This window comes from Aquarana catesbeiana, linkage group LG03, assembly GCF_042186555.1.
Source record: "Aquarana catesbeiana isolate 2022-GZ linkage group LG03, ASM4218655v1, whole genome shotgun sequence".
In the NCBI taxonomy this organism is placed as follows: domain Eukaryota; kingdom Metazoa; phylum Chordata; class Amphibia; order Anura; family Ranidae; genus Aquarana; species Aquarana catesbeiana.
Window position 1 is genome coordinate 645,549,192 of NC_133326.1, and position 64,228 is coordinate 645,613,419.

The 64,228-nt window shown below is 44.8% G+C and overlaps 1 protein-coding gene across 1 annotated transcript; it reads right to left on the reverse strand.

Annotated features, from left to right (window-relative positions):
* Window positions 1-35,671: 35,671 nt before the first annotated feature.
* On the reverse strand, window positions 35,672-57,958 carry CDKN2D (cyclin dependent kinase inhibitor 2D). The gene is made up of 3 exons (XM_073622574.1): window positions 57,675-57,958; window positions 40,752-40,914; window positions 35,672-39,141 (listed from the first exon to the last, which is right to left on the reverse strand). Exons 2-3 carry the CDS (start codon window positions 40,890-40,892, stop codon window positions 38,797-38,799), a joined length of 486 nt encoding a protein of 161 aa, XP_073478675.1. The 5' UTR covers window positions 40,893-40,914; window positions 57,675-57,958; the 3' UTR covers window positions 35,672-38,796.
* Between the last annotated feature and the right edge of the window lie 6,270 nt (window positions 57,959-64,228).

Below are 64,228 nucleotides of genomic sequence, written 5' to 3' on the forward strand. Positions count from 1 at the left end.
CCAAAATTCAAATTTCAAATCAATTAGAAAACAATGAATATATGAAACGAATCCTGAAAACGAATCATTCATTTCTAACATAATGAATATGACAAAACAAATTTATTAACTTAACAAATGAGTCTGAAATGAAAAATATTTCCATTCTGCACATCTCTACTGCCCTGGATTCCTTAGACCAGCACCGCTCATCTGTGGTCCCTTCAAAAGTACATAAGAAGACCTCCACAATATTTTGGGATGTCATGCTTTGTAGGTGGTGGCTTTTTGTGGCTGAAATGGTCTCATCATGACAAACGCTTGTAATTCAGGCTAGCACCTGCTGCAGCACTTCAGGTAAGGCCTGTTGATCTCTCTCTGCTGCCTGGTCCCAAGCAGTCACTTGAGCCTCATCACTTGCCAGCTGGGCAGCCAACAGTATATTGGTTTCTTGTTGATGGGCAGCCAACAGTCTATTGTTTTGCTGGTGTGCCAAGCTCTTTTGAAAAGTCTGCTGCTGCACTGCATTACTTTATCAAGTCCTCCATAATGCATATTCAAAATTGTACACTGAAGTGTACTGTGCCTTTAAGTTGTATAGACACAGCCTGCTGTCAGCAAGATCACAGACGTTCTTGAGACTATTGTCCCCAGATACCCTCAGCAGTTTTACAGATTCAGCAGAACATCACACTGTTCCTTTAAATTACTGCTGACACAAACTTTTCACACTTCTTATCACAATGCAACTTTAACATCGGGTACATACAGTAACCTGCAAACCTTTTCGCGAGGATCAGTAGAGCGATTGCCCACATTCAAGCACCATCTGTGTGTTTCAGCTTCAAGTGAAGATCTCGCAGCAAGGTTATCCAAATGCCAAAGTGCTACTTGCCCACCTTCATTCATTAACAATGCAGAAAAAAAAACAGGACCAAAACAAGGAGGTTCCCTTCGCAGGGGTAACAACCACAAATCAAAAATCCAACAAAAGTTATTTAGCTTCCTGGCTAGTAGTGGCACCATACTGGGTCTGGTCAGACCTGCTCAACAACACTGATCATCCCAGGGAAAAGACAAATTATATCCCAAGCGGGTAACAAAGTGTGGCCAGTGCTTAACACCGTTTACTGCTACAGACCTTTCACTGCCTGCAGTTAAAATGGTAGCAAGCTGCGGCAGATAAAAAAAAAAAATGTAAAGGTCAGCAGCTACAAACACTGTGGCTGCTGACTTTAAATAAGCACACTTACCTGTCCTGGGTGCCCGCGATGTCGGCCGCCTGAGGCTGACCTGTCCCTCGGCTCTCGGGTCACGGCACCTCCATCCTAAGGGAAACAGGCAGTGCAGCCTTGCCGCTTCACTGCCCGTTTCCTACTGCACATGCACGAGTTGCGCAGCGCTTTGTGAATGGGACGCGATGTGTTGTGGGACACACACACAGTTCCCATAACACACCGCGCCCCATTCCCCAGAAGACAACGCGGGGAGGAGAAGACTGAAGATCACCGCGGCGTAGGAAGAGGCAGATTAGGAAGACTGCCTAGCAACAGCCATTTCAGGTGAGTTAAAATATTTTAATTTTTTTTTCCTCCATTTTTTTAGGAATTTTTTTATGCAATTTTTTTTTTAGGGTGGACCTCCACTTTAACCATGTATTTTGTCAGCTCCATAGTACTGCTTTACCCTAAACACCCCCTAAAATGTGTACAAATGTTATTTGTGTCCTTAAATTCATGCAGAGTGCCAGAGGCTTTTTTTGGGGGGGCCCAAAATCATTTGTAACCCTCCCTCCCCCTAACCGCTAAGTCAACTCATACCAATCTGCTGACTTTGCCAAACCCATACCTACCTCTTTTGTGTTCATATTTATGGATGAATTCACCAAAGCATGTAGTGCAAGGGCCTGCCTGAATACTTTCAAATGGCACTGTTTAAAGTTTTTTTTCTCATATTATTATCTTGATAGGTAATTGCAGGATGTAACATTGTGCTTCAATTTATACAGAGTGTATTTTTATTTTTGGATTATGACACTTCCTACCTGTCCAGCGGGCTGCCAATAGTGTAAGTAAGGAGGGGCTGGCCAAAGTAACACACATTATGTAGGCATTCAGTTCTCAATGAAGTGGAGAGGGTTACCTGTCCAAAACATCTCCCCCCCCCCCCCCTAAAATTTTTACAATGGGCCATCAGAGGGGGTGAGGAATCTGATAAGTGGACCTTATACTTTTGCCTTTAAATACTCCTTCAAATAAATGTTATGCTGGTGTTGGTCAAGAATGTTTGGGTCTAATCTGCTTGCAATGTTATGTGCAAAATTACATTTTTTTTTTCTTGTTTGACTCCACAGTTTCCTTCAACGCCACAGGATTGTCAGACTGTGGCCATCCACTTTGCCACCTGTTGAAACTTTCCCAACTGCGGAGGGGCAATCGATGGGAAGCACGTCCACATCGTCCCACCACCCCATTCGTGGTCATACTATTATAATTACAAGGGGTTTAATAGTATTGTGTTGATGGCGGTGGTGTCGGCGACATATGAGTTTTTATATGTGGACATGGGGAGAAATGGCCGGATGTCGGATGGTGGAGTATTTGTCTGGACCGAGTTCTACCGACGTCTCGAGAGTGGTGGCTTGGGATTGCCACCTTCGGAAGAGAACGTGGAAGGACTGCCATTTGTGTTAGTCGCAGATGAGGCATTCGGTCTGGGTGACCACGTGATGAGGCCATTCCCCCAGAGGACCCTCAGCCTGGAGAAGAGGGTTTTTAATTACCAGCTGGCCAGAGCCAGAAGAGTCGTGGAGAATGCGTTTGGGATCCTGGCCAGCTGGTTCCGCCTGTTTCAAACAGCCATAAATATGGCGGAATATAAACCGAACCATATAATTTTGAGTTGCTGCATCCTGCACAATTTTCTTAAAAAACATAATGCTAGTTATCAGTGGCGGAAGTATAGGGGTCGCTGAGGTCGCCATGGCGACTGGGCCCCATGCTGCAGGGGGCCCTTGAGGGCCCCCTGTTTATCTTGTAAGGATGAGCGGCTGAGATCGTTCTCCCCATCGTCAGCCGAACTGTAATCGACACTGTGCGGGGAGCTTGTCACACTGATCAGTGAAAGCAGTGTGTGCTGTGCTCTTTGTCTCCCCCTACAGTGCAGTACCCAGCAGGAAGAGGTAGGGTAAAGCACTGCCGTTTTTGAAAAGGCTTTCTGTATATGTGTGTTTATATGTGTGTTCATGTATGTGTGTTCATGTATGTGTGTTCATGTATGTGTGTTCATGTATGTGTGTTCTTGTATGTGTGTTCATGTATGTGTGTTCTTGTATGTGTGTTCATGTATGTGTGTTCTTATATGTGTGTTCATGTATGTGTGTTCTTATATGTGTGTTCATGTATGTGTGTTCTTATATGTGTGTTCATGTATGTGTGTTCATGTATGTGTGTTCTTATATTTGTGTTCTTATATGTGTGTTCATGTATGTGTGTTCTTATATGTGTGTTCATGTATGTGTTTGCATGTGTTCATGTGTGTATTTATATATGTGTTTGTGTGTGTGTATATACAGTATATGTGTGTTTATATTATGTGTGTTTATCTACGTGTGTGTGTGTTTAGATGCAGTGGCGGCCCATGCATTAAGGGCGCATGGGCGCCGCCCCCTCTCTCCAGCCACCCCTCTATCACCAATAGATAGATTCATGCATTGCATGAATCTATCTATGGCCGCCGCTGCCACCCCCTATTCAGGCGCCCAGCCCCTTTTTGGGCGCAGGGAACCTGAATTACAGCGGCGGGGGGTGTTTTTGAAGCACCAGATTAGAGCCATAGGCTCTAATAGGCATCAAAAAAGGTGACCTCACAGGTCACTCAGCTGTGTTAGAAAAGCGAATGACTATTCGCTCTACTAACACTAAACTGCCTCTCCGCCAATCAGGTGCTCGGATCTGTTACCCATCACCTGATTGGCTGAAACGACAGGCACCGCTATTGGACGCCTATCAGGAGGAGAGGATGGGAGATGAGGACAGCAGGAGACGCATGGAGGACCCCACTCGTCGCAGTCATCCGCTGCCCCACCAAGACAGGGTAAGTGCCGGTGAGCGGTCGGGGGTCACACTGGGGGCATTCAAGGGCACACTGGCAGCATTTGATGGGCACACGGGCAGCATTTGATGGGCACAGTGGCAGCGTTTGGGCACAGTGGCTGCAATTGATGGCACAGTGGCTGCGTTTGATGGAACACTGGCAGCATTTAATGGGCACAGTGGCAGCGTTTGATGGCACAGTGGCAGCATTTAATGGGCACACTGGCAGCATTTGGGCACACTGGCAGCGTTTGGGCACAGTGGCTGCGTTTGATGGGCATAGTGGCAGCGTTTGGCACAGTGGCTGCAAATGATGGCACAGTGGCTGCGTTTGATGGCACACTGGCAGCATTTAAGTGGCACAGTGGCAGCGTTTGATAGGCACAGTGGCTGCGTTTGATGGGCACAGTGGCAGCGTTTGGCACAGTGGCTGTGTTTGATGGCACACTGGCAGCATTTAAGTGGCACAGTGGCTGCAATTGATGGCACAGTGGCAGCGTTTGATGGGCACAGTGGCTGCATTTGATGATTTTTTTTCAAAAAATGTTTGCGCCCCCAAAAAAATTTTGAGCACCAGCCGCCACTGTTTAGATGTATGTATGCACATTTTATGTATGCACGTTTAATCCTGACACCCTATATGTGTACAATCAGGACTGATTTTTTTTCTTGCTCGTTCAAAGTACCAGCAACAAAATGCTGTTCCTCTGAAAAGCGATCCATGCTCAGATCACTTTTCAGAGGCATTTGACAGCCGGTAAAGAGGCAATATGTTGCCTCCTGACCACCTGTTTTAACTCCTTAAAGTGATTGTAAAGGTTTTTTTTTTTAAAATAACAAACATGTCATACCTTCATTGTGCAGTTAGTTTTGCACAGAGTGGCCCCGAACACCGACTTCTGGGGTCCCTCGGCGGCTCTCGCGGCTCCTCCTCTTATCAGACATCCCCCTAGGAAAAGCGCTGTCCAGGGGGCAGGGGGGCCCTTCATGATTTCTTGCATCGGGGCCCTGAAGATTTTAGTTACGCCCCTGCTAGTTATGTTGCCTCTGTTGGACCAGAGGCCGGACTTTCAGAAGTTCCAATGACAGCCCTGGAAGCTGGCCATCCTGGCTTGCCCCCGCAAAGTGCCCGTGAAGTGAGAGAAAATTATGTCCAATATTTTATGGGTAGGGGGCCATTGCTTTGCAACCAAATTTGGAATAAATTTTCTTTTTTATCAGATAAAATCTTGATATTCATTTACTGGTTGGGTTTATTTTTGCTGTCTCCTAGGTTCTCCTAGTGCACTTGTAGTGGGACACCCTAAAAAGTTTTTTCTTGTTTCCCACACTAGTGCTCCTGAGTCCAGATGTGTAAACAGCTGCTGAGTGTCCTCTCCTTACATTACACTGAATGCAGTTTGCAATTCCTTCTAGTTTCAAACACATCTAGACAACAATGTCCTAAACTTCTTTTAATACAAATTATCAAGACCAAATGTAGTTAACCCTGTATCCTGCAAAAACATTGTATATAGTTGGCAAACGAACAATGTTTACTACAACCGATTACTGTGCCCACGAACATGAAAGTAGCCATTTAAAAATGTCCAACAGTAAAGAAAAGCACATGGAGCAGCATGCAAGTAAAAATAAGAATAGGAACACATGACAACCACTTACTTTTTCGAAGAACTTTCTTGATCCTTCTATACTGATCCTGCTCCCTTAATTTGAGGTCTGACCAGCGTTTCCTCAATTGCACTTTGGATCGTCGTACTCCAAAATTCTGGCGCAGACTTCACAACTTTAATCATGATCTTGGCCTTTCTCACATTTGGGTTCAGGTAAGGTCCAAAATCACCATCATAGTCGGTCCTCTTCAATATGTCCACCATCTTTACAAAGGACATATTTGAGGCCTTAAATCTCCTCCTGGATCGGGACGTTTCTGGCTCCGGGCTTTCCTCCTCGTTACTGCTATTAATCACCTGCTGTGTCTCCGCCATGTCGTCTTCCACTGCGGCGAAAGAGACGGGGCGGGGAATATTCTAGAAAGAACATCAGGGGCGGGTGACACGGGCGGAGTTTCACGCATGTGCAGTGTCTATAAAGCTAACATGCGTGTGTCGTACCTACATTCTGTGTGCGGAGAAAGGAGGAACGGAAGCGACAAACGTGATAACGAAGGTAAAACATTTTAACTTGGGACATAAGTGGCCTATACTGATTCTAGATTGAGGCCTATATTGGGATAAGATTAGGAGAGTTTAGCCTGATATTTAGTGTTTTTGTCTTGTGTTTGGTCTTTCAGAAAAAATGAAACAATTTAAAGATCCTGATTTTATGGGACAATTCATAGATCGATACAGAGATATGAGGAATTTATGGGAGGTGAAAAGCCCCTTATATAGAAACAAACCAACAAGGAAGGCATCGCTGGAGAAACTGCTGGAATTCGTGAAAACGCAGGTCCCCGATGCAGACATCACGTTTGTTGAAAATAAAATTAGTAGCTTGAGAAGCACATATAGGAAGGAGCTTCAGAAGGTCCAGAAGTCCCTGAGATCAGGAGCAGCAGCAGATGACGTGTATGTACCCAGTCTGTGGTACTACAACAAGATGTAGAAAAGTATTGAAAGGTCTTGCGAGCCACAAATGGGTTAATGCCTCTAGAGTGAGTTCCAATTTATGACAAGCTGCAAACACTAATTACGTTTCATTCCGTGTGCATAACAAAAATAAAAATATAATTGTGTCTGCGCTAAAAAATTGATAGTAATAAATAACAAATACTAAATAATAAATAAAAATCAATAATCCAATATGAAAAATGCAAATATCAATAATACAAATATAAATATATCCTTAACAATAATACGTGCAAACAATCAGTGACAGATAACCAAAGTGCAACATGCATAAAAATTATACAAAATCCAAGTGTTGATTCAGGTATCAAAAGAGTATTCAATCCTCCAATTGAGTGTAGAGTTCATAAAGTTCATAAATAGTAAATGCAATGTGCATAAATATAGTGTCCATAAAAATTAGTATCCATCATGCTCATCCAAAACAGTGTGCAAAACAATATAAAGCATGCTTCAGTGCTCTCCAGTGACCCCCCAATAGCGTTTGCACTCACCTCTGAGCGTGTGACACAGTACCTAAACAGTGTCTAAACACGCATGGGAGCCACTCCTGGGCTCATAAAGGGTATACAGATGCTGATCTCCAACTTGCCCAGATAACCTCAACGATTACATATAAGAAAGAAGAAACTCCATAGCGTAATATAGTCAAAGATTTATTGAATGAACCAAACAATTCCCCTTTTGAGGGTACTTACATTGTACAGGTGCGTAAGTGCACTATCCTGTTCAGGGCTTTACATGCAAGGAACGCTCGTATGGCCTTAGGCAAATCTTAGACATGAGGCCCCACTCATGCCCAAAATGGGAAAAATAATTCAAGCGACAGAAATTAATTGTATGAATTACATATAGTAAGAGCCTTAAATCCTATGAACTATGAATTCACAGTGTCTTTTCTCTAACCAATTACTCTTTAATCAAATATCATTAAACATATATATATTACCCGCTCACTGATTGGTTGCTAGAGGTTACTGCACAATATTACCACTCGTTGATTGGTTGCTAGAGGTTACTGCACCTCATTACCGCTCACTCATTGGTTGCTAGAGGTTACTGCAGATTATTACCACTTACTGATTGGCTGCTAGAGGTTACAGCACATCATTACCTCTCACTGGGTTGCAGGGCAGTATTGTGGTGTGTGATGCAAGGGTACACTTGGGGCGATGGTGGCAGCATTGGTGTGAGACGCAGAGATCATATCTCCCCAATAATAATTAAGGGTAAGGTGAGAAGATGCCAGAGGTGGGGTACAGGAGGGGTGAGGATGATAATGACTGGAGGCAGGGTGGTAAGATGCCAGAGGTGGGGTAGAGAGGGATGATGGGGATGTTGATGACAATAAGTGGGGTGGTAGGATGTCAGCAGAGGGGGATGATGACAGTGAGTAGGGTTGTAGGAAGATGGGAGTGGAGTACAGAGGGGATGAAGATAAGGATGATGATGGGGGTAGGGTGGTAGGATGCTAGAGGAGGGGTACAGGGGGATGATGGGAATGTTAATTCAATATACAAATACCGTACTGGTGACCCCACAATAGGGATAAAACTTTTTCACAGAAGAGAGTTTAACAAGACTCGTGGCCACTCATTAAAATTAGAAGAAAAGAGGTTTAGCCTTAAACTATGTAGAGGGTTCTTTACTGTAAGAGCGGCAAGGATGTGGAATTCCCTTCCACAGGCGGTGGTCTCAGCGGGGAGCATTGATAGCTTCAAGAAACTATTAGATAAGCACCTGAATGACCGCAACATACAGGGATATATAATGTAATACTGACACATAATCACACACATAGGTTGGACTTGATGGACTTGTGTCTTTTTTCAACCTCACCTACTATGTAACTATGTAACTATGTAATTACAGAGGGTGGGGTGGTAGGATGCCAGGCACAGGGGGATTATGATGAGGATGGAGATGATGGTGACAGGCGGTGGGATGCCAGGCACAGGGGGATGATGAGGATGGAGATGATGGTGACAGGCGGTGGGATGCCAGGCACAGGGGGATGATGAGGATGGAGATTATGGTGACAGGCGGTGGGATGCCAGGCACAGGGGGATGATGAGGATGGAGATTATGGTGACAGGCGGTGGGATGCCAGGCACAGGGGGATGATGGAGATGATGGTGACAGGCAGTGAGATACCAGGCACAGGGAGATGATGATGACAGATGGTGGGATACCAGGCACAGGGAGATGATGAGGATGGAGAAGATGGTGACAGGTGGTGGGATGCCAGGCACAGGGGGATGATGAGGATGGAGAAGATGGTGACAGGTGGTGGGATGCCAGGCACAGTGGGAAGATGAGGATGGAGAAGATGGTGACAGGTGGTGGGATGCCAGGCACAGTGGGAAGATGAGGATGGAGAAGATGGTGACAGGCGGTGGGATGCCAGGCACAGTGGGAAGATGAGGATAGAGAAGATGGTGACAGGTGGTGGGATGCCAGGCACAGTGGGAAGATGAGGATAGAGAAGATGGTGACAGGTGGTGGGATGCCAGGCACAGGGGGATGATGAGGATGGAGACGATGGTGACAGGTGGTCAGATTCCAGGCACAGGGGGGATGATAAGGATGGAGATGATGGTGACAGGCGGTGGGGATGTGGGATGCCAGGCACAGGGGAGGGATAAGGATGGAGATGATGGTGACAGGCGGTGGGGATGTGGGATACCAGGCACAGGGGGATGATGAGGATGGAGATGATGTTGACAGTTGGTGGGATTCCTGGCACTGGGAGATGATGAGGATGGAGATGATGGTGACAGGCGGTGGGGATGTGGGATGCCAGGCACAGGGGGATGATGAGGATGGAGATGATGGTGACAGGCGGTGGGGATGTGGGATGCCAGGCACAGGGTGATGATGAGGATGGAGATGATGTTGACAGGTGGTGGGATTCCAGGCACAGGGGATGATGAGGATGGAGATGATGGTGACAGGCGGTGGAGATGTGGGATGCCAGGGCACAGGGGGATGATGAGGGTGGAGATGATGGTGACATCATATGCCAGATAGCATAAATATCATCAGTGCTCTGTGTGTGTGAGGTCACAGGCGGCTGGCAGTGGTAATTTTCGGGGCAGTGGCACCTTTGCTTGGGATGCTGTGTCATTGTCATCGTTGGGGAGCAGGACTGAGTGCCATGCAATACCTTGATGCTCTTGTGGACTCACTGACTCCTCGATGACTGTGCCAGGCGGCACCGCCAGCTCTGGCAGGTGACGTCCATCCTGGAGAGGAGATCAGGGAGTTCCTCTTCGGCCACTGCAGCTGCGGCCATTATCCATGCTCTGCACATGGCAGAGATCCGTGGAGCGCGGCAGAAGTGGAGGAGCTGGGGGAGGGCAGTACCCAGAGCCATCCACTGATCCTGGGACTTCGGGCCGTGCTCAGGCGGTCAGTCCGCCCCCGGCCAGGGCAAGCTAGTTGCAGGCACTACGAGTACCCCTTTAAGAACGGCCGTGGGGAGACCAACCGGGGGACATTCCCTCCTCTGCTACACACACGTTAAGCAGGTTAGGCGGCCGCAAGGCCCCTTGGAGTGCGAGGCCTTAGGCGAGTGCCTAATCTGCCTAATTAGAGAGCCGCCTCTGCCCCTGATGACCGTGCGTAAGAGATCTCTTTTGCACGGTTGTTTTACCAGATCGAGCGGCTCCGTCTCGTACTTGATTCTGAGCATGCGTGTTTTTTTGCGCGTCGGAATTGCATACACACGAACGGAATTTCCGAAAGAAACTTTTTCTGTCGGAAAAATGGAGAACATGCTCTCAGACTTTTGCTGGCGGAAATTCGGCCAGCAAAAGTCCGATAGACTATACACACGGACGCATTTTCCAACCAAAAGCTCTCATCTGTCTTTTGCTGGCCGAAATTCCGATCGTGTGTACGGGGCTTTAAGGTGTCAGCATACCAAGACATTTTTGGACAATTCCATGCTCCCAACTTTGTGGAAACAGTTTGGGCATGGCCTCTTCCTGTTCCAACATGACTGCGCACAATTGCACAAAGCAAGGTCCATAGAGACATGGATGAGTGAGTTTGGGGTGAAGAAACTTGACTAGCCTGCACAGAGTCCTGACCTCAACCCAATAGAACACCTTTGGAATGAATTGGAGTGGAGACTGCGAGCCAGGCCTTCTCGTCCACATCAGTGCTTGACCTCACAAATGCACTTCTGGAAGAATGGTCAATCATTCCCATAGACGCATTCCTAAACCTTGTGGACAGCATAGAAGAGTTGAAGCTGTTATAGCTGCAAAGGGTAGACCAACCCAATATTAAACTATAGGGACTAAGCCTGGGATGACACTAAAGTTCATGTGCATGTAAAGGCAGGTGTCCCAATACTTTTGGTAATATAGTGTGTGTGTGTGTGTGTGTGTGTGTGTGTGTGTGTGTGTGTGTGTGTGTGTGTGTGTGTGTGTGTGTGTGTGTGTGTGTGTGTGTGTGTGTGTGTGATATACACAGCTTTTTTTCTGCCAGAACGCGGCGGAATGGTGTTCCGCCACCTCTGACAGCCCTGTCCTCTCCATACCGTCACTGAACACAGAAGGCGGTAGAGGAGGTTTTTGCACTACTCACTTCCTCCACTGGCTTCTGTGTCCTATTGTCAGGACATGTTTATATGTCAGTCAGTGCCCCGAGTCCCACGCTACGACCGCTGCATTTTTTTTTACTTTTCCTGAGCTTCGGGAGTTGTTGTTCCCGTCCCGCCCTGCGGCTCCCGTCCCGCCCTGCCCAGCGGCTCCCATCTCATCCTGCCCAGCGGCTCCCGTCCCATCCTGCCCAGCGGCCCCCGTCCCATCCTGCCCAGCGGCTCCTGTCCCGCCTTGCCCAGCGGCTCCTGTCCCACCCTGCCCAGCGGCTCCCGTCCCGCCCTGCCCAGCGGCTCCCGTCCCACCCAGCCCTGCGGCTCTCTTCCCGTCCTGCCCCGCAGCTCCCGTCCCGGCCTGCCCTACCTCCCTGTCAGACTTGTGCAGCTCAGAGCCAAGTGAAGTGTTCGGCCAGAACTGCACTGTGGAAAAAAACCTTGGAGAGGATGTGAGTGCACTGGAAACTATGGAGGGGGGGAGGGGGGAGGGGGGGCGGGGCGAGTGGCACCTGCAGGGGGAGGTGACAGCTGTGGACCGCAGTGGGGGTGAATTTGTGAAGAGGGGGGTGAAGTTGTTAGAGCTGGAAAGGGGGAGAGTTTGTGCAAAGTGCTGAGTAGTGGGGAGTGGGGGCAGGTGGTACAGTGGCAAGAGCTGGTAAGGGGGTTTGGCAGGTTGTTTGAAGGTGACAGGGGGTGAAGAGGTGAAAGTTGGAGAGCTGAAGAAATGAATGCTGTGCATTGGGGTAATCTGTAGATGGGGGTGCAGTGGTGAAATGTGGAAGGGGGGGTAGAGGCAAGCTGTAGTTGTGGACTGGGAGTGTAAGCTGTAGATGTGGGGGCTGCAGAGTTGAGTTGTTGACAGTGGGTACAAAGGTGAGTTGTGGGGGGTGCTAAGATGACATGTGGATAGGGGTTCAGAATTGAGGAGGGACAGGGGAAAGAAGAGGTGTGTTGCGTACGGAGGGAAGAAGTGGTGAGTAGCGAATGGGGGGAAGAAGTGATGAGCTGTGGACTGAGGGAAGAAGAGGTGAGCTACAAGGGGAAGACGAGGTGAGCTACAAAGGGAAGACGAGGTGAGCTACAAGGGGAAGAAGAGGTGAGCTACAAGGGGAAGAAGAGGTGAGCTACAAGGGGAAGAAGAGGTGAGCTACAAGGGGAAGAAGAGGTGAGCCATGGACAGGAGGGAAGAAGAGGTGAGCCGTAGACAGGAGGGAAGAAGAGGTGAGCCGTGGAAAGGAGGGAAGAAGAGGTGAGCTACAAGGGGAAGAAGAGGTGAGCCATGGACAGGAGGGAAGAAGAGGTGAGCCGTGGACAGGAGGGAAGAAGAGGTGAGCCATGGACAGGAGGCTAGAAGAAGTGAGCTGTGAACAGGGGAAAGAGGTAAGCTGTGATAAGGGGAAAGAGGTGAGCTGTGGACAGGGGAAAGAGGTGAGCTGTGGACAGGGGAAAGAAGAGCTGAGCTATGGATGGGGGGAAGAAGAGGTTAGCTGCAGACGGGGGGGAAGAAGAGGTGAGCTGTGGAAAGGGGCATAGGTCAGCTGTGGACAAGGTGAGGTTTGAATGGGGGGCACAGAGGTGAGCAATAGATGGTTACATTGGGGGAGATATGTAAGTGCTGTCCGCCGATTTTTTTTTTTCTGTGCCCTGTGTAAAACACACACCTCATCACTGCAGAGTACACTTTCTTGGGCTCTGCGTGTTATGCGCTCCTAAGTGCTGCACTCTGTGCCTTTTGGGCCTACGAGGATTTGGCGCCGCTTTACTTCTCTCCCCGTGGAACGACAGAATTGGGGTTGGAAAGTTGGCTGGGGAGGGTGAGTTCCTGCACCTATTTTCTGAGAAAAAAAGCCCTGGTGATATATATATATATATATATATATATATATATATATATATATATATATATATATATATATATATATATATATATCATATAGGGAAGAAGAGAAAATAAACCCATTTGAGCAGATTAGCCTGAAAACCATTTGAGCAAACCCCATGGTCAGTTTATACATAACCTTCCCTATAGCCTCTATCACACATTCCTCAGTGAGATTACGCTCTATTAGGATTCTGCTCTCACCCACACAAATCTAGATAATCCTAGAAATCCATCTCCACAAAAAGCCGCTTTTATTTCAAGACGACTGCAGACTAAACGGAAAACTCCAGGTGAAAACTGAAAATTCTAGCAAAATATGTAAATTTTTAATGTAAGTGACCTATAATAGACTTTAGTTCTAGTAAAATATGATGTGGACAATCTCCTAGATTGTAAACTCCAATGAGCCGGGCCCTCTGGTTCCTCCTGTATTGAATTGTATTGTAACTGTACTGTCTGCCCTAATGTTGTAAAGCGCTGCACAAACTGTTGGCGCTATATAAATCCTGTATAATAATAATAATAATGTGCCATCATTCTCAGTGTGATCGCCAGCCAGTGGCATACCTAGAATATCCACTTGCCGACTGCAATACGTATACACTGCCTTGAAAAAGTATTCATACCCCTTGAAATGTCCCACATTTTGTCTTTTGTTACAACCATAAACGTAAATATATTTTGTTGGGATTTTATGTGATAGACCAACACAAAGTGGCACATAATTGTGAAGTGAAAGGAAAATGATAAATGGTTTTCAAAATGTTTTACAAATAAATATCTGAAAAGTGTAGCGTGCATTTCTATTCTGCCCTCTTTACTCTGATACCCCTAACTTAAATCTAGTGGAACCAATTGCCTTCAGAAGTCACCTAATTAGTAAATAAAGTCCACCTGTGTGTAATTTAATCTCAGTATAAATACAGCTGTTCTGTGAAGCCATCAGAGGTTTGTTAGAGAACCTTAGTGAACAAACATCATGAAGGCCAAGGAACACACCACACAGTTCAGGGATAAAGTTGTGGAGAAGTTTAAAGCAGGGTTAGGTTAGAAAAAAAATATCCCAAGCTTTGAACATCTCACGGAGCACTGTTCAATCCATCATCCGAAAATGCAAAGAGTATGGCACAACTGCAAACCTACCAAGACATGGCCGTCCACCTAAACGGACAGGCCAGCAAGAAGAGCATTAATCAGAGAAGCAGCCAAGAGGCCCATGGTAACTTTGGAGGAGCTGCAGAGATCCACAGCTCAGGTGGGAGAATCTGTCCATAGACAACTATTATGCCGCGTACACACGGTCGGAATTTCCGACAACAAATGTTCGATGTGAGCTTGTCAGAAATTCCAACTATGTGTAGGCTCCATCGGACATTTGTTGTTGGAATTTCCGATAACAAAAATTTGAGAGCTGGATCTCAAATTTTCCGACAACAAAATCCGTTGTTGTAAATTCTGATCGCGTGTACACAATTCCGACGCACAAAATTCCACGCATGCTCGGAATCAAGCAGAAGAGCCGCACTGGCTATTGAACTTCATTTTTCTCGGCTCGTCGTATGTGTTGTACGTCACCGCGTTCTTGGTGATCGGAATTTCCGACAACATTTGTGCGACCGTGTGTATGCAAGACAAGTTTGAGCCAACATCTGTCGGAAATAAATCCAGGATTTTGTTGTCGGAATGTCCAACTGTCTGTACGCGGCTTTAGTCGTGCACTTCACAAATCTGGCCTTTATGAAAGAGTGGCAAGAAGAAAGCCGTAAGAAGTCCTGTTTGCAGTTTCCATGTGGGGGACACAGCAAACATGTTGAAGAAGGTGCTCTGATCAGATGAGACCAAATTTGAACTTTTTGGCCTAAAAGCAAAACACTATGTGTGGCGGAAAACTAACACTGCACATCACTTTGAACACACTATCCCCACTGTGAAACATGGCGATGGCAGCATCATGTTGTGGGGATGCTTTTCTTTAACAGGGGCAGGTAAGCTGGTTAGAGTTTTTTTTTTTCATAATCAAAATTTTTATTTTTCCATTTAATAAATACACTTCTCCATTTGTGCAATTAACATTAAGCAGAGTCATCAAAGAAAATTATACAAATATTACGTTCAACAAACAAACTAAAAAAAAAAAAGCAAGAAAAGAAAAAAGACAAATGAAAAATTTAAAACACCCAAAAGGGGGGAAAATTTCCTCAGTTCTCTCGCCTCTCATCCCAACTCCTCTACTGCTGAACAAAGTCAACAGGTGACCTCCTTTCCCTGCCAAGGAGTTTCCCCCCCTATTCACCCCCCCCTCCTAAAAGAGGGAAAGGAAAAAAAAAGAAAAAAGAAAAAGATGTGTTTGAGGCCTGCCAAGCCATTTAACTTAAGTGCCACCCGCCAAACCCAAATCCCTTGTCAACCACTTTAAACCCCTCCATTAACTAAGTAATGCCCCCTCTCAGTAAAGGAAGTACTTAACACCTCGCTGCCCCCTTTCCCAGTGAAATCCAGTGTCCTTATCAGCTATACGAGCTACTGGGGACCACCACCCACTGACTCACTGTCTCTGTGCAATAATGTGTATGAGGCCTATTGGCCATATAGTGAAAAGAAAAAAAAAGAAAAAGAAAAAATAATATATACCCACCCCCCAGTGAAAATTAGGATCCCTTATCCGCCACACTTATCCCTTTTACAACCCTCAATAACGTGAAAAACTTAAGTGAGAATACCGCTCCTGTCTATATCATGCATGGGGCTACTAGCTACCCCCAACTCATTGTCTCTGTGCAAAATTGTGTCAGAGGATTTATGCCATAAAAAAAAAAAAAAAAAAAACACACCGCCCCAGTGAAAATTAGTTTCCCTTATCTACCACACTTGTCCCTTGTATAACCCTTAATAACGTGAAAAACTTAAGTAAAAATACCCCTCCTTTCTATATCATGGGGCTACTAGCTACCACCATCTCCTTATCTCTGTGCAAAATTGTATCTGAGGCCGGGCAGGGGGGATGAGGCAAGGCATGGTCAAGGGAGGAGTTGCAATCGAAGAGAGAGAGAGGAAAAATCCCCCCTCACCTGGACACCTAGGATCCTTATACACTTTATCATTATCTACTCCTGTGCCGTCTTCCTGAGTCACTCAAATCCTTAGGGGCTGTACCATCTCCCAGTCTCACCTACCCAATGAGGCTTCCTTCCTTCTCTAGTTCCATATTAAATTTAACCACCCTGTCCATATCTCTTCAAATATCCTTTGTTGATCCTTCACTACATGGACCCATCTTTCAGCTTCCATTATTAGGTTAACCTCATTCCTCCAATCCAATAGGGTAGGGCAGTGAGTCTGTCTCCAATATTTAGGGATAACTGATTTCGCTGCATTTTGTAGGTGCGGGGTAATGCCCTTCCCTCAGGTGTGTCATGAAACAAGTATTGCAAGGGTTTAATTTCCAGGGTTCTAGGGGTCAACTTCTTGATCCATGGAACAATTGAAAAATTTAATCGTAGGGCAAGTCCACCATAGATGGAGAAATGTTCCTTTTTGCCCACAGCCTCTCCAACAGCGATCGTCAGCGCCTGAATATATCTGTGATAGTTTAACTGGGGTCCTATACCATCTCGTTAAGAATTTATAGGTCATTTCCTGCACTCCTGTTTAAGTATTTGTTTTTTGTATATTTTCTTGCAAAATAAAGTATACATTTTCAGTCATTTCCTGCACTCTTGAACTGATGTGGAATTGGTTAATTCAATCATCTTTTTAATTTGTGGGTATGTCATTGTCTGATCCAACTCCCTTTCCCATTCTCTAATAAAATAGGGAACTACCCCTTCTTGCCAACTAAGAATCACTCTGTACATTTGTGATAACAGGTGTCTAGCATCCGACAATCGAACACATTGTTTTTCAAATATGGTGGGTGAGTTTTGAGATCTTATTGAGGGCTTTGTTTTCTTAAAAAACTCACCAATTGCTGATATTTCCACTCCCCTAAAGGTATACTCCCAAAGCCTGACGTCAGTTCCCTTAAGGTTAGCAGCACTCCACGCGGCACGAACTTGTCACACGTGTTGTCTCCATCTTGACCCCATGCCCCCAGATATCCCATCTCCTCCCCCGGTGGAAACCATGGGAATCCCTCCAGTGGAGCCAGAGGGGACATCTGGGGTGCATACTTACCCCTATTGTTCAGCTTATCCCATACTACCAGGACATTTCATGTCAGTGGGGATGTCCATTGTGAAAGTACTCTTGCATGACCCGGGACCCAAGGGGCCCCTGCCAAATTCCTCCCTGCTATTGTCTTTTCTAATTGGACCCACACTTTATTTTGCGAATCATGACGCCAATTCAGTATCCGCACTAAAGCCATAGCCTTGTAATACATTGCGATGTCCGGTAATCCCATTCTCTCTTCTGCTTTGCACCTACGTAAAATGTCGTACATAAGTCTTGGTCTTTTATCCTTCCATACAAAAGCCACAAATGACTTTCTTATTTGTCTAAACAGGGTCTCTGGTAATTTAATCGGAACTGTCTGCAAAATGTAAATTATTCTGGGTAGTATGTTCATTTTTATAGCACTTACTCGTCCAAACCATGTCAAATACCGGCCCTTCCACTTCTTCAAGTCTCCCATTATGCGTGCCATTAAGGGACCATAGTTTAGGTCGTATAGCAATTTCTGGTCTGCACTAATGTGTACCCCTAGGTACATCAAGGAATTTTTGTTCCAAACAATAGAAGTTGTAGTGATCTTGCCAGTACTTGAGAGACATGGCTTGGTAGGAGAACAGATTTATCAAAATTAATTTTGAAATTAGATAGAATACCAAATCTGTTTTTTTCCACCATAAGTGCTGGTAAGGATGTCTGCGGGGCGGAGATAGAAGAGAAGATCATCCGCATATGCTGATACTTTATGTTCCTCCGTTCCAATACACATCCCTGTTATCTCGCTATTTCTTCTGATCCTACAGAGGAGGGGGTTCCAGTACGATGGCAAATATTAATGGGAATAGTGGACATCCCTGACTTGTTCCATTTCGTATAATAAAGTGATCTGATAATATACCGTTTACCTTGACCCTTGCTCTTGGGTCTGTATATAAGGACCCTATCCATCCCATCATACGTTCGCCTAGGCCCACCCCCCTTAGGACTTCGGTCATAAAGTCCCAATTCACCCTGTCAAAGGCCTTTTCGGCATCCATAGACAGTATGATCCTTGGGACTCTATCCGGGCCATGATGCATCCAATGAAGAACGTGGAGCGCTCGGATAGTGTTATCCCTCGCCTCACGTCCCTTCATGAACCCTGTCTGGTCTGGGTGGATTAATTCACCCATATGCTCTTGTAATCTAAGGGCTAAGATCTTCGTCAAAAGTTTAGTATCGGAGTTGAGTAGAGAGATAGGCCTATAGTTGGCACATTGTGGGTCCTTTTCACCTTTCGGAATAACTGTTATATATGCCAGTAAATCTTCTGGAGGTAAGGGGTTAATTGCATTAATTGAGTTAAAGTACTTACATAAAAGGTACTGCCAAGACTGGGAGAATTTTTTTATAATATGTATTCGTCAGGCCATCCGGCCCTGGGCTCTTGCCCAACGGCAAGGCTGTTATCACTCCACTCAACTCCTCCACCATAATTGGGTGTTCTATTTCTTCTATAATTGTATTAGATAATGCAGGCATTGATGTATCTTTAATGTATTCCCGCATCTCCTCCTTGCGTTGTTTCTCTATGTCCTTAGACTGCGGGGTATCCGTCGTTTGAATGTCATATAATGCCTCATAAAAATTTTTAAATTCTGCCGCTATGGCCTGTGATTTAACTATCTTTCTCCCCTGCACTGATAGGTTATGGACATGTCTGGATTCTTGTTCTTTTTTAAGTAGTTTGGCCAGTAACCGCCCACACTTATTCCCCTGTTCATAAAATCTATTAGTGAAGTACCTGATTTTGTTTTTAACTCTACGGTCCAGACACTGAGAGCTAAATTCGCAAGTTCTCTAGTCGCAGATTATCTCCCGAGTCAAGGTGTTTTTTATGTTTCCTCTCCAAAACACTGATTTTCTCCAATAGTCCTTCTATTTCTTTCCTCCTCTCTTTTTTAATATATGAACCATATGCTATCAACTCCCCTCTAATAACTGTTTTGTGTGCTTCCCACAACGCTTGTTCTGTCATTTCCCCTGGCTCATTTATTTCAAAATATGCTTTTATTTTAGTGAATAACTCCTCCATTATATTTTTGTTATCTAGTATTGACTCATTCAGCCGCCATGTCCGTTCTATATGACTTCTTTGTGTTAGAGAGATGGTCAATGTAATGGGGGCGTGATCTGAAATGGTTATGGGTTCAATTGTGCATTTAATTACGCTCTCTAGGTAAAATTGGTCTACCAAGAATAAGTCCAGGGGGGAGTACATACCATGCGTTTTAGAGTAATAGCTGTAGTCCTTGATTCCTGTATGCATCACCCGCCAACTATCTACCAGGTGTTGCACACGGAAAAGTTGTTTTACATGGTTTAGAGCTCTGAAAGAGAGCACCATTCTGCCCATAGATGTGTCCATACTTGGGTCCAATGTAAGATTAAAATCCCTGCCCAAAATCAGGAATCCCTCCCTAAATTTTTCCAGTTTCCTTAAAGTTTTAGCTATAAAATTAACAGTCCCTTCATTGGGTGCATATATAGATGCTAACTTATAACATGCACCATGCAGTGTCCCCTTCGCAAATAGGAAATGCCCCTCTGGATCTATCTCTACCAATTCCATCTTCCAGGGGCACGATTTCCTGAACGCAATTGTAGTCCCCCTTGCTCTTGCAATGGGTGACACTGCATGGTACCATTGATTGAAAGCATATTGAGGTAGGCTAGGTATAGACCCTTCCACAAAATGTGTCTCTTGCAGGAAAACCACATCTGCTGCAAGGTGTCGCAATTCCAACCAAAGTCGCCCTCTTTTGTGTGGTAAAGGAAGCCCCCTTACATTATATGATATAAGTTTTAATACCACAGCCATTTCCTAAGATATCCCCCTTGACCCGCTACCGCCAACATCATGGTACCAGCCCCATTCCCCTCTCCCATTTTTCTTGTCTCTGATCCCATTAACCCAGTGTCCAGTAGACCATAGTCAAGAGAAGAAGAAGAAAAAAGAAAAAAGACAAAAAACACCCTAACAAACAAAAAAAGAAAAAAAAAAAAACAATTTCCTCACTAAATACTCCACCCCAGAGTATGTCAACTAATGGGGGAAGGGATCGGCGCAAGAGGATATACCCCCTGCCCAGACCCAGGCCTCCCCCCCTCCCTGCCCTAAGCAGGTTACCTAATCCCTTAACTCGGGACCGACCTATTGACCAAAGAATGATCCCCCATCCCAACTTCTCAGCACCTCCCTAGTCCTTGGGCATTTTACTATTCATTCCCCTACTTGGTGGTAGGATAGGATTAAAATAAAAAAAATTAAAATAAAAGGGGGGGGGGGTGAAATACCCTTTTACCTAATTAGATTTGTTTTACTTTTTACATCTCTTATTTTGTTATACATCTGTTATACATATCAACCTTATACCCCCCTGCCCCTGACCCTCTGGTTCTTAATTTACCAAAATATCAAAAAAGAAAAAAAAAAGAAAAAAAAAAAGGTACGTCCAGTCCTCTAGGTAGTCTCTAGGTTGGTCTATCTGTGCCTTCTCAGGCCATTTCCCTGTTTGCCTTTTGCCGAGATCTCTTGCCATCGTTCGGGATGTTTTAGAGACGTTCCTAGAGGATTTGTTCTCCAGTCTATAAAGTCCCCCAGGGGTATCTCCAAGATTTCCACGAACGCCTTTAAATCGTCTTTAGTGCGTAAGGTTGCAGTTTTACCATTTTTTAGAGGCTGTCAGACTAAATGGATATCCCCAATGGTATTTAGCGTCCGATGAGCATAAGTGCCGGTTCACACAGGGGCGACTTGTCAGGCGACCTAGCCGCCTGACAAGTCACCTCCCGTTCTGTACAATGAAACTGTTCTAATAGGAGCGACGCAAGTCGCTCCGACTTAGTAAAAGGTTCCTGTACTACTTTGGGGGCGACTTGAGGCGACTTGCATAGACTTCTATACAGAAGTCGTTTTGCAAGTCGCCTTGGAAGTCGTGTGCAGGTCGCCTTGGTGAGGCGACCTGCAAGTCGTGCCGCCCCTGTGTGAACCGGGGCTAATGGTTCTAATAAAGGTCGGACTAAATGCCGTTGATATAGAGTCCGTCGCGAAATATCTGGGTACAAAGCTAAACCTACGCCATCAAAGACAATTTCGGGCTTACTACGGGCCATCCTCAATGTTTTCTTTAATTGCAAATCTGTGCACCTTGCAAACAACATCTCTTGGTGTATCCACCCTCTGGGTATTCTGGGCCTTCTGTGAGGGAGTCCGGTGTGCCCGATCTATCTCTATTTTTCCTGGTGTGGAGTCACCCAGGATCTGACAGAAAATTTTTTGAATTGTTGGAATCAACTCAAATGTTTGAATTGATTCAGGTAAACCTTTTATGCGCATATTCTGTCTTCTATCCCTGTTCTTGTAATCATCCAACTGATTTCTGTAAGGAGATCTCCTACCGTAGTCCATGAGGCCTCTCCCTGCCGCCTGGGTGCCGCCTGCCGCCTGGGTGCTGCTGAAGTTGATAGCAGTGCCCCTTCTCTCGTCCTGTCTCCCTGCTTGCCGTCCCGGACCCGCTTCCGAGGATCGGGGAGACAGGTAGGCTCGGATTCCAAGCTCCGAGCTCCTCCAGCCGGCTGAAGCGCCGCTTGTCTTCACGTTGTCATGGTCAGCTGACCCGCCGATCAGCTGTTCCGTTCGTGCTGTGTGCTGTATGCCCGGGATTCTTAGGGAGGGGAGGAGCGCTTCACTCACACACGTCCACTCCTCACATCCATCCTCCTGGGCGCGGATGGAGGTATTAACTCTAGAGCGTTAGCATTGTTCCACATTGCTGTGAGGCAAAAATAATGCTGCCTCAAGCTGATCAGAGTTGGTCTGTGCTCTGCAAACTGAGGAAAGACCCTTCGGGGGACATCCAGCACCTGCAGCCTTTCTTCTCCCTGGGATCCTCCGCAGGAATCCTTTTCTATCCCGGCATACCCTACAACTGTAACAAGTGTGGGCAGCCGGGACACATAGGTAAGGATTGTACAGAGCTTGCTTGCAAGTTCTGTAGGGTGACAGGCCATGAGACCAAGGACTGTCCGAGGTCCAAAGCCTGCAACCTTTGCGGATTGGCAGAGCATGTCTTCAGACACTGCCCCCAGAGAACCCGGACCTACGCTGGAGCTGTAAGCCATCCGGGAGGAAGCTGCCAGAAAAACCGAAAGAACCTCGAAAGGCCAAAGGTAAGTCCACCCCCGCCCCTCCTGCCCCGGCCCCTCCTGCCCCTACCCCTGCCCCATCCCCTACCTCCAGCACACCCCCACCCACCCCCTCTGTGCCGGAGGAACCCCTCCCCACCCCTTCCCCCCCCAACCTGTCCTCCCTGGAGGACTTCCCCACCCTCCCACCCCCCTCCACCCCCACCAGTGGCCCAAGAGGAAACCGGAAACGTAAGCCAGAGAGCCCAACAGCTGAGGAACCCGCCACCTCCACCAAACGGCCCAACGGGGTCCAACGCGACAGCAATGGACCCGAGCAAGTAGTGGAGGACCTAGAGTCTGCAGGAGAGGAGGAGGAAGGGGAGGAGGTCGTGGTCGACCCTGAGCATGACCTCCCCCCAACGTCCACATCAGCCAGCAGATGATGGAGTCTGTCCTTGAGGAGCTGGGCCTGGCCCAGGACACAGGACAGGCAGAAGACGCAACGGAAGAGCCACCCCCCCTTCCGGGGAGGTAAGTTCGGACCCTTGTTAACTAGACACTCATACCCTTTTTCATTATGGCTGAGATCTCAATCTTTTCCATTAATGTGAGGAGTATCAAGGATACATCTAGAAGGCAAGCGGTCCTGACCTTTCTTTCAAGTCAGCAGACTGATGTCTACATGCTTCAGGAGTGCGCCCTTCCTCCCTTGAGGAGGTACACTCATCTGTCCTCCCAGTGGACCCTTGGTCCCTCCTACTGGTCAGGGGGTGGCGATTGCAAGTCAGCAGGAGTAGCCATTCTGGTCAGGAGTGGGCGCTTCACGGTTGACTCTATCCATGAGCTAGTCTGTGGCCGTCTTTTGGTCATAGACGGCTCGTGGGTGGAAGAGCCAGTTAGGCTCATCAACGTGTACGCCCCCCCAGACAAGAATGCGCGGCTGGAACTTTTCCAGACCCTGCGGACCCAACTCGTCACCACCAGAACAGTAGTGATTGGCGGTGATTTTAACTGTCCGATCGAGGAGGATGGGCACAGCTCCAGCATATACACAAAACTTGATGCCACTTCTAGGCTGCTCAAGGAGATGATCTCGAAGGCCTCCTTGCAGGACGCCGTGGGATCCATAGGGAAAGGGACCGTGAACTATTCGTGGTGCCGACCCGATGGATCTGTGCGTTCCAGGATTGACTTCGTGCTCACTTCAAGAACAGTCAAGCATCGTGAGTTCTCCATGGTCCCCTGCTTTTTCTCTGACCACAGGGCTATTCACTTTTGGGGTGACCTGGGCGAGGGCTTTGCCCGCGGACCGGGTTCCTGGAAGCTGAATAGCACCCTGCTGGAAAACGAGGAACTGATGGGGGAACTCCGGGAGGCATATGCCACCTGGACAGGGGAAAAGAGATTCTTCGGAAGGGTAAGTGACTGGTGGGAGTTTGTGAAGGTTAAGCTGCGTAGCTTCTTTCAGGCAAGGGGACGCCAGCGTGTGTGCGCCAGGAGGGGGGAACTCAGGAGACTGCAGCGTCAGTTGCAGTCCCTGCAGGACCTTCATCACTGCGGCTGGGACGTTAGGCAGGACCTGGAGGACACCAAGAAGAGCCTGAAAGGACACTTCGAGGAAGAATCCAGGCACATTGTCTTCCGCGCCAAGGTGGAGAATCTTGAGAAAGGTGAGAAGTGTAATTCTTTCTTTTTCAGGAAACTTCACTCAGGACACACACCCTTGTCAGAGCTGCGTGACGAGACCGGAACACTCCAGAAGGGGAAGAAGGCTGTGATGCAAGTGGTCAGCGACTACTACACCAACCTCTACTCCCCGAAAGAAACGGACACACAGGCGGCTGACAGGTTCCTGTCAGGTATCTCTAACCAAATTGATCCTGCAGGTTCATCAACCGTCAACGCCCCCTTGGTGCTGGAGGAGCTGCACTCTGCCGCTAAATCCTTTAGGCGAGGCAGGACCCCGGGCTGCGATGGTCTCCCAGTTGAGCTCTATGTAGCACTGTGGGATCTCGTGGGCCCGGACCTGCTCGAGCTGTACGAGGAGATGGTGGTGGAGGGCAGAATGCCTCCATCACTGAGGGAGGGGATGATCACGATTTTGTATAAGCGGAAGGGGGAGAGATCGGATCTTAAAAATTGGCGTCCGATCTCTCTTCTGAACGTGGACTACAAAATCCTTGCCAAGGTCCTGGCCAACAGGCTGAAGTCTGTCATCGGACAGATCATCCACCCCGGATCAGACTTGCGGCATTCCTGGTCGCAGGATTGCGGACAGCCTTGCGCTTGTCCGGGACACGGTCCAGTACATTCATGGGCGCCGTGTGCACGCGGCTCTGGTCAGCCTTGACCAGGAGAAGGCCTTTGACCGTGTCTCCCATGAGTTTATGTGCAGAGCTCTGCACAGGTTTGGTCTTGGGGAAATGTTTTGTTTGTATGTAAATGTAATGTACACTGACATTTCTAGTTTGGTGCTGGTAAATGGCTGGAAAACTGACCCCTTTCCAATCTTGTCTGGGGTCAGACAAGGCTGCCCTCTCTCACCTCTGATTTTTGTTTGTTGTATAGAGCTCTTTGCCCGAAGCATCAGACGGAACCCAGAGATCAGAGGGATCACCGCACCAGGACCGGACAGACGGGAGGTCAAGTGCTCACTCTACATGGACGACGTGACGGTGTTCTGTGCTGATCGGCGCTCCATCGACACACTCGCCCAGACCTGTGAGGACTTCGGCCAAGCTTCAGGGGCAAAGGTCAACTGCGGGAAGTCAGAAGTCATGCTCTTCGGAAAGTGGTTCCTGCCTTCTTCTGCACCAATTCCTTTCAGCATCAAGACGGACTTCATCAAAATTCTTGGGGTCTGGTTTGGAGCTGAGGGCGCAGCCCTGAAGTCCTGGGAAGAAAGATTGTCAAAGATGCGACAGAAGTTTGGACTTTGGAGCCTCAGAGAACTCACCATCGAAGGAAAAACACTGGTACTCCGCAGCGAGATCCTCCCTGTGTTGCAGTACCTCGCCCAGGCCTGGCCCCCTCGGGTTAACACCTGTAAGGCCATCACCAGGGCGGTGTTTCACTTCATCTGGAGCTCCAAAATGGACAGAGTGAAGCGGGCGGTTATGTTCAAGGAACCCCTCAAGGGCGGTAAGGGCGTGCTTTGCTTGTAACTGCATCCGCAGGACATTGGTGGACAGAACTGTGGACTCTGGTGGTAACTCTATGTCCCGTTTTTTCCTCCTGCCTCTATGGAGGACCCTTGGCTGGGACAAATGGGACAGCTCCATCCCCTACAACTGGGACACCCCTTGGTACTACTTGGACACCTTCAAGTTTATTAAGGAGCTGGGGCTACATGGAGTGAAGCCCGACTTGTGGAAGCCAAAAACTATCCACAAGTTGATCAGAGCATCGGACATTGTTGAGACTGTTCCAGGCCTCCCTTCAGCCACTTGTAAAGTGGTCTGGAGGAATGTTTCTTCAAAGAGACTCACCAACAGGCACAAAGATCTGGCATGGATGGCAATCCAAGGGGGGTTGCCACTCAGGACATTCATGCATGCCAGAAACCTGTGCAGATACAGGCACTGCCCCTTTTGCATCATCCAGGAGGAAACTGCCCTGCATGTTTTCTGGGAGTGCCCCTTTGCACAGGACCTGTTGAGGGCCCTGGAACCTGAACTCAAAGACTTTGTGCCACAGACTGCAATCACACACTTTGGTGTGTTGAACGGACTCTTCTGTGGAATTCATTCACAGGAGGACATTGACGGTGCCTGGCGGGTGCTGTGTTGCTTTAAGGACGCTTTATGGTGCGCCAGAAAGTGCCTCATCCACCAGCGGGAGAGGATGTCCATCGAGGACTGTCGCAGACTGGTTCACAGTCTGCTCAGAGACTATCACCTGATGGACTTCAAGGAGGAAAAGGAGGTCTGAAGATTTCCCCATCCCCCCCCCCCCCCTCTCCCCCGTGTATCCTTTGGCAGTTCAAATAAAGCTTCGGGCCTGTGAACTCTTTACTCCCTCCCCTGCCCCACCTTCTCCACCCCCCCCCCCAATCACACCCGTTGCCCTTTTTGAATGTTATTTGACTGTATGACTGTACTTTTTGTGAAATGTTTTTTTAAGTACTGCTTTCAGGGTAATGCGGCGTCATGCATGATGTGATGTTTCGGGGGAATTACTACTCTGCACAACACATTAGGCATCATACCGCAGGATGAATGTAATTTATTTGTATGCTTGGCAATGTATTGTTATGTAGTGTATTTATGCGCTGCGTCGCAGTACAGATTGGAATGTACCCTGTTTAAGTATTTGTTTTTTGTATATTTTCTTGCAAAATAAAGTATACATTTTTCAATCGAAAAATCTCCCCGTTCTGCCTAGTGACAGTGTCACTGGATCACTGCTCCCTGTCATCAGAGCAGAGATCAGTGATGTCACATACACAACCCATCCCCCCTACAGTTAGAATCACTCCCCGCCCCCTAGTGGTTAACCCCTTCACTGCCAGTGTCATTTACACAGGAATCAGTGCATTTTTATAGCACCGATTGCTGTATAAAAATGACAATGGTCCCAAAAATGTGTCAAAAATGTCCGCCATAACGTCGCAGTCACAGTAAAAATCGCTGATCGCCGCCATTACTAGTAAGAAAAAAAAATTATTAATAAAAATGCCATAAAACTATCCCCTATTTTGTAAACGCTATAACTTTTGCGCAAACCAATCAATAAACGCTTATTGCGATTTTTTTTTACCAAAAATACGTAGAAGAATACGTATCGGCCTAAACCGAGGAAAAAAAATGTTTTTTTATATATTTTTTGGGGATATTTATTATAGCAAAAAGTAAAAAATAATGTGTTTTTTTCAAAACTGCCGCTCTTATTTTGTTTATAGCGCAAAAAATAAAAATCGCAGAGGTGATCAAATACCACCAAAAGAAAGCTCTATTTGTGGGGAAAAAAGGACATAAATTGTGTTTCAGAGCCACGTTGCATGACCGCGCAATTGTCAGTTAAATCGACGCAGTGCCGAATCGCAAAAAGTGCTCTGGTCAGGAAGGGGGTAAATTCTTTTGGGGCTGAAGCGGCTAAGCAAAAAATAAAAAACCCAGCGGCGATTAAATACCACCAAAAGAAAACACTATTTGTGTGAAAAAAAATTATAAACATTTCATTTGAGTACAGCGTTGCATGACTGCGCAATTGTCATTCAAAGTGTGACAGTGCTGAAAGCTGAAAAATTGGCCTGGGCAGGATGGGGATAAAAGTGCCCAGTATTGAAGCAGTTAATAAGGAACTATTGCTTTTGATCTGACACTTTGATGAACTGCATATTGTGATGTACGATCTATCCTTTCATAGAACGATTATCCTATTGAAGTAGGCTGGATTATAATACAGTCAGTCAATGGGCCCTTTATTGCTAGGAAAATTTCTAGCTTCTGGCATTTTCTGGAAATTGCTCATGTAATGAAACTGTAAATATACACAATGTACAACTTTTTATTCAATTCTTTGTACATGCACAACAAAAATATCATGCACATCTTTGGGGGAAATCTGATGTACTCTATATCAGGGCATGTAAAAACGATTGCAACTTTTTCGGACGCATCTCTGTATAAGTGTCATGTAGTGTACAGAGTTTTCGCAGCTGTGTAGTCTGAATAGTCACAGCTGTGCTGTACAAACATTTCTGGCTGCATTGTATACTCCCAGAAATGCGTTATAATCACCAGCAAATAACCGGATGAAAGAGCTTCCCACACCATAGCAAAACAATCAATAGTCTACATTTCCATTGCCACTCACTCCACGTTTCATGAAATACATCTTTAAATTACTGTCATTTCTTTTTTTAATTCATTTTAATTTTCAGAGCTAGCAATATTAACATTTACAATAAAAACAAATTAAATTCACCGCTTTTTAGGTTAAAACACCAAAACAGCTCAAAAAAACAATTAAATCCACAAAATATTAAATAGTTAAAAAACAGCAAATCACATTACCAAAACCTTCAAGTTTAATAAATATAAATTCATTTTTTTAATTTAAAATGGCTCTACAGAAAGATCACATTAATTCATTTTTTTAAAGGTTAAACCACATATATATATATATATATATATATATATATATATATATATATATATATAAAAAAAGAAAGACATTAAATAGTTTGCCATAGACACACTCGTGAATTAAGCATAAGCTTTAAAAGATAAGCTGTACACCTTCTATAGTGGTGGGAGAAAAGAATACAAAAAGGAATTTGAAATAAAATAAATTAAAAAGCATGCACATTTCATTTGCAGGACATGTGTATATTCTGCAAGCTGAACAAATGTTCATATAAATACAGCTTATGACACCAGGAAGAACAAAGTACCTTATGTAGCCACTAAAGGCCTATTGTTTCATTCATAAACTATTTAAAAAGCTCTCCTGATGAATATGTAACAGTTTCAGATTACCAGTCCTGAATATATTTAAAAGTAGATCTGAAAGGGAAAAACGGAAACACCACACTCCAGAGCTACAGTGGAACAATAAAAAATGCTTCCATTCCCACCTTGGTTTGTATAAAAAACAAAAAACAAACAAAAAAAAAATGAAGGTCCACAAGGAAACCAAAAACACACGTACATCTTGGAAAAAACTGTTATTTTGGGATCCCAACAACAGCCAATCACATGATCTCTGCAGAAGCTTAGAACCAGATTTCACATTGGCAGATCCTCACCCTCAGTGGAGATCATATGACCAAGTGCCTAGGCCAATGATGGCGAACCTTGGCACCCCAGATGTTTTGGAACTACATTTCCCATGATGCTCATGAACTCTACAGTGTTACTGAGCATCATGGGAAATGTAGTTCCAAAACATCTGGGGTGCCAAGGTTTGCCATCACTGGCCTAGGCATTCCTTTTTGTGGCTTGCTGCTGTAAGGAAGCAAGTTCTTCAGGACATGCAAGTGTTTTAAGATTTCCTTTAGCATATTTCAACTTAGAACCTGGGTGGTGGCCAGGAAAGCAAGGTTGTGAAATTTCACTTCAAAGGTGAAGTCAGTACTGAAGTTGCCACTGACGACTAAATTTTAAAAGGGGCATCTTCCAGGGCTGTCTTCCTTATCCTTTTTACCATCTGACCTGAAAACCAGAACTGCAGCTCCTAATGTCCTTCCCATGAGGCTGAACATAAGAATTCTAAAATGTGACTACATAATTACAGTTTGTGCACTACACAAATATCTCAGTTACTGTAGCTGTGGGTGATTTTTACATCTTCGTTTAAATATGTTATATTTCCTGACTGACGGACGGACGGACTGACAATTCATGGGCCCCGGGCCATAGGAAATTATGGGGCCCCCGGGCAATCAGAGATTATGGGGCCACACAGTATACACACTTCTATTGGCTGAGAAGGTACTGGAGAGGTGGGGCAGCTATAATCTCAGGATTTTTAGACCAAAAGGATGTAGGTAAGGGACATTTCAGAGACAGATGTAAAAAAAAAAAAAAAAAAAACACAGATTTTTACATACTGTCCCTGGTTTTACTGAGGCTGATAACCCTGATGGGGCCCCCTAGTGGCCCAGGTCCCTCGGGCAGTGCCCGAGTGGCTCAATGGTCAGTCCGCTCGTGTGTGTGTGTGTGTGTGTATATATATTATATATATATATATATATATATATATATATATATATATATATATATATATATATATATATATACACACATATACATATACACACACACACACACACACACACACACACACACACATATATATATATGGTGTTGTGGTTATAATGAATGGGGATAATGAAGCCCCTTTATGCAAAACAGGTATTAGCTTTCAAAAGTCAAACTACTCTGTAGCGAAAAAAAAAAAAAAGTTTCAGATGGATTTGCTGGAATGCCAATTGTTCTTTCAACTACCATGTTAGGCAAAAGGTGGCTTGGATCAGCATTTGGCAATGTTCTTGTGGGTTACTGATCAGAAATTTAGACAAGTGTAAAGAACAAAAAAAAAAAATAGAAAGAATTCTTCCATTACAATGCTACCATTATCCCCAATATTTTAGTTTAGGTAAGCTCTTTAAACTTTTCAGCATTTATTGGATGGTATTAAAAGCTGCTTTACTCAAATCGGCTTGTTTTAAGGGTTACTGAGCCCTTCAATTACATAAGCAAGTCATTTACATAACTGTCTGACGGATAAAGGTTGCTTTGGCCCTCGAGTTCTTGTTGACCCTATGCAATAAAATGATTGCATGGAAGGATTAATGGCTTAGAATATCTAATAAGAATGTTAACAACCAATGGTTTAAAAATATTTTTTTTAAAGAATTAAAAAAAAATGCTTAAATAAAGAGCAACGTCCAAAAAAACAAAAACAAAAAAAAAAAAACCCAGTATAAATAAAAGGCATAACTTTTTTTATTTTAGTGTTGGATAGAGTGGAGGGGAATTAGAACACCTCTCAGGTTTTTAATGCTGTCTGTGGCTCACTTAGTGAGATTCCCGTTCTATTTACTGTGATCCGTGTAAAAGCAAATCTCAAAATCTTGAGAGACCAGGATTCCTTCACTTTGGAGGAATTTCTTTTTACTTCCTGTTTTAGCTATGGCACAGGAAGTGAAGGGAAATCCCTCAAGTAGGAAACGCATGGTAAAAAAAAAAAATTCAGCAGATAGCTAGTGCCATGCAGGTCTCCTGCAGACCTGTCGGTGTATCTGCTTCCTCGTACAAGAAAGCCAATACATGCTGACAGGATGAATGAATTACAAGCAGACAGCCACAAAGGCTGCTGTACCTTGTAGTTTTCCATTCACAGTGTGCTATGAATCAGTGACACCGCCCGATGGGCAGAGCCCCGCACAGCTGCATTTTCATTTTTAATTTTAACAGCTAGCGAGTGGAGAAAATCATCCGCTAGCTGTCACAAAGGGGGAGTGGGAGGCGAGGGGACCGGTTGCATTCATAAACACCCCGAATATGGGTGTGACATGTAACATGTTATGAAAGGTGAACTTATCCTTTAAAGGGAAATGTTTTTCTTATGTTTTCGTACATTTTTACCTGGCAAGAAAAACGCATCAGTGTGAAATGGCCCTAAAAGCAGATCTAGATTCAAATGGTAATTTAAGCTAAATTCACAGTGGATGCTGGAACGCATCTGGCCTTCATGTTGTGGTGGTGGGGCCGTTGGGGAAACCATTAAAAATAAATTGCTTAAGAGCAGCCCATAAACATTGATTGGGAGACATTTATCAGTTCTTGAAAATCTGCCCCTTTTTTAACATTCATGTTCTGTACTGGGGTGAATAAATACTGAAATAATTACTGAAATACTTGGAGAGAATGCTGCTCTGGATCTATTTTGTCATATGGACTTTGCTAAGGGGAAAAATCAAGCAGTCGGAAAGCTGAAGCTGCCTTTCAACATAAATTAAATGGCCAGACTTAGAGCCCTTTCACACTGGGGCGGCGGTAAAACGCTGCTATTATTAGCGGCGTTTTACCGTCGGTATGCGGCCGCTAGCGGGGCGGTTTTACCCCCTGCTAGCGGCCGAGAAAGGGTTAAATACCACCGCAAAGCGCCTCTGCAGAGGCGCTTTGCCGGCGGTATTGCCGCGCCTTCCCATTGATTTCAATGGGCAGGAGCGGTGAAGGAGCGGCATACACTCCGCTCCTTCACCGCTCCGAAGATGCTGCTAGCAGGACTTTTTTTACCGTCCTGCCAGCGCATTGCTCCAGTGTGAAAGCCCTCGGGGCTTTCACACTGGAATGAAAGCAGCGGCACTTTCGGGTCGGTTTGCAGGCGCTATTATTAGCGCAATAGCGCCTGCAAACCGCCCCAGTGTGAAAGGGCCCTTAGGGGTTCTAATCCCTACCCAAACTATCCAAAACGTTAAAAAAAAATAAAAACATTAAGTTAACATTTTTGAGACCTGTCGAAGGGTCCAGTGCACTTTCCAAGCACAGTATTTAAAAAAGTACTTGCCACCATCACTAGTCTGCTGCTATTCATTCAAATATGACAGCATGCAGTTGTTTGGCGTTTTTGTAGAATGGTCAAACAAGGGGACAGCCGGCAACTCCGTAAATCCTTCAAATTCTTTATTGTCACACCTCATTGAGTAAAAACAGTGGTTGATGTGTTGTGGCGAGAAGTCTTGACCACAGCACAACTGACATGTGACAATAAAGAATTTAAAGGATTTACGGAGTTGCCGGCTGTCCCCTTCGTTTGACCATTCTGTCTATTGGTGCTTAAGAGGACTCCTCAGCCTGAGCACCCAAAACACGGCTCTCACCTATTACTGATACCCCATGGCTCCACTGTTCTGAGCGATGTGCTTGTCTTTCCTTGCGTTTTTGTAGAATGTCCTGAAAAATGCCTAGAACTGTGATGAACCTGCTGAAATCTATGAAGTAATTTCTTAAAGTGACCCTGGGTTTCAAATATAAAGTTTTTTTTAAAAAAAAACCACCATGTTATTAGCTTTTCAGCAGCCTGGATATTAAAATACCATCGCAAAGGTAGTAGATTCTCCTGATGGCTCATATGTCACTATAGGACGTACAAGCTGGCAGGAAGAACCAATGGAGGTGGAGAGCAGTGAAGGGGCCGTATTTTAAAACAAAAAAAATGATTTTTGGAAGTGCAAAAAGAACTATAACTATAGAAGAAAAAATGAAATAAAAGTAATATTTTACATGTAAACACAAAATATTCTACTCAACATTTTTACATTTCCAAACTGAACCTGCCATATTAAAACTATTGCAAAGTTCACGCAGGTGAACAGAATGGCGGACCGCGATGAGGGAGGGGGCAGAATGGCGGACCGCGATGAGGGAGGGGGCAGAATGGCGGACCGCGATGAGGGAGGGGGCAGAATGGCGGACCGCGATGAGGGAGGGGGCAGAATGGCGGACCGCGATGAGGGAGGGGGCAGAATGGCGGACCGCGATGAGGGAGGGGGCAGAATGGCGGACCGTGATGAGGGGGGGGCAGAATGGCGGACCGCGATGAGGGGGGGGCAGAATGGCGGACCGCGATGAGGGGGGGCAGAATGGCGGACCGCGATGAGGGGGGGCAGAATGGCAGACCGCGATGAGGAGGGGGGCAGAATGGCGGACCGCGATGAGGGGGGGGGGCAGAATGATGGATCGCGATGAGGGGGGGGCAGATTGGCAGACCGCGATGAGGAGGGGGGGCAGCAAGCGTGGGGACGGAATGGAGGACAGTGAGCGTGGGGACACAGGATGTGATGTCCGTCTGTGCATAACAGACGTGCATAAAAACAGATGTCCATGTGCATGAAAACTGGGGTAAACTGATGTCTCTGCAAGTGAAATCTGCGTAGTTTTTATGCGAGTATGGTGTGAATGAGTCCCAAGTGGATTTCACTTCAGATGGTCATCTACTGGTAATCTGTGGAATTTTACAAGCCATTCGTCAACTTGTAATAAAAAAAATGTTTTTTTTAGCTATATTCTGCTCTCACATTGTATCTGCACAGTAAGTAGTTCTGTACAGTCCAAGGGAATACAGTGGCTTGCGAAAGTATTCGGCCCCCTTGAACTTTTCAACCTTTTTCCACAATTCAGGCTTCAAACATAAAGATATAAAATTTTTATTTTTTGTGAAGAATCACCAACAAGTGGGACACAATTGTGAAGTGGAACAAAATCTATTGGATATTTTAAACTTTTTTAGCAATTAAAAAACTGAAAAGTGGTGCGTGCAAAATTATTCGGCCCCTTTACTTTCAGTGCAGCAAACTCACTCCAGAAGTTCAGCGAGGATCTCTGAATGATCCAATGTTGTCCTAAATGACGGATGGTGATAAATAGAATCCACCTGTGTGTAATCAAGTCTCTGTATAAATGCACCTGCTCTGTGATAGTCTCAGGGTTCTGTTGAAAGCGCAGAGAGCATCATGAAGACCAAGGAACACACCAGGCAGGTCCGTAATACTGTTGTGGAGAAGTTTAAAGCCGGATTTGGATACAAAAAGATTTCCCAAGCTTTAAACATCCCAAGGAGCACTGTGCAAGCGATCATTTTGAAATGGAAGGAGTATCAGACCACTGCAAATCTACCAAGACCTGGCTGTCCCTCTAAACTTTCAGCTCAGACAAGGAGAAGACTGATCAGAGATGCAGCCAAGAGGCCCATGATCACTCTGGATGAACTGCAGAGAACTACAGCTGAGGTGGGAGAGTCTGTCCATAGGACAACAATCAGTCGTACACTGCAAAAATCTGGCCTTTATGGAAGAGTAGCAAGAAGAAAGCCATTTCTCAAAGATATCCATAAAAAGTCTCGTCTAAAGTTTGCCACAAGCCACCTGGGAGACACACCAAACATGTGGAAGAAGGTGCTCTGGTCCGATGAAACCAAATCAAACTTTTTGTCCACAATGCAAAACGATATGTTTTGCGTAAAAGCAACACAGCTCATCACACTCAACACACCATCCCCACCGTGAAACATGGTGGTGGCAGCATCATGGTTTAGGCCTGCTTTTCTTCAGCAGGGACAGGGAAGATGGTTAAAATTGAGGGGAAGATGGATGCAGCCAAATACAGGACCATTCTGGATGAAAACCTGTTGGAGTCTACAAAAGACCTGAAACTGGGACAGAGATTTATCTTCCAACAAGACAATGATCCCAAACATACAGCAAAATCTACAAAGGAATGGTTCACAAATAAACGTATCCAGGTGTTAGAATGGCCAAGTCAAAGTCCAGACCTGAATCCAATCGAGAATCTGTGGAAAGAGCTGAAAACTGCTGTTCACAAATGCTCTCCATCCAACCTCACTGAGCTCGAGCTGTTTTGCAAGGAAGAATGGGCAAGAATTTCAGTCTCTCGATGTGCAAAACTGATAGAGACATACCCCAAGCGACTTGCAGCTGTAATCGCAGCAAAAGGTGGCTCTACAAAGTATTAACGCAAGGGGGCCGAATAATTTTGCACGCCCCACTTTTCATTTTTTTATTAGTTAAAAAAGTTTCAAAAATCCAAAAGATTTCATTCCACTTCACAATTGTGTCCCACTTGTTGGTGATTCTTCACAAAAAATAAAAATGTTATATCTTTATGTTTGAAGCCTGAAATGTGGAAAAAGGTTGAAAAGTTCAAGGGGGCCGAATACTTTCGCAAGCCACTGTACATACAATTAAAAAGAGGCAGATGGTAGATCTGATGTTACAAAAATATTTTTATCCTAGGGTGGAGCTCCTCTTTAAGACTACCTTTTTTCTTCAAGTGTAAAAGGGGAAACTTAATTAAACATGTCATTTTTTAAAGTCAATTTGCTATAACTGTATTTTTGTTGTTGTATAATGGATACTTGGGAACTCTATAATTTAAAGGAACTGCAATCCTCTGGCACATCCATGGTTAGCACTATGAACTTATGTAACATCACTCCAACAGGCAATTGTCCTCTAAATACTGCGCTAGCAGTCATGGAATAAAACTGCCCTCCCACGCTACTGTTTGGGAAACAGGGATCTATGAAATGTATCTGAATAAGCAAAGCTTACAATGCAAACTGGTGGGAGTATTATAGGGAGGAAAATTCCTCATCTGCAAATCCGCCTACCTCCAAATTTTAATCCCATGAGTGATCTAGGGACATTTTTTTAAAACTACTTTGGGATTCATTTATTTGGGTTTAATTTATTTTCTGAAGAGTGTGGCAGGACTTTGTTAGGCTGTGCTGCATTGCTTTTCTCTGCTTTATATACATTTATTTGCATGTATAGTTGTAAATTATAAAAGGAATGTAAAAAACAAACTGCTTTCAGGCAAAATTGATACTGCAAGGCAAGACAAGACAATGAAAAATCCCAAAGTTCTAAAGCAGAATATAACACCGGTTTTGTTCCCTTAAGAATCATGTTAAAGTGTTATTTAACCCGCATAAGTAAAAAAACATATAGTCCTGCTGACCATGTTAGATGCGTGCCCTAAACTTAGCAAGCCTGTAAGTTGTCCTGTATTCTACTTCCTAAACCCGCCCCTCCTTTCCTGTTTTAGGTTGGCTCCAATGCCTTGCAGACTCCCTTGGAGCTACCCTTGCATGCACACGTACATATGCTGCCTGTTTATATAGGCACATGCACAGCCTTGAATCTGAAAACTCCCAATGCAAGCCCCGAAGGCCATTTACAAAAATGCTGCAAATTTGCCCTAAATAAGCAAGGCCACAGTGTCTCCAACTTCCATGAGAGAACCAGGGCTGTATGAAGCCTGAGCCCTTATCTGAAAACAACCATGCTGAGACAGGTTAAAGTTGAAACACCACCATCCATACCCAGAAGAAGAAATGAACAGGTATTTATAGGACATCTTTGCAATGCTGATTTCAGATAGAATAAAAGCCCCAAAAGTTAAAATAACTCTTTCTTAGCTAAAATTTGGATAACTGATGCATCCATTTTGTCAAGCAAAAAAGTGATCTAAGTTTGATCAAGACCTGCGCAAACTGTGGACACAGTATTCAAGAAATTTTAAGACCAACTCCAGGGACACTGCAATGGTTAAATGTTTGTCAAGTCTATGGTTGGAGGGATAAGGTGTAAAACTTGCCTTATTCCATCCTCTGGTAGGCTTCCTCTATCCATGCAAATGGTCTTCTCTAAGGCTAATTGGCCTGCGGTTGCCTTCTTACCTCCTAACATACAACGCAGGACTAACAGCCCTGCGTTGAATATGAAGGTGCTACAGGACAGCCCATAGCATCAGGGGGGAGGAGGAGAGGGCTGAAGTGTGTTGTAGTGAGGAATAGCCTAAAGCTAGCCATGAATGAATCAAATCTCGATTGGCCGAGATTTGATCCATCTATGGTAGGCTGGTTGTACTGAAGTTGATCCGAATCGAATTAAGTACAACCAGCCTGTCAGATTTTTTGCATGCGATCACTGCCGCCATTATAGCCATAGCAGTGATCATTCTGTTCTGCTGGTCGGGAAGGCTCCCTGCCAGCAGAACACAATGGCGCTGCGTGAGGGATTCCCTCAACACTGAATGTGTTAGTGGGGGAACCAAGCAATTTTCTTTCCTTCCTCCCGTGGTGGAAGGAAAGAAAAAAAAAAATTGTATAATCTATGGTTTGTCTAAGTAATACAATCCTTTCCTCTAACCCCTAGAGTTAACAAGCATTAAACCCCCCCTTGAAGTAGGAGGGGGGGGGGGGGTCCGGGCACTGCAAGGGTAAAAAAAAAAAATAAAATAAAATTTCAAAATTCGGGCTCTTGGAGAAGAAATTTGTATACATGAAGGGGGGGGGGGGGGTCCCTACTGCAAAGGTTATTTTTTTATTAACCCAGAGTCAAGCTTTCAGGAGCCTGTAGAAACCAACAAACAAAAAGTCTGATAAATACAATTTACAGATCGTAATCTTTCGCCGCCCTGCCTTAGAATTTTATCTTTTCTTCCCCAGAAAAGTTAGACGTTAAATCTTGTAATCCCTGGCTACTGAATGTCATAGTACTTTCAGGTCCCATGACATCTTCCTTTTAATGCTTTTGCATAGAGCAAGACTTAATAGTTAAATATAACGAAATATTATGATGCAACAAAATAAAACACAACCTGAGTATTAAAAAAAATTAAAAAAATGAAAAGAACTGCACATAACCGGCCATAAGTACACACTTAAATTATATACATACACATATTAATATATACACCAAAGAAGTCTCTAGAAAGCCTCTGTTGCACATCCAAATTGCACAACAGACGTGAACATGCTTATCCAATAAGATGGTGCAAAGAGCAATAATGATATCTGCTGAAACCCATAAACAGTCTGCATTCTCCTTCCACCATCCTACTGAATATTTCTGTGCATTGATGAACTTCAACATGAACAGATCAGAAAGATAAAGTGCATGAGTTGCTCAACAACAGAGGTGGCTATTTTGTGAAAGAAGCCAAAACTCCACATTGGTTCAGCCAGTCTCAAGGAATCCATGATATGGCTGACTTATGTGGGGTGTCACTGGCTTCACTAAAACAAAATGGAGTCCACTGTGGATGTTAGGACACACAATGACTTTCTTCACATTGCATGGAGATGGATGCACTTTACACCTGTCCAATAGAGTCATCTGTAGAATTTAAGCTGTGCTTAATAATACGGCAGATGCACAATATCAAAACACACAGCCTTAACAATATGGATCCCACCATCTGTTGTTCATGTGGCCTCTGATGTTTTCTTCTACGTATACTGCTCCAAAACAGCTGCAAGGCTGGGATCAAGCATGGAGGCAAGCTGTAAGGGTGTTCGCCCCTCTCGGTCATGATGCTGCAGGTTGGATCTTGGGGCGAGGTAGACAACGACAGGAAGGTGACCTTCACGAAGAGCCAGGTGGATAGGGAGGGATCCCGAGACATCAGGCACATTAAGATCTGCGCCATACTGAACCAGGATCTGCAATGTGTCGAGGAAGCCTGTGCGAGCTGCATCGTGTGCCGGCGTTATTCCATGCGAGTCTTGAATGTTTGCCGTGGCTCCTTGTTTCAGCAGTTCTGATGCTACGGACGTACTACCGAACATCATCACCTGTAGACAAATGGATACAAAGAGATATATTCCAGACATGAAGGAAGAACAGACCAATCACAGGACCACCTAAAAAGGAGAACTGCTCCTTATTATTGTAGTCCTCCTGCCCCTCCCAGTCTCTCTCACACACACACTTGTCCTAGATCCAGTATAAGTGATCACCAATGATGATGCACAGCTGCTTGTCAAAATATATTTCTTTGGAAAGTGCATCAGGCCATAGATGAGATTTGCACTTGATTCCCCCCATCAACACATTCAGTTCTGGTGGAGCTATTGTGTTCTTTACCCTAAAGGAGTGTTAGCTACATTAATGGTACATTTATATGTCTTATTGACAGCAGCGCCATTAGATATTTTTTTCTTTTTTGGCACAATTCAGCACAGAGCGCAGGTGTTTTAGATTTATGTATATATGTTTTCCTAGAACCCATGTCCTTTTTGGAATAACTTTTACGACACTACAACTTCCTACTGACGCCGCTGGTTTGGCTCTGCCCAATTTGTATTTTTACTACCTGACCTCCGTATTAGTTACCCTACACTGGTGGTTTACTTTTCTGATGGGAACCCTGCTTTAGATTTGGAAGGCAACGAACGTCAGCTCCCCTCAATTACTCCAATCGTTGGTCTATAGAGAGCCCCTATCCTCCCTGGCTGCAACTCAACTGCTGAAAATGACAATTAAATGTCAGGTTCACACCAGCACGCTCTGCGAGATCGCATGTGATTCGCACCACAAATCACATGCGATGCGATTTTAGCCATGCGATTTGATATCACATCGCATTCGGACCAAAATCGCACCAGGTCCCTTTTTTTGGTCTGCACCAGATTCATGTCTGAACTGTCAGTTCGCAGTGTGATATGCAAGCTGAAATGGGGGTGTCATTAACAATGTATTGACACTCCCGGCAGTTCGCATATGGCAGTGTGAACTGCTGTGCACGTCGGGTGCGATGCGGAAATCCGCAGTGGATTCGCAGGGTTCACACATTGCACAAGTGTGAACCGAGCCTAAGGCCCCTTTCACACTTATACGACTTCAAAGTCGCACGACTTTACTGTGATTTCGCGGCTGCTATTTTGCCGCGATTTGGGAACAGTACTACTTTGTTTGACTTTGCCACAACTTTGGCATTAACCATTCTCAGCTTGTGCTTACAAAGTAGTGCTGAAATCGTGTCTATATTATTCAGGTACGATTTGCATGCTACTTGAGGGTTTAACATTGAGGTCTATGGAGTACAAATCGTATGGAAGTTGGACCAAAGTAGTGCAGGGACTACTTTGAAGTCGGCACGTCTTAAAGTCGTGCCAATATGAATGGTAGTCATTGAAAATCATGGAGAATGACTTGTCATACCATTTTGCAGTACAAAATCGTGGGACAAGTCGTATAAGTGTGAAAGGGGCCTTGGCTAACAGTACTTTGTTAACAGTAGTTAAAAAACGATAAATGTGTAAACCTAAATAAACAAAAATGCATTTGGCACAAACAATTATAGCGTTCCTTTTATATGAAAATGTAACTTTTTTTTTTTTTTTTTAAATCTTGACACCATTTCTGTGTGGGTATAAATAAAAAACTACAATCTCCTCCACACCTGCAACGCGGTCCTCCCGAAGTGGTTGAGGCAGTCAGGATGTATCCTCTCCTGATGTAGCAGTCTCTTCACCTCCTCAATGTCCCCCTGAGCTGACGCCTTTGTCAGGAGGTCTCCAGCACTCGTCTCTTGAAGCAACATTGGAGGGTTTACAGATGAACACCTTTAGGGAAAACACACAGTAAATGTATGCCATTTGTATGGAGTGGGTGAGACACATACCAGAAGAATGCATTTAGATCACCTGATTAAACGTTTTAAAGTTTGCAACGTGGTAAAAAAATAAAAAAGTAATTCCAGGCAATTTTCATTCCATCAATTATCAAATTATGTATATCATGCTAGTGCTTCAAAAAAAAAAAAAAAAAAATACTCAGCGATTTTAAAGAATTGACTCTATTAACAACCTCAATACAAGTCTCCCCTGTAAGGACATGTCGCTGATCGGCTCTCCTCTCCTTTACACTGTCAGTGTGAGGCGAGGAGAGCCAATAAATGGCATATACTTGTTTTAATGCGATCGTCTGCGATGCGATTGGCTCTTTACTGAGATCAGGGACATGGCGCGCCCACGATCGATGGCGCATAAGAAGGCATCCCAGAACGAGAGCCACCCTGCTACACTGTCATTTGTCTATACAGTGGGTGGGAGGCAGTTAAGGTACCCTTAAAACGGATTTAAAGTGGTTGTAAAACTCACAAAAAAAAACCCTGCAAGACAAAGGGCATAATGAGCTAGCATGCATAGCATACTAGCTCATTATGAATTGCTTACCTTAGATTGAAGCCCCCGCAGAGGTCCTCGTACCCCGCTCCGGCCGGCGACATTGTTCCCGGAGTTACTGCCGGGTATCGCTGGCTCCAGCTTACAACCACTTTAAAGTGGTTCTAAAGGATAAAGGGTTTTTATCTTCATGCATGAAAGTGAAAATCCTTCAGAGTGCAGCTCCCCCACCGGCCAAACCTAATACCCGAGCCCAATCTTAATCCAGCAATGTGCATAAGAGCAGAGGCTCCTCCAGGTCTCTCCCTCCTCATTGACTGAGATACTGGCTCCCGCTGCTTTCAATCACAGCCAGTGAGGAGGGAGCGGGGGGGTCGAGCCACGCTCTGTGTGTCTCAGACACACAGTGGGGGCTCAGGAGCGAATACACACGAGTGCCCCCAGAGCAGCTTGCTCTGAGGACACTTCTGAGGTTTCACCCGAGAAGAGGAGGATCAGGGCAGCTCTGTGCAAAACCATTACAGAGAGCAGGCAAGTATGACAGGTTTGTTAAAAAGTAATGCCTAAAAATGAGAAATGTATTATTTATAAAATGACTGCAAAGCCCTATTACTGGCAGTGTTCTTATGGTAAACTCTTAGCGCATGCTAAAGGGTTAGATCGCAGCTCACTGTACAGCCGTGGCCAAAAGTTTTGAGAATGACACAAACATTACAAGTTTGCTGCCTCAGCTTTTTATGATGATAATTTGCATATACTCCAGAATGTTTTGAAGAGTGATCAGATGAATTGCAATTAATTACAATGTCCCTCTTTGCCATGAAAATGAACTTAATCCCATAAAAAACATTTCCATTGCATTTGTGAAGAAGGCTTCAGGGCGCCCAAGAAAGTCCAGCAAGCACCAGGACTGTCTCCTACAGATGATTCAGCTGCGGGATCGAGGCACCACCAGTACAGTGCTTGCACAGAAATGACAGCAGGCAGGTGTGAGGGCATCGGCACACAGTGAGGTGAAGACATTTGGAGGATGGTCTGGTGTCAGGAAGGGCAGCAAAGAAGCCACTTCTCTCCAGGAAAAACATCAGGGACAGACTGATATTCTGCAAAAGGTACAAGGATTGGACTGCTGAGGACTGGGGTAAAGTCATTTTCTCTGATGAATCCCTTTTCCATTTTTTTGGGGGCATTCAGAAAAAAACCTTGCCCGTAGAAGAAAAGGTGAGCGCTACCATCAGTCCTGTGTCATGCCAACAGTAAAGCATCCTGAGACCATTCATGTGTGGGGTTGCTCCTCAGCCAAGGGAGTGGGCTCATCACAATTTTGCCTAAGAAAACAACCATGAATAAAGAATGGTACAAAAACATCCTCCAAGAGCAACTTCTCCCAACCTTCCAAGAACAGTTTGGTGATGAACAATTCCTTTTCCAGCATGATGAAGCACCTTGCCATAAGGTAAAAGTGATAACTAAGTGGCTTGGGGAACAAAAACATGGAAATTTTGGGTTCATGGCCAGGAAACTCCCCAGACCTTAATCCCATTGAGAACAATGGTGAGCCAATGGAAAAATCGTCTGGGGTGCCGACATCGCTGGATTCCTTGATCGGTAAGTGTCCTAATATTAAAAGTCAGCAGCTACAGTATTTGTAGCTACTGACTTTACATTTTCTTCTGAAGGAGTCTAGACCTTCTCTTTAAGTATGTGTGTGTTTTTTTTTATTTTTATTAGAATGCTCAAATTCCTTCTTTGCTCAGCGCTGCTGTTCAGTCATGTGTCCTCCCTCTGCTAGCATGCATACGTCATAAGGGAATCTCAGCCCCTCCCACTGTACTCGCTTAGATCTCGAAGGAGAGCAGAGAGAGGACATTTGACCACACAGTGCGCTGGGCAAAGAAGGTATTTAGCAATATAATAAATAAAAAAGGAGTTCCACCCAAAGGTGGAACTTCCGCTCTAAGCAATCCTCGCTCCCTTAAATGCCACATTTGGCATGTCATTTTTTTTTTTTTGGGGGGGGGGGGGGTACCTAGTTTTGACAGATACCCAGCTCCCACTTCTGCTCTCGCCGCCTAGGTGACTCCTCCTCTCCCCCTCCCTCCCTGCAATCTTCTGGGACATGTCACAAGTCCCATAAGATTGCCCGGCCACTGGGAAGGCGCAGCGTGACTCACGCATGTGCAGTGCACACCAAGCTGTGAAGCCGCAAGCTGTCAAAGCCGGATGTCCACACTTGCAATGCAGGTGCCGGGGACAGGAGAGGGAGCGAGCGAGACTTTGGGCAGCCGCATCGCTGGACCGTGGGACAGGTGAGTGTCTGTTTATTTAATTGAAGCTACACTTTTTGTTCCTGCCTAATCTTGATAAAAACGTAAAAACGACTGGAACAACGCTTTAATATGTTCCTAAAATGGAGAGAAGAAAAGTATATACTATATCACTTTACAACCACTTTAAAGCTGAACTTAGTTACAGCTAAATACACAGATGAGATACATAAAAGTACATAACTAGCTATAATGTAAACATCCCTTGTAATAGAAATAAGCATGACCGGTCCTCTTTATTGAGAGATCTGGGGTCAAAAAGACCCCAGATCTCTCATGTACCTAAAAAAAAAAAAAAAAAAAAAAACCAACACACACACACATTTTGCCTATAACCACTTACCGACAACCTGCCGCAGATGTATTGCGGCAAGATGGCTTGGCTGCGCAAATCGCCGTACCGGTACGACGATTTTTACACTAGCTTTCGTAGGTGCGCGAGGGAGCCAATCAGCGGGTCCAGCAGACTCTATGTCCGCCGGCCGCCCGCGATCTTTCCCCGCAGAGACAGAACGTGGGTCTGCTGCAGTAAACAAGGCAGATCTCCGTTCTGTCAGGGGATGACACTGAGATCTGTCTTCCTGCTATGTAGGAAGACGGATCTGTGCATTTCCCCAGTCACACAGTCCCCTATACAGTTAGAAAACACCTACAGGGAACACATTTAACCCCTTGATCGCCCCTGTTAACCCCTTCCCTGCCAGTGTCATTAGTACAAGGTCAGTGCATATTTTTAGCACTGATCACTGTAATAATGTCACTGGTTCCCAAAAAAGTGTCAAAAAGTCAGTTAGGTGTCCGATCTGTCTGCCGCAATGTCCCAGTCCCACAAAAAAAAATAAAAAAAATAATAATTCGCTGATTGCCGCCATTACTAGTAAATAAATAAATATGCCATAAATCTATCCCCTTTTTTGTACACACCAACCTTTTGCGCAAACCAATCAATGTACGCTTATTGGGGTTTTTTTTTTTTTTTTTTTTTTTTACCAAAAACATGTAGAAGAATACATATTGTCCTAAATTGATGAATACATTTTTATTTTTTTGGATATGTATTATAGCAGAAAGTAAAAAATTTTTTTTCCCCAAAATTGGTGGCATTTTTTTGTTTATAGCGCAAAAAAATTAAAACCGCAGGAGGTGATCAAATACCACCAAAAGAAAGCTCTATTTGTGGGGGGGGGGACGACGTCAAATCTGTTTGGGTAAAGTAACGCAGTGCCACAGCGCAAAAAATGGACTGGTCATTAAGGGGGTAAATCCTTCCGGGGCTGAAGTGGTTAAGGAAAAAAAAAATCCTGTATGACCGAGAACAGGAAGGGATGTCAGACATCGCTCTGGTCCTCCAAGGGAATAGAGCCGAGTGGGGCCTATGTTGCCCTCACTCAGCTTCCTGCCTAGCCATCGGCCGCACCAGATCGGTTCCAAGCTTCCCGATGGCTCCAATAGGCAACGGAAGGGGGGTATCTCTCCCGCTGCCTATAAAAGTGATCCCATGGCGAATCTGCCACTGGGGTCACTTATCTAAATTTGAACGCCTGAAGGGAAAAAAAAAAAAAAAGGAAGGAGGATACTGGGGATATGGCAGCTAGCTGCTACCATAACCTCAGTATTTAACTGTAAAGTAATGACGTACATTTGACAAGTGGTTAAACCCGCAGTGATGGCGAGACTCTTCTCCAGGGAGGAAGTATACATCTATTGAGGTAAGATTTTCAGTTACAGAGCACAAGTTCCAGGAGCAGTCAGCTAATGCAACATTTACGGAAAGCCAGATGCAAAGAGGCTTTGATTCAAGTAAATCTGCTGAGATATGTAAACAGACGTTGTGGTTTTGTGACCAGAGTGCGGAGGGGGGAATACCCTGTCGTTTCCTCGTGTCTAACACCTTATGATTTACCCTGAAATGGAGACAAGTGTTTCTATGGTATAAAAGTAAAATCCTATATTCATTTCCACAATGTGTTTCAATTATTTCTAGCCTACTGCTATTAATCTGAACAATCTTTGTAAACGAACTTTGTGAAGATCCCCACACATTTCCTTCCTTGAATTCTGTGACACGTAGTCACTATTCCCTGTGCGTAGGTACTGCTGTGTCACCCATTTCACAGAGCCTTCCTTCCGTACTACAGAGGTACTGAGAGAAGGAGTTTCAGGAGGCGGAGTCAGTACAGGAATAACTGTTTTCAGGCAGCAAGGTACCATGGGATATGTAGTCCTTAGAAAGTGAGGAGAAGCTGCAAAGCATGCAGGGAATCCAGGAAGTTATGGAAAGAGATGGCCAGCAGACAGGCAGCACTCAACATGAAGGAGATTATTCAAGTAAGCTTATATTGGATTGTCAAAAATATCTATTGTTTGTATTGTTATTACAATGCTGTCATTATAGAACAAAAGGATTCCATAGAATTCCTTTAACCACTTCAGCCCTGGAAGGTTTACCCCCCTTCATGACCAGGCCATTTCTTGCGATTCGGCACTGCGTTACTTTAACTGACAATTGTGCGGTCGTTCGGCGTTGTACCCAAACAAAATTGATGTATTTTTTCCCCTCAAATAGAGCTTTTTTTGGTGGCATTTGATCACCTCTGTGGTTATTTTTTGTGCTATAAACAAAAAAATTAGCAACAATTTTGAAAAAAAAAAAAAAAAAAAAAAAAAAACAATATTTTTTACTTTCTGCAATAAAACTTACCCAATAAAAATATGTAAAAAAAAAAAAATCTAATTTCTTTATCAATTTAGGCCAATATGTATTCCGCTACATGTTTTTGGTAAAAAAAAAAAAATATCCCAATAAGCGTATATTGCTTGGTTTGCGCTAGAGCTGCACAATTAATCGTTAAAGAATCAGATCACGACTCTTCCCCCTTCTCGTGCCAAGTTTATGACATCGCTTACATGGAGAGAAGGAGAATTAAAGGTAACACTTTGTCCTTTCAGATCAAAGGGATGAACTTCGGTCTGTAAATGAGGGCAGTTTAACCACTTAAAGACTAAACCTTTTTCTGACACTTGTTTAAAAGTTAAAATCTGTATTTTTTTGCTAGAAAATGCCTTAGAACCCCCAAACATTATCTTTTTTTTTTTTTTTAGCAGAGACCCTAGAGAATAAAACGGCAGATGTTGCAATATTTTATGTCACACTGTATTTGCGCCGCTGTCTTTCAAACGCAATTGTTTTGGAAAAAAACACTTAAATGAATGAATAAAAAAAAACTAAAAAAAGTTAGCCCATTTTTTTGTATAAAATGTGAAAGATGTTACGCTGAGAGAATCGTGAGCTTTATTCCAAGCAAAAAAAAATTGTGATTCTCATTTTGGCCCGAATCTTGCAGGTCTAGTTTGCGCAAAAGTTATTGCGTCTACAAACTATGGAATAGGTTTATGGCATTTTTATTAGTAAAGGTGGCGATTAGCGATTTTTAGCAGGACTGCGACATTGCAACGGACAAAATCGACAACACTAAGTGACACTTTTTGGGGACCAGTAACACCAATACAGTGACCAGTGCTAAAAAAAAAATGCACCGTCACTGTATAAATGGCAGGGAAGGGGTTAACATCAGGGGCAATCAAAGGGTTTAACAGTCCTCCTAAGGTGTGCTTTTTAACTGTGTGGGGGATGGACTGACTCGAAGAGAGCAGAAAAGAAAAATCCCCTATGGTGGACTTTAAAGGCACATGAGAGTATATTTGAAAGAGTATTCAAAGTATCTATAATGCAAAAAATAATTTTTATTAATGATTAGACATAGTCACTAAACTTGTACATATAAAAATATGAAACGATGGAATGTCTAGACAGTTTGTGATACTGTCACCATGTTTGTAAGAAAGAAAGCATATATGAAGTCCTCTTGCCACCAACGCGTTTCGGAGTACAATCTTTCTCCTTCTTTAGGGGTGTATGAAGAGAAAAATATATATAATTTTTGGTGGCAAGGAGAATTTCAACATTCCATCATGTAACATTTAAAAACACAAGAGAAATATACATAGCAGTAAGAGCTGTGTCTGAAGATTCTCTGCTTCAAAACACATAGGCATCAGGAGGAGTCTCTAAAGGACTGATATAAATGGCCTTGTTTACATTGTTCTGTCTCTCCTCCAAACGATTACAGGTGGCCGACAGCTCAACTCGCTGATTGGCCCCTGCGGTGTCCAATCACGCGCCCCAGACCGGGAAGTCGGGCCGCCCTGCTGCAGTATGTGTGCGGGCCAGATGTAGTTAAAGGAGAACTACAGGCAAAACCTTTTTTTCCCCCCCCCATTTTGGATAGAGCAAGGGAGGGTTATAACCCCTGAGGTTTGAGAAAAATCCTGGACAGCTGCACTTAAAATTATTTTCGCCTTTATTGGAGTGAAAAAAAAATCAACAAAAAATACATGCCGCAGCAGAACTTGCAGGAAAGCTGGTGCGTTTCACACTACAAACAGTGCTAATCATAAAAGCTATTATTAAGCACTGTTTGTAGTGTAAAGCGCGTCAGTTTTCCTGCACGTTCTGCTGTGGCATGTATTTTTGTTGATTTTTTTTACTCAATAAAGGCGTAAATAATTTTGAGTGCGGCTGTCCAGGATTTTTCTCAAACTTCATTGCTATAAGCATTGCCGGCACCTGTGGTCTTCCAGCCTGCAGGAGAGGTCTGTTCCCGATTGACCTGCCTGGAGAGGTGATATTTCTTTTTCAGGGTTATAACCCGTCAGGTTTTTTTTGCCATCTGTGTCCCATTGCAGAGATTTCCTTCACTTCCTGTCCCATAGCCAAACAGGAAGAGGGAGAAAATCCCTGCAAATTAAGGGAATTTCTTGGGAACCCCCAAGTTACCCAAACTAGTGTCCCCAGATTGTCCCTCTATCACTTTTCTGGGGACAGCCCAAAATTTGCAATTTTGCTTTTACTTTCAATGATAATGGTAAACAGAACAAAAATAAGGTGAATCTCCTTAACAGGAGCACAGCCCACAATAAAAACGGACAGGGGTTCCAATTCCTCTCCACTCTATCCAAAACGGAAAAAAAAAAAAAAAAAAAAAAAAAAAAAAAAAAAAAAAAAAAAAAAAGGGGGAGATGCCTTTAGTTATACTTTAAGCAAACGATTGATTAAAATAAAAATAGTATATACAAATGAACTGATATATTAGTAAAGAATCATGTCATTAGAGGAACCTTGGATGCTGTGCTGAAGGCAAAGGCCTAATCACCAGTGTTGCTTGTGGCCTCCCTGCAGCTGATCTTCCCCAGTTTTTACTACAATGCCTTGTTTGGCCTTCTCAAATTAGAAAGGGCACTGATATGTTTCAGGCGGAATCTAGGACAAAGGGTTGCTTTTCCAGGGTGCTGCTAAGGAACAATTACCACTTCTAATTCTCCCCTATAACATAGGAAATTTCACTTTTTGGGTTCATTTCCACTTTAAAATGAAACTTACATAAGTGGGATTACCTGAGCAAACAAAGTGGCTATGAATTTTAAATTTCCTAGCTTCAAATAGGTTATCGAAGTGAAAGCCCTCTTGCACATGAGAGTAAAAAACCCTCAGTTTTTTACTGATTTGAAATGAGATGCATTGTTGTCTATGGAACAAGGCACATAGCAGAGTAAAGATGAGTATTAAGCAATAATGTTGCACAGAGCAGTCCCTTACCTCCTCCTCTGTGTCCCCCCCCCCCCCCCACTGGCGCCACCCATGCGGGTGCGCTCCTGATCTGAGCTGTGTGCATCAATATACGCACACAGCACCAGTAAGCCAGGCCCCCTTTACTGGAAGTGGTGCTGCAGATGGGACAGCTCTGCTGCAGTGAGGGGAATCAGGTAAGTGTGTAGAGAACTGGTGAAGGCAGTCAATAGGGTGTTTTTTTACGTTAACCACTTGAGCTCTGGAAGATTTCACCCCCTTCAAGACCAGGCCAATTTTTTGCCACTTAGCACTACACTACTTTAACTGGTAATTGCGCAGCCATGCAACAATGTACCCAAACAAAATTGATGTCATTTGTTTCACACAAATAGAGCTTTCTTTTGGTGGTATTTGATCACCGCTAGGTTTTTTATTTTTTGGGATATAAATGAAAAAAAAAACAAAAAAAAACACACACATATATATATATATATATATATATATATATATATATATATATATATATATATATATATATATATATATATATATATATATATATATATATATTTTAACTTTCTGCTACAAAACATATCCAATAAAAAAATAAATAAATAAAACTTCATTAATTTTGGCGAAAATGTATTCTTTGATAAAGAAAAAAATCCCAATTATGCCGTGTACACACGACCGGACTTTTCGACAGCAAAGGTCCGACAGGACGAATCCACCGGACAATTCGATCGTGTGTGGGCTTCATCGGACCTTCGCCGTCTGAAAAAAAAAAATAATCAGACGGACTTTAGAAATAGAACATGTTTCAAATCTTTCCGTTGGACTCGAGTCTGGTTGAAAAATCAGTTCGTCTGTATGCTAGTCCGACGTTCAAACGACGACGCAAGGGCAGCTATTGGCTACTGGCTATGAACTTCCTTATTCTAGTCCGGTCGTACGTCATCACGTACGAATCAGTTGGACTTTGTTGTGATCGTGTGTAGCAAGTCCGTTTCGTCGGAACTCTGTCGGAAAGACCGTCGGACCTTTGATGCCGAAAAGTCTGGTCGTGTGTACGCGGCATAAGTGTATGCTGATTGGTTTGCGTAAAAGTTAAAAAGCGACTACAAACTATGGTATATATACTGGAATTTTTTTTATGTTAGTAATGGCAGGGATCGGCAAACTATAATGGGACCGCGATAGTGCGGCAGCCAATCTAACACTTGGGGGGGGGGGGGGACACACTAACTGCCACTGACATTAATAGTGTGAGCCGTGATAATGCTATAAACTGTCACTGTACTAAGGACACTGGCTGGGATGTGGTTAACATCTAGAACAATCAAAGGGTTAAAGGTGTGCCTAACTATGTGTAATGTGTGTAAAGTGTTCTGCTTTTTACTACAGATCTTTGTTTCTTATCCCTGCTTTGCAGAGATAAGAAACAGGGAGATTGTTCCCTCTGTACAGACCACAATGGCTCCGGGTGCCCCAGCAAAGCCAGCGAGACCCGCAAGTGAGGGGAGAAACGATCTGCCGACATGCACGGCGCTGGATTGAAAGGAGTCTTTGGTAAGGGTCGGGGGGGGGGGGCTGCCAACACCTAAACATTTTCTACCTTAATGCATTCCTTGCATTAAGGTAAAAAATTTTTAGACTTTACTACCCCTTTAAGCACAAAATCATGTGCCTGTACGTGATTTTTTCTTAAGCTCAGGGGCATGTGTGCCGCCAGAAGCCCGCTGTGATTGGACACAGCAAGAGCCATTTAACAGGCCTGGCGGACGCAATGTCCTCTGGGAACCGCAGACTGTTCTGAAGAGAGGCAGAACTGCGGTCTGCCCATGTAAACAAGGCAGATCGCCATTCTGTCTGAGGGTGAATGGAGATTTTGTGTTTCTCCTAAGCAGAAACACGGATCTCTGTTTTATGTTAGTCAAAGCACATGCCCTATAGTTAGAAAGCACCCTCTAGGGACACACTTAACCCTTTGATCGCCCCTGGTGTTAACCCCTGCCAGTGTCATTAGTATAGTAACAGTGCATTTTTTTTTTTAGCACTGATCACTGTAATAATGTCACTGGTCTCCAGAAAATGTCAGTAAGGTGTTTGATTTGTCGCAGTCCCACTAAAAATTGCTGATCGCCACCATTACTAGTATAAAAAAATAAATAAATAAAATAGATAAAAATTCCATAAAAACATCCTATAGTTTGTAGACGCTATAACTTTTGCACAAACTAATCAATATACGCTTATTGGGATTTTTTTTACCAAAAATATGTAGCAGAATACATATTGGGCTAAATTGATGAAGCAATTTGATTTTACATTTTTTTTTTACTGGATGTGTTATATAGCAGAAAGTAAAAAAAAAAAAAAAATAGTTTTTATTTATTACAAAATTGTCGCTTTTTTTGTTTATAGCACAAAAAATAAAAACCGCAGAGCTGATCAAACACCACCAAAAGAAAGCTCTATTTGTGGGGAAAAAAAGGACGTCAATTTTATTTGGGCACAGCGTCGCATGACTGTGTAATTTTCAGTTAAAGCAAGGCAGGACAGTATCGCAAAAAAATGGCCTGGTCTGGAAAAGAGTAAAACCTTCTGGAGCTAAAGTGGTTAATAAAAAAAAGAAAAAAAACATTTGTGTATAGATATAAAAAATACATTATAAACTAGGGTTGTCCCGATACCACTTTTTTAGGACCAAGTACAAGTACCGATACTTCTATTTCAAATACTCGCCGATACCGAATACCGATACTTTTTTTTTGTGTCACGTGACAGTGGTGTTTTTTTTTTTTTTTAACAGTGCTTTTTTTTTGGGGGGGGTGAACGGAGGGGACAGCGGAGAGGCACAGTGAAGGAGAGAGGAACGGAGGGGACAGCGGAGGGGGACAGAGGAACGGAGGGGGCATGGAGGAGGACGCAGTGACAGTCAGCGGTGAGCGATCACTGCTGTATGTCACTAAAGCAGCTGAAAGCCGATGGGGGAGAATCTTGTAACTCCCCCACGCGCCGATCACAGCTGTCTTCCAGGTATCGGCGGAAGCATCGGGAGCATTTGCCCGAGTACAAGTACTTGGACAAATGCTCGGTATCGGTGCCGATACTGATACTAGTATCGGTATCGGGACAACCCTATTATAAACACTTTTTTTTTTTTTTACAAGTGATCATATATTTTCTGTCCTCAGCTCCATAAGGAGGTCAGAGAGCTGGAGGAGGAGAAACAGCAGAACACTGACCTTCCCAGTGAATGGCTGTGTGTGTGTGTGTGTGTGTGTGTGTGTGTGTGTGTGTGTGTGTGTGTGTGTGTGTGTGTGTGTGTGTGTGTGTGTGTGTGTGTGTGTGTGTGTGTGTGTGTGCGCACAGGTTTGATTATTGGAGGGGAGCACACTTAGTTTCCAGCGCAACTAGAGAACTGACCAGGCTATGTTCTCATGCCTAGTGTTGTCAGTTTTTAATAGGAAAGCAGAGGGACTGGCAGGAACACCAGGGATTTCACACAAAGGAAGCAATACAAAGAGAACAGGATATTCTCTCATACAAATACATGGTACAGCGGGCACAAAAACCTCACATAAGCCTTAATATGCTAATGCAAGTCATTTTCAATATTCTAAATCTGCAGGTTTCATTACAATACCTGGTCACTGGTTTTAAAAAATCCTGCTGATACTGCCATAAATGTTTAGAGATTTCCTGTAAGAGTGACAATGCTCTGCTCCCCGTCTACCAGTTTCTCACCTGAGTACTGACTCACGTGGATTTCCAATGGACACATGAGGACATGTAAAACACACATTCCATAGCCTGTCCTCAAATGGGTTATACAAAATGAACGGAATACCTAACCAACCTTTTGTGCTGGGTCACCAAGGATGTGAGGACGTCATTGAAGGACTACACCACCCACCACTTCCTCCCATACAATAGAATTAACGGATGACCCAACCCAATGATTCATCCATGACACCTTAACAAACAGCATTTCCCTTTTTCTTCAGCTGACAACACAACCATAATACATACAAGACATTAGTGGGCAATTCTTTTAACTTCTTAGTACTACAATAATGTCTTGTTTTTATGATGGTTTATATACGTTCGCTCTATATTAATGGAAATTTTATTTATTAATAATAAAAATGATAGATATCCACATTAATAGGACACAAAACGTCAAAGGTGATTTATTCTTCCAAACCAAATATACCTTTGCACACTGGTACTGACTAGTTTCCCTTCTCCCTAAGTTTTTGTCCATCACTCAGCTAATGTGACCTCCAGTGCTGATGGAGAAGGGCAGGGGATGGGTCAAACAAGGATGCTGTGCAGGCGCCCAATGTCCTCCTTATCAACCAATGACGTTGTTGGTTGTTAGGACACCGGTGGCTAGAAGGTTGTAATGCTGCATAATGAACACCTTTGGCTTTGAGTAGCTAAAAGTCAGACTTCATCCACCCGCTGGCTTGTATAGAATTTTCGGGAAAATTTTAGGCATTTTGCCAAGGCACCCCTGAAGAAACCTGAAGGCAACCTGGTTGAAAAAGTCTAGTCTACGGCATCAGTTTGAGATGCTTCTGAGATTATTCATCGATAGGTGCCTTTGACCTGTAGTTGACCTCCTTCTGACCTGCTTTTAGCATTCCTATAGACTTGTATACAAATGCAAACCCACTTGAAGCCAACAAAAGCCGTAGCAGCCTTTCTCAAGCTTTTTACATCAGAGGAACCCTTGAAGTCTTGGGGAACCCCTGCTAAAACCAGAACATTGGGGGTCAATGAGAAAATCGCCCCTTACATTGGTGACCAGTGGGAGGAATGCCCCCCCCCCCCCTTACAGTGATGGTCAGAATAGCACCCTTACAGACTGCTGAAATGATTACTGGTGTCATTACACCTCATTCTGCCAAGTGGCGATGGACCCGGAATTAGAGTTGCACTGATACTCTTTTTATCGGTGACTAAGAGTAACGATACTTTCAGTCAAACACTCGCTGATACCGAGCACTGAAACTTTTCGGTGCAATTGAAGCCCATACAAAATGAATTGGCTTAAATCGCACTGCAAAGAATCGCACGTGGTTTCCCCACCGCTCCGGTGTGCACCCTGGCTTGTCATAGTGATTTCAGTCTGGGTTCCCACACAAGCAGTGCAGGAAATAACATGCGATTCTGACAGAAATTGCTTCGTATTCCTGTTCAAACCGCAAGCAAATCTGTCCAGTGCGATTTGAGCCCATTCATTTTATGTGGGCGCAAATCGCACTGCAAAGTGTCGGTTTCGGGTATCGGAGCATTTCCATGAGTAAGAGTACTTGTGAAAATACTCGGTATCGGTGCATCCCTACCCAGAACAGTAAGAAACCATTTCACGGAAAATAGATTACAGGGCATTTAAAGCGGTATTAAAACGCAAAAGCAAACTTTTATTATATTGAAACTTACCAATTCTTAGATGTGATGGCTGCATTTGTTTCCTTTTTTTTTTAGGCTTTCTCCTACTTTCAAACCAATCTTGTGAATTAACAAGTAAATCAGTACACATAAACAACAGTGGAGTGACAATAAATGGAATCAGTAGTATTAAGTCCGTAGATGACACAGCACTGGATGGATAAGTCAGCTGGGATCTGTACACCTGGACCACGCAAAATTTAGCAGCTCCTTGCCAATGGGTATGGGGAATCCCTCATAAGTCTTGGTTCACGCTAATGCAATGAGGGAAACGCAAAAGATTTGCTGTGTTTCCCTGCATAGCACTCTAAGCACTTGCACGGCATCCATGCGATCTGCTACGGGTGTCAATGTTATCTTAACCACTTCAGACCTGGAAGGATTTACCTCCTTCCTGACCAGAGCACTTTTTGCAATTCGGCATTGTGTTGCTTTAACTGACAATTGCGCGGTCGTGCGAAGTGGCTCCCAAACAAAAAATTTTTGTCCTTTTTTTTTCCCCACAAATAGAGCTTTCTTTTGGTGGTATTTGATCACCTCTGCAGTTTTTATTTTTTGCGCTATAAACAAAAAAAAAAAAAAAAGGAGCGACAATTTTGAAAAAAGAAATGCATTGTTTTTTACTTTTTGCTATAATAAATATCCCCCAAAAATATATATAAAAAAAAAATTTTCTTCCTCAGTTTAGGCCGATATGTATTCTTCTACATATTTTTGGTGAAATAAAAAAAAAAATTCGCAATAAGGGTTTATTGATTGGTTTGCGCAAAAGTTATAGCGTCTACAAAATAGGGGATAGTTTTATGGCATTTTTATTAATATTTTTTTTTTACTAGTAATGGCGGCGATCAGTGTTTTTATCGTGACTGCGACATTATGGCGGACACATCGGACAATTTTGACACATTTTTGGGACCATTGGCATTAATACAGCGATCAGTGCTATAAAATTGCATTGATTACTGTAAAAATATCACTGACAGTGAAGGGGTTAACCACTAGGGGGTGGGGAGGGGTTAAGTGTGTCCTAGGGAGTGATTCTAACTGTCTGGGGGATGGGCTAGCAGTGACACGACACTGATCGCCGCTCCCGATGACAGTGTCCTGTCACTAGGCAGAATGGGGAGATGCTGTTTACAATGGCATCTCCCCGTTCTTCAGCTCCGTGACACGATCGCGGGTATCCCAGCAGCGATCGAGTCCCCGGGTCCCGCGGGCACGGAGCTTGCAGCAGGCGCACACGTGCACGGCGGGAAATTCAAAGTAACATACAGGTATGTTACTTTGCCCAGCCGTGCCATTCTGCCGACAGCGGTTGGCAAGTGGTTAAAGGGGAGGTCCGCCGAAAAAAAAAAACATTAAAAGCTAGCAGCTACAAATACTGCAGCTGCTGACTTTTAATATATGGACACTTACCTGTACAGGGAGCCCGCGATGTCGGCAGCCGAAGCCGATCCGTCCATCGACTCTCAGCTGCTGCTTCTGCCGCCATCCTCAATGAGGAAATCACGAAGTGAAGCCGTGCGGCTTCACTTCCTGTTTCGCTACTGTGCATGCGCGAGTCGCGCTGCACGTCCTCTCAGGTCCCTGCTGTGTTCTGGGACCTGTGTGTCTCCCAGAAGACAGCAGGGGGAGGACAGAGTAGGCGCTGGAAGTGGCGTACGTCACCTAGAGTTGCCACCTCATCCCTTTAAACCCAAACACCTTTGAATTACACAGGTTCTGAGGCTAATTAAATGCAGATAAGGCACCAAGTGAGTTTAATTCCCACCTTAAATCAGCCACAGAACCTGTGTAATTCATATGTGTTCGGGTTTAAAGGGATGAGGTGGCAACTATAAGGTCACCGCGGTGATCTATGCCAGGAAGTGGGAGCAAACACCTGTATTAGACAGGTATCTGCTCCCTCCTCCTCCCCCATTTTTGAGTGGAACTCCACTTTAACAACACCCCGAAAAAGATCACAGAGCGATTGTCAGAATCGCATTGCATGAGTGTGAACACACATGCGATGCGATTCAGGTGCAGAGGGAAAAAAAAGGGTTCTGCACCATTTTGGTGTGAATGCGATGGGATTTCAGCCATACAAACTACAATTGACAGCAATTAGGAGGCAGTTGTCACCCTATAGCAGGAAGTGTCTGAGCAAGGACCTGTAATGGCAGGATCTCGGTATATTGGGAGGTCTGTACCTCTGGACACACCCAGGGCTGGGATGTAAACAATGCAGGATCCTGTACACCGCACCCCTGACACGCTGATCGCAGTTGTGAAGCTCTGCAGGTTTCCATGCCAAAAAAAAAACTAATTGCTGATTTTTTTTTTTGTTGTTGTCTCTGTAAAGGTCGGTGAACTTGATCCATTTTTTACCAAAAGGCGGAACACGCCTGCGACATTTTTCAGCTAATCCCCCACTATTAGACTGATTCATGTTTCTTTTCTCTTCTTAGCTACCTATACTTGTCATCTGGAGTCTCGTATGACGATGGCCCCATACACGGCTATCAGAGGGCTCACATCAGGAAAGGTGGAGCTGCTGACAGAAGTAAACAAACAGCTTTCCCTCATTACTGCCAAGGAGGATGAAACAGGACCGCTGATTTGTTGCCACAAGCAACGGCTGCCTCTGTGAGAATGAAACGAGACATATGATTGGTTGCTACGGGAAACGGCTGCGGCATTAACGGCCCCCCTCCTTCCCTATGTGTATACACCATACAGACATTGTTAGGACGGGTGACAGGTCCCTTGTCAGCTCCCTCCAACCTTCCCCCGCTCACCTCCTCGTTTTATCGCCTCAGCCGCCCAGTGACCAGCTCCTGACAGTCCGCGAGCTCTCCGACCAACGTCCGCCGATGCCTCACAGCAGACCGGTTCACAGCGCTCTCCTGAGCCAGCCGCTGACGTCACGCCCCCACGTGGTACGAGTGTGTGTTTTTTTAAAAATGCAACTGTGTATCCTCGTTCTACGGGGAACGCCCATAGGCACCGCTCTGCTGGACACGCCCACCATCGGGGCAAGGGCCAATGGCTGGGCCCCGAGGCAGAGGGGCTCGCCGTTGCTAGGAGGCAACGCGCATTATGGACAAAGCTTTGGGCGGCAAGGCTCGGCGCCTATTGGTTTGGCGAGAGCCAATCGCGGGAAAGAGTGGGGTGTGGGCGGCGCTGGTGGTGTATTTTAAACGCGGAGGGTTTGACGTTAGAGCCGGAGTGTCTGAGGTGAAGAGTTCAGGGGGAGTTTGGCGGGGCGCCGCTCACCTCTGTGTAACCTCAGCCCTAACTATGTGTGTGTAAAATATACTGAACCCCAACGTTCCTATACACACATACCTCACCCCAATTGTCCTATACACTGTACATACAGACATTTACCTCACCCCAATGTTCCTATACACCGTACACAGACATTTACCTCACCCCAATGTCCCTATACACCGTACACAGACATTTACCTCACCCCAATGTTCCTATACACCGTACACAGACATTTACCTCACCCCAATGTTCCTATACACCGTACACACAGACATTTACCTCACACAACATCCCTATACACCGTACACAGACACTTACCTCACCCCAACGTTCCTATACACCGTACACAGACACTTACCTCACCCCAACGTTCCTATACACCGTACACACAAGACATTTACCTCACCCCAACTTTCCTACATGCCGCGTACACACGGTCGGATTTTCCAAGGGGAAATGTTCGATGGGAGCTTGTTGTCGGAAATTCCAACCGTGTGTAGGCTCCATCGGACATTTTCCGTCGGAATTTCCGTCAAACTAAATTTGAGATCCGGATCTCAAAATTTTCCGACAACAAAATCCGTTGTCGTAAATTCAGATCGTGTGTACACAATTCCGACGCACAAAGTTCCACGCATGCCCGGAATCAAGCAGAAGAGCCGCACTGGCTATTGAACTTCATTTTTCTCTGCTCGTCGTACGTGTTTATCACCACGTTCTTGACATTCAGAATTTCCGACAAGATTTGTGTGACCGTGTGTATGCAAGACAAGTTGGAGACAACATCCATCGGAAAAAAAAACATGGATTTTGTTGTCGGCAAATCCGATCACGTGTACGCGGCATTACGCCGTACACACAAACATTTACCTCACCCTAATGTTCCTATACACCGTACACACAGACATTTACCTCACCCCAATGTTCCTATACACCGTACACACAGACATTTACCTCACCCCAATGTCCCTATACACCGTACACACAGACGTTTACCTCACCCCAATGTCCCTATACACCGTACACACAGACGTTTACCTCACCCCAATGTTCCTATACACCGTACACACAGACATTTACCTCACCCAATGTTCCTATACACCGTACACACAGACATTTACCTCACCCCAATGTTCCTATACACCGTACACACAGACATTTACCTCACCCCAACATCACTATACACCGTACACACAAGACATTTACCTCACCCCAACGTTCCTACATGCCGCATACACACGGTCGGATTTTCCGACGGGAAATGTTCGATGGGAGCTTGTTGTCGGAAATTCCAACCGTGTGTAGGCTCCATCGAACATTTTCCATGGAATTTCCGACAAACAAAATTTGAGATCTGGATCTCAAATTTTCAGACAACAAAATCCGTTGTCGTAAATTCCGATCGCGTGTACACAATTCAGACGCACAAAGTTCCACACATGCTCGGAATCAAGCAGAAGAGCCGCACTGGCTATTGGACTTCATTTTTTTCTGCCCATCGTATGTGTTGTACTTCACCGCGTTCTTGACGCTCGGAATTTTCGACAAGATTTGTGTGACCGTGCGTATGCAAGACAAGTTTGAGCCAACATCGGTCGGAAAAAAAAACATGGATCTTGTTGTCGGCAAATCCGATCGCGTGTACACGGGATTACAACGTAACACAGAGTCATTTGCCTCACCCCAACATCCCTAGACACCATACACACAGACATTTGCCTCACCCCAACATCCCTAGACACCGTACACACAGACATTTGCCTCACCCCAACATCCCTAGACACCGTACACACAGACATTTACCTCACCCCAATGTCCCTATACACCGTACACACAGACATTTACCTCACCCCAATGTCCCTATACACCGTACACACAGACATTTACCTCACCCCAATGTCCCTATACACCGTACACACAGACATTTACCTCACCCCAACATTCCTATACACCGTACACACAGACATTTACATCCCCCCAACATCATATATATATATATATATATATATATATATATATATCTATCATATAAATATAAATAATGTCAGTGCAACCTTAGTTTGTGCAAACCCAATCGCTGTGGCTCTGATGAAGAGGGTACTCCCTCGTAACGCATAAGCCGTCTGCGATGCCATCTGGTTCCTCCTAATATCCGGTCCAGGTTGCAGGTAAAACTAGAAAACACGGTTCTGAATTTTTGGAGCAATGTTAAGCCTATTTTAAACGTTTGGTTGTGAGTATTACTCTTGTTTTTTTCTATTTCAAATAAATTTTATATTTGGAAATGCACAAGGTCGGTGCACCCTCCCTGTCTTTCTATATGTTTCGGCTCTAAGGATACCCATTGTTCTGAGGACAGCAGCAAGACCTTTGACATTCCATATTCTATCTGAAGGGTTGGCTACACCACTTACACATTGACTAAGCTCCTGAGCGCAGGAGATTGTGTTGTGTTTTTTACCTCACTCCAACGTCCCTATACACCGTACACACAGACATATACCTCACCCAACATTCCTATACATCGTACACACAGACATTTACCTCACCCAACATTCCTATACACCGGCATACACACAGACATTTACCTCACCCCAACGTTCCTATACACCGTACACACAGACATTTACTTCACCCAACATTCCTTTGAAGACATTTACCTCACCCAATGTTCCTATACACCATACACACAGACATTTACCTCACCCCAACGTTCCTATACACCATACACACAGACATTTACTTCACCCAACGTCCCTATACACCATACACACAGACATTTACCTCACCCAAAGTTCCTATACACCGTACACACAGACATTTACCTCACCCAAAGTTCCTATACACCGTACACACAGACATTTACCTCACCCCAATGTTTCTATACACCGTGCACAGAGACATTTACCTCACCCAACGTTCCTATACACCGTACACACAGACATTTACCTCACCCAACGTTCCTATACACCGTACACACAGACGTTTACCTCACCCCAACGTTCCTATTTACCGTACACACAGACATTTACTTCACCCAATGTTCCTCTACAGACATTTACCTCACCCAACGTTCCTATACACTGTACACACAGACATTTACTTCACCCAACGTTCCTCTACGGACATTTACCTCACCCAACGTTCCTATACACCGTACACACAGCCAGGTATCAGGGGAACTGTGACTGCTGGAGGGCTCCATTTGTGGGGTGTGTGCAGACCTGGAGAGGTTTGTTTGCCACCCCCACCCAAATTTTTTTTTAGCACCAGCTGCCACTGGTCAACATTGCCCCAGATTCCCCCCCTCATGCTACGCCACTGTGCGTACCCCTTGTGAGGGCTGCATTTAACCATACGGGATGTACAGATGTTCTGTGCTTCCTCATGTAAACAGCCCCATTTGTGTCTATTGGGACACAGTGGCAGCTCAGACACAGCCAGTGATCCCTATTTGGCGTCTGTACAGGTGTACGCCCTTACGTTTGGAGCTCTATACACGTTTCACAGCACATCGTTATTCATCCCACCCTATTTAATGTAACTTGACTCCCTGATTTTTACAAAGCTCAATCCTGTGTGGTAAAATCTGGGGAGGTAGAACGATCACAACACATTTTGTGGGTCTACAACCCCACTTCTTTAGGTTCTGTAATACAAATATAAAATATCAACAGTCTTCCCTTCCAAGCAAAAGGAGGAAAAGGCAAAACATTTGGTACCAATGTAACAACCCTCCTCTAAAAGGCCCTCCAGATTCGCTATGCAGGAAGAACCTCTGAGGCCGTGCGATACAGTGCATCCGGAAAATATTCACAAACAATACTCCATAATGACAACATGAAAGAAGTTTGCTTGTAAGCTTTGCAAATTTATATAAAAAAAAAAAATTACAAGTACATAAGTATTCACAGCCTTTTCACACTCAAGATTGAGCTTAGATGCATCCTGTTTCCACTGATCATCCTTTAGATCAGGGATATGCAATTAGTGGACCTCCAGCTGTTGCAGAACTACAAGTCCCATGAGGCATAGCAAGACTCTGACAGCCACAAGCATGATACCCAGAGGCAGAGGCATGATGGGACTTGTAGTTTTGCAACAGCTGGAGGTCTGCTAATTGCATATCTCTGCTTTAGATGTTTCTACAACTTGATTGACTGAACATGATTTCGAAAGGCACACACCTGTCTATATAAGGTCTCACAGTTAACAGTGTATGTCAGAGCACAAACCAAGCCATGAAGTCCAATTGTTTGTAGACCTCAGAGACAGGATTGTATTGAGGCACAGATCTGGGGAAAGGTACAGAAAAATGTCTGCAGCATTGAAAGTCCCAATGAGCACAGTGGCCTCCATCATGTCAGAAACCATGAATAAGATTGAGACAGAAGTACAGTTAAATCACACTTGTTTAATAATAATAAAAAATGGTAGACAGAGTAAACATAGTCAAAACATACCCAGAGTTCAGGAACCGGAATGGATAGTCAGACAAGCCAAAACGTCAGGGAGCCAGAGAACAGCGTAATAGAACAGCAAGCAGGATCTGGAACCAGAAGGAATGTCAGCCAAGCAATTCTTTAACAGGAACACAGGAGAGCGTCTCTAGAGATGTGACCAAGGCGAAGGCAGAGATCATCTGGACTGGATGGCTTACGTGGGCAGGACCGACGAGCAGGATCATCAACAGGCGAGTCACTTTGTAGAGATAGGAGCTGGCAATTAGCCGACAGCTGAGCGGCCAGCTCAGAGAGGGAAGGGCTGGGCCCAGCCCTGACACATCATCTGTAAATGGAGTAAGTTTGGAACCACCAGGACCAGTGGCAGACAGTCTATTAGGGGCGCACGGGCGCTGTCCCCCCTATCCATGCATCCAGCCCCCTAATCTACATGCAGGGCGCCGGCGCATGGATTCCAATGAGGGGATTTTTTTTGAAACACGCGATTAGAGCCAGAGGCTCTAATAGGCTTCAAAAAATGGTGAGCTCAGGGCGCAGAGTACTGCGATCCGAGCCCACCCAGTTGTGTGATAATAGCGAATGAATATTCTTTATTGTCACACTGATTCTCCTCTCGGCCAATCAGGAAGCGGGTCGTGAGGTCTGTTTCCCAATTGGCCAAAAGGAGAAGCAATCCTATTGGCCTAGAGCAGGGGTCTTCAATCCCCGGCCCGCTTGGATGTTTTATCCGTGCCGCAGCTTATTCAGAGACTGCCTGCTTCAATCCTCCAGTGCACTTTAGGCAGTGGGACAGAGCAGAAGGCAGGCGGGGCGATGTATGTGTGCCGCTGTCAGAGCGGATCCAATGAGGCAGAGCAGTAGGGCGGATTCCCATGCTAGCAGGGAGGAGGCGGGACCCCACTCTCGGTCAGCATGGATGTGGGCTGGCTGTGCGTGCTGGAGTCAGGCTGGGGTTGTGGCGGCAGAGGAGGAGGTTGGGCTGAGGGAGTGGCAGCAGAGGACGAGGTTGGAGTGGAGGAGGCTCCCGCTCCGTGCAGCTACCACCACCAGATTTGTATGGAGGTTTTGTGCCTGCTCCAGTGACAACTAACCTACCCTGGTGTACTGCAGATTCCTTCACTGACATCATCTGGATGAGGAGCTGCAGGACTGGGAGGAACTGTCTGCAGGACTGCAAAACCCAAAGGTGTGTGTGATGGTGGAGGGGTGTGTTAGGGGAGAGGTATGAGGAGGGGGGAAAGGCTTTGACGGGGACACAGACGTGCGGAAAGGCTCTGACGGGGACACAGAAGTGCGAAAAGGCTCTGACGGGGACACAGAAGTGCGGAAAGGCTCTGACGGGGACACAGAAGTGCGGAAAGGCTCTGACGGGGACACAGACGTGCGGAAAGGCTCTGACGGAGACACAGAAGTGCGAAAAGGCTCTGACGGGGACACAGAAGTGCGGAAAGGCTCTGACGGGGACACGGAAGTGTGGAAAGGCTCTGACGGGGACACAGACGTGTGGAAAGGCTCTGACAAGATTATTTACATTTTTATTCATTTATTTATAAATACATTTTTTCGGCCTGCAAATATTTATAAACTCTACAATGTAGCCCTCAGGCTAAGAAGTT

Coding starts and splice junctions, on each gene's coding strand:
- CDKN2D (XM_073622574.1), bottom strand. CDS start 40,892: ATGTTGCTTCAAGAGACGAGTGCTGGAGACCTCCTGACAAAGGCGTCA. Junction 39,142..40,751: donor TCGGGAGGACCGCGTTGCAG/GTGTGGAGGAGA, acceptor ATTTGTCTACAG/GTGATGATGTTCGGTAGTAC.